The sequence below is a fragment of the Anomaloglossus baeobatrachus genome, chromosome 7 (genome assembly GCF_048569485.1).
Source record: "Anomaloglossus baeobatrachus isolate aAnoBae1 chromosome 7, aAnoBae1.hap1, whole genome shotgun sequence".
In the NCBI taxonomy this organism is placed as follows: domain Eukaryota; kingdom Metazoa; phylum Chordata; class Amphibia; order Anura; family Aromobatidae; genus Anomaloglossus; species Anomaloglossus baeobatrachus.
In genome coordinates, this window is record NC_134359.1 from 4700583 (window position 1) to 4771754 (window position 71172).

The 71172-nt window shown below is 55.9% G+C and overlaps 1 protein-coding gene across 2 annotated transcripts; it reads left to right on the plus strand.

Annotated features, from left to right (window-relative positions):
• Window positions 1–14299: 14299 nt before the first annotated feature.
• C1QL2 (complement C1q like 2) lies at window positions 14300–57538 on the plus strand. 2 transcript variants are annotated; one of them, XM_075316970.1, is made up of 2 exons: window positions 14300–14918; window positions 54225–57538. In XM_075316970.1, the coding sequence occupies exons 1-2, from the start codon at window positions 14349–14351 to the stop codon at window positions 54402–54404; spliced, it is 750 nt and encodes a 249-aa protein (XP_075173085.1). In that variant the 5' UTR covers window positions 14300–14348; the 3' UTR covers window positions 54405–57538. The 2 variants fall into 2 exon arrangements, with proteins under 2 accessions (XP_075173085.1, XP_075173086.1); XM_075316971.1 differs by having other exon boundaries at window positions 14300–14897.
• Window positions 57539–71172: the final 13634 nt, after the last annotated feature.

Below are 71172 nucleotides of genomic sequence, written 5' to 3' on the forward strand. Positions count from 1 at the left end.
CGGGGTTTACCGGCACACGATCCATGACGGATAGATCCGTCAAAGGTCGTGAAGGGGTTAAAGAAAAAAAAATATATTTATTCAAATACTTTAAAATCTCCACAACCGCCGTTTTTCCTGCAGACAACGGCAGGTCAGTAATGAAGGCCATGGATGAATGCGTCCATGGTCTATGCGGGATAGCCAATGGCAGGAGAGCACCTGACGGCTGAGAACGTGTGACCTTGGAACGTGCGCAGATACCGGGCGCAGATACCGGGCGCAGATACCGGGCGCAGATACCGGGCGCAGATACCGGGCGCAGATACCGGGCGCAGATACCGGACGCAGATACCGGACGCAGATACCGGGCGCAGATATCGGGCGCAGATACCGGACGCAGATACCGGATGCAGATACAGTCAACCACATCCTGATACATAGTTTCATAGTTTTTAAGGTTGAAGGGAGACTCTAAGGGCGGCTTTGCACGTTGCGACATTGCACGTGCGATGTCGATGGGGTCAAATCGAAAGTGACGCACATCCGGCGTCGCAGTCGATATCGCAACGTGTAAATCCTTTTTGATACGATGAACGAGCGCAAAAGCGTCGTTATCGTATCATCGCTGCAGCCTCCGACATTTCCATAATGCGTCCATAAGGTGAAAAAAGATTTTTTATTGATCAGTGCAGGAGGTGAACAGACACACAGATAAAAATACCATTAAAACACCAAGAAAGGAGCAACCGGCAAGGAGAATATTCACAGGATTTGGTAAATGCCAGACTTGAACAAACATCAGAATGTCACAATGATAATAAGTGCATAATTATAAGTATAAATTCATGCATGGCCACATATGTTATTAATATGGTACTGCAATATATACCCATGTCAAAATTATCAATGCTGTCATAAAACATTGCATAATATACATAATCACATATGTCATGGATATAATGCTGCACTATAGGGCTGTATTGTGGACATCGATGTAGTCAAAAAAGGCATAGATCACGTGGGGATATATCTGCCCACACATACAATCCGCTGTGGAGGAAGGCAGAGGTTCACCACTAAGTGAAGGTAATGAGCCCCAAAAGGCAATTAGACCCGTAAGAGATTCGGGCATAACATTAGATGATAAGCGGTGATGAACCTTACCACATATACAGCAGGATAGGATGTGACCTGGCCGGAAGATCCGCCTACCCGACGGCCGTTTCGGCTACCGCCTTCGTCAGGGGGGGTGGAGCTATGCTGCCAGGCCGGTTCTAATAAAGGGGGCATGCACCAATCACGATCCGGCATCACTTATGTGACGCGTGCGTTGCCGCGGCAACCCGCGACGCCAGCCGGACACCGCGTCAAGAGCCGGTGACGTCAGATCACATCATGTGATCCGACGAAACCCGCCCCTATAGACACAGTAATCCGGAGGACGCCGCGTGCAGAGAGGCACGCACGCGTACAAGTGATCCACATAGAGATAGGTGATAATGCAACTGGGACTCGCATTAGATACTAATGGAAGACACTCATAGGATCACAGTTTATATAGTTATATGGCATTATACCATACACTATGTGTCACAACTTAGATTTCAATGTAAGGGCTGGGAACAAGATTCATGTCCCGCTTAAATAATAATGACTATAACATCAAAATCACATATCAGTGGTCCATTACTCAAATTGAGTTTTTAGAGGTCACCCTGAAGAAAGATAGCACTAATCATATTCAGACTGATTTATATAGAAAACCTACCTCCACGAATGCACTTTTACATGCATCTTCCGCTCATCCTAGGCATATGATTCATGCCATTCCTATTGGCCAATTTGTACGGCTGAGAAGAGTGTGCTCAACCGAAGTTGATTTTGAGAAACAAGCTATTGACATGAAACTACGCTTCAGAGAAAGAGGCTACAGCAACAGGGTGATAAAACGTGCCTACCATCGGGCTAAATACTCTACTCGGGCATCCACGTTGTATAAACATACTGCAAAATCTAACTCAGACACTATCCGGTTCATTACTAATTTTCATGTCCAATCAAGATCTATGATTAGATGCCTACACGAAGCTTGGCCCATCCTGCAGGCCGATCCAATTTTGAATAAAATCCTTCCGTCTCGTCCCAAAGTTACTTTTCGACGGGCAAGGAATTTATACGATATTTTGATTCATAGTCATCATCGAGCCAACTCACAACAAACTCTCATCAACGCTGAGAGAATAATCTCTAGACAGGGATGTGTACCATGTGGTAGGTGTGTCGCGTGCCCCAATATTGAGAATAGCAATTCATTTACAGACTCATCAGGACTCAAAAACTACCAGATTAAAAAGTTTATAACATGTAATACCAAAGCAGTTATTTACCATGCTACGTGCCCGTGTCCCAAAATCTATATTGGACTGACCACCCGCCAATTTAAGACACGCGTTCGTGAACATGTATTAGGTATAACAGCAGCATCTGGTCAAACTGACACTTCTTCCTTAAAAACACTACCGAAGCATTTTCACGAGTATCACAATTGCGATGCTTCCTTACTTAGAGTCAAAGGCATTGACTGTATTGACATCTCCATTAGGGGTGGGCCAATAAGTAAACGGCACAAATGGAAACGCGATGGATTTGGCTACTCTCCACCTTGCATCCATCGGGTTTGAATGAGAACATTAGCTTCGCCCCGTTCCTATAATTTACCCTCCCTGTATATACCGTTCTTCATGTGGTCTCCTCCGTGAATTTTAGTATAAACTTTTATGTTCCTTGTTTTTAACTTGTTCTTAATTGCACCCTCTTCTATGCTGCTTTTTGTAGGCTCGTTGATTATTTCTATGGGCATTACTCTTGGATTGTGACTCCCAGACACAGCTACATTCCGGATTCCAGAGAAACAAGTTTCTAAGGACCACACACCGACTATTGGCCTTCCTCCCATGATTGGGTGTATCCCCTCTCGTCCATCTCACGTTTCAATTGCTCCTTTTTTATTGTATCAAGACTTTTTGATTATGATTCATGTTGACAGTTAGTACCTTCTTGTGTTGGGGTCATGAGTCAGGGTTGTGGCAGTTTTTAGGGATAGTGTGGGGAGCTATTGGGTAGCCATATACTATATAAATTGATACCATCAGTAATATACTATTTGTCCATATGTGACTCATTTTTATATTTATATTTATTTTTATTTTTCATTAGAACTATATATTATGTAAACAATATTACGTATTATTATTGTATAAGCCCACACAACCCTAACCTTCTCTTCCCTTTCTTATGATACCAAAACACATATATCTGTGATTTAATTGATTATACCAATTCATCCCCCTCCCCTTCCCCTCCCTTTTCCCTTTCCCCCTTCCTTCCCCTCCCCCCTCCCCCCCTTCTCCCCTCCTTTCCCTCCACACTCCTATTACTATTTAGTATCATGACTGTTCATAAATTTACATCTATGATAAAATCATGGCCTCATGTGTTCTATATATATATATTTATATGCATTTTCTCCCAAATGGTATGGTGGCTGTATGCCTTGAATCTTGTTCCCAGCCCTTACATTGAAATCTAAGTTGTGACACATAGTGTATGGTATAATGCCATATAACTATATAAACTGTGATCCTATGAGTGTCTTCCATTAGTATCTAATGCGAGTCCCAGTTGCATTATCACCTATCTCTATGTGGATCACTTGTACGCGTGCGTGCCTCTCTGCACGCGGCGTCCTCCGGATTACTGTGTCTATAGGGGCGGGTTTCGTCGGATCACATGATGTGATCTGACGTCACCGGCTCTTGACGCGGTGTCCGGCTGGCGTCGCGGGTTGCCGCGGCAACGCACGCGTCACATAAGTGATGCCGGATCGTGATTGGTGCATGCCCCCTTTATTAGAACCGGCCTGGCAGCATAGCTCCACCCCCCCTGACGAAGGCGGTAGCCGAAACGGCCGTCGGGTAGGCGGATCTTCCGGCCAGGTCACATCCTATCCTGCTGTATATGTGGTAAGGTTCATCACCGCTTATCATCTAATGTTATGCCCGAATCTCTTACGGGTCTAATTGCCTTTTGGGGCTCATTACCTTCACTTAGTGGTGAACCTCTGCCTTCCTCCACAGCGGATTGTATGTGTGGGCAGATATATCCCCACGTGATCTATACCTTTTTTGACTACATCGATGTCCACAATACAGCCCTATAGTGCAGCATTATATCCATGACATATGTGATTATGTATATTATGCAATGTTTTATGACAGCATTGATAATTTTGACATGGGTATATATTGCAGTACCATATTAATAACATATGTGGCCATGCATGAATTTATACTTATAATTATGCACTTATTATCATTGTGACATTCTGATGTTTGTTCAAGTCTGGCATTTACCAAATCCTGTGAATATTCTCCTTGCCGGTTGCTCCTTTCTTGGTGTTTTAATGGTATTTTTATCTGTGTGTCTGTTCACCTCCTGCACTAATCAATAAAAAACCTTTTTTCACCTTATGGACGCCTGATCGTTTTTTCTCCTCTCCCTCTTCCGTCATATTCTTATGCGATTTGTCCAGTATGGATATGTAGCCTATGGTTGCACTATATAGAGGATCTCTAATTGTATATATTATGGTAATCATGCAACCTTATTTCCTGTGTGTTCTCTTTGTTTATAACATTTCCATAATGCCGGTGCAGCGACAGGTACGATGTTTTTCCTCGCTCCTGCGACACCACACATCGCTGTGTATGAAGCCGCAGGAGCGAGGAACATCTCCTTACCTGCCACCAGCTGCAATGAGAAGGACGGAGGTGGGCGGGATGTTTACATCCTGCTCATCTCCGCCCCTCCGCTTCAATTGGCCGCCTGCCGTGTGATGTCGCTGTGACGCCGCACGGCCCGCCCCCTTAGGAAGGAGGCGGGTCGCTGGCCAGAGGGACGTCGCACGGCAGGTATGTGCGTGTGAAGCTGCCGTAGCGATAATAATCACTACGGCAGCTTTCACTAGATATCACATGTGCGACGGGGGCGGGACTATCGCTGCAGCATCGGTAACACATTGTTACTGATGTCGCAGCGTGCAAAGCCCGCCTTAGTCCATCTAGTTCAACCCGTAGCCTAACATGTTGATCCAGAGGAAGGCAAAAAACCCCAATGTGGCAAACAAGCTCCAATGGGGAAAAAATGTCCTTCCTTCGTCCACATCCGGCAATCAGACTAGTTCCCTGGATCAATACCCTGTCATAAAATCTAATATACATAACTGGTAATATTACATTTTTCAGGAAAGGCGTCCAGGCTCTGCTTAATGTTAGTAGTGACTCACTCATTACAACATCATGCGGCAGAGAGTTCCATAGTCTCACTGCTCGTACAGTAAAGAATCCTCGTCTGTGATTATGATTAAACCTTCTTTCCTCAAGACGTAGCGGATGCCCCCGTGTTCCAGTCGCAGGCCTAGGTGTAAAAAGATCTTTGGAAAGGTCTCTGTACTGTCCCCTCATATATTTATACATTGTGATTAGATCCTCCCTAAGCCTTTGTTTTTCCAAACTAAATAACCCCAAGTTTAATAACCTGTCTTCGTATTGCAGCCCCCCCATTCCTCTAATAATCTAGGTCGCTCTTCTATCTACCTGTAAGATTATGCTATTTATAACCTTCTATACTGTTGTTATCAAGAAAAGCCTCCATTCCTCTCTTACATTCATTCAGTGAGTGGCCATCACCACTTCCCCAGGAGGAGAGTTCCAGAGCCTCACTGCTCTTAACGTGAAGAACCCTCTTCTATGCTGATGTAGGAATTTTCTTTCCTCCAATCGTAGAGAATGCCCCCTTGTTCTTGTCATAGTCCTTGGTACAAACAGATCATGGGAGAGATCTCTATATGGCCCTCTGATATATTTGTACATATTTATTAGGTCTCCTCTAAGTCTTCTCTTTTCTAGAGTAAATAGACCTAATTTTGATAACCTTTCCGTGTATTGTAATGCACCCACTCCATTTATTATTTTAGTAGCCCGCCTCTGAACCCTTTCAAGTTCAGTAATGTCTTTATTGAGAACCGGCGCCCAAAATTGCACACAATACTCCAAGTGTGGTCTGACTAGTGATTTGTACAGAGGGAGAATGATGTTTTCATCTCGTGCCCCCAGACCTCTTCTAATGCATCCCATCACCCTATTTGCTTTGGTGGCTGCTGCCTGACACTGGGCACTCCAATTTAGATTCTTATTCACTAAGATGCCTAAAGGCTACTTTACACACTGCAATATCGGTCCCGATATCGCTAGTGTGGGTACCCGCCCCCATCTGTTGCGCGACACGGGCATATCGCTGCCCGTGCCGCACAACATCGCCCACAGCCGTCACACATACTTACCTGTCCGGCGACGTTGCTGTGACCGGCGAACCGCCTCCTTTCTAAGGGGGCGGTCCGTGCGGCGTCACAGCGACGTCACTGAAATGTCACTGAACCGCCGCCCAATAGCAGCGGAGGGGCGGAGCTGAGCGGGACGTAACATCCCGCCCACCTCCTTCCTTCTGCATAGCAGCCGGGAGGCAGGTAAGGAGAGCTTCCTCGTTCCTGCGGCGTCACACGGAGCGATGTGTGCTGCCGCAGGAATGAGGAACAACTTCGTTACTGCTGCAGTAACGATTTTTAAGAATGGACCCCCATGTCGCTGATTAGCGATTTTGCACATTTTTGCAACGATGCAAAATCGCTTATCGGTGTCACACGCAACGGCATCGCTAATGCGGCCGGATGTGCGTCACAAATTCCGTGACCCCAACGACTCCGCATTAGCGATGTCGTAACGTGTAAAGCCTGCTTAAGTCTTTTTCCATGTCTGATTTCCCCAGCAGTTTCCCATTTAGTAAGTAATCGTAGCATCTGTTTCTCCTTCCCATGTGCATAACCTTACACTTATCTGTGCTATATCTCATTTGCCATTTTTCAGCCCAATTCTCCAATTTACTCAAGTCCATCTGTAGTTGCAAACTGTCCTCCTTTGTGTTAACTACCTTACATAGTTTTGTATCATCTGCAAATACTGATATTTTACTCTGTAAACCATCCACCAGATCATTAATAAATATATTAAATAGTAGAGGGCCCAGTACAGACCCTTGTGGCACCCCACTAGTAACCCTGGCCCAATCTGAGTATGCACCATTAATAACCACTCTTTGTTTTCTACCACTAAGCCAGCTACCTACCCATCTACACACATTTTCCCCGAGCCCAAGCTTTTTCATTTTACTTAGCAGTCTTTTATGTGGGACAGTGTCAAATGCTTTACCGAAGTCGAGATAAATGGCATCCAATGCTTCTCCTCGGTCCATGTGAGAGCTTCCATCCTCATAGAAGCTAATCAGGATAGTGTGACAGGAGCGATCCTTCATAAATCCATGTTGATATGGAGTTAAACAATTATTAACATTGAGACATTCCATAATAGTATCTCTTAAAAACCCTTCAAACATTTTACCCACAACAGATGTTAAGCTTACCGGCCTATAGTTTCCAGGCTCCCTTTTGCACCCTTTTTTGAATATTGTTACCACATTTGCCGCCAATCCAGTGGAACAGACCCAGTTTCTATAGAGTCTTTAAATAAAAGGAATAGAGGCCTGTCTATCACATTACTTAACTCCCTTAATACCCGAGGGTGAATGCCATCAGGGCCTGGTGATTGGTCAGTGTTAATGTTACATAGTGGGTTCTGCACTTCTTCCTGGGTTAGGCAGGTCATACTTAATGGGGCATTTACATGATCACTCTGCATTTCCCCTGGCATATGCTTTTCCTGTGTGAACACAGTTGAGAAAAAAGTATTTAAAACATTTGCTTTTCCCACATCGCTTTCTATGATTTTACCCTCATTGTTCTTTAAAGGGCCAACACCATCAATTTTAATCTTTTTTCTGTTTATATAATAAAGAATAGTTTGGGATTTGTTTTGCTTTCCTTAGCAATGAGTCTCTCAGTTTCTACTTTTCCTAAATGTATTTGTTTTTTACACATTTTATTTTTTTCTCTATATATTTTTATTGCTTCTTCGCTGCCTTCTTGTTTTAGCTTTTTAAATGCCTTTTTCTTATTATTCATTGCCCCTTTTACCTCCTTATTAAGCCACATTGGTTTTCTCCTGTTCCTCGCCCTTTTATTTCCGTATGGTATGGCTCGCTCGCAGTGGGTGTTTAATACCGATTTAAAAATTTCCCACTTATTTTCTGTGCTCCCATTTATGAGGACATTGTCCCAATCAATTTGGCGAAGGTCTTCTCTAAGTTGATCAAACTTTGCTTTCCTGAAATGCAGCGTTTTTGTAACCCCCCTCCAAGGCACCTTACTGAAGGACAAGTGGAATTGTATTATATTGTGGTCACTGTTCCCGAGGTGCCCATCCACTCGTACGTCTGTTATTCTATCTGGCCTGTTGCTTAAAATTAAGTCCAGAAGGGCTGTCCCTCTACCCGGCCTCCAGAAGGGCTGCCCCTCTATCCGGCCTCCAGAAGGGCTGCCCCTCTATCCGGCCTCCAGAAGGGCTGCCCCTCTATCCGGCCTCCAGAAGGGCTGCCCCTCTATCCGGCCTCCAGAAGGGCTGTCCCTCTATCCGGCCTCCAGAAGGGCTGCCCCTCTATCCGGCCTCCAGAAGGGCTGTCCCTCTATCCGGCCTCCAGAAGGGCTGTCCCTCTATCCGGCCTCCAGAAGGGCTGTCCCTCTATCCGGCCTCCAGAAGGGCTGTCCCTCTATCCGGCCTCCAGAAGGGCTGCCCCTCTATCCGGCCTCCAGAAGAGCTGCCCCTCTATCCGGCCTCCAGAAGGGCTGCCCCTCTATCCGGCCTCCAGAAGGGCTGCCCCTCTATCCGGCCTCCAGAAGGGCTGCCCCTCTATCCGGCCTCCAGAAGGGCTGCCCCTCTATCCGGCCTCCAGAAGGGCTGCCCCTCTATCCGGCCTCCAGAAGGGCTGTCCCTCTATCCGGCCTCCAGAAGGGCTGTCCCTCTATCCGGCCTCCAGAAGGGCTGCCCCTCTATCCGGCCTCCAGAAGGGCTGCCCCTCCATCCGGCCTCCAGAAGGGCTGTCTCTCCATCCGGCCTCCAGAAGGGCTGTCCCTCTATCTGGCCTCCAGAAGGGCTGCCCCTCTATCCGGCCTCCAGAAGGGCTGCCCCTCTATCCGGCCTCCAGAAGGGCTGCCCCTCTATCCGGCCTCCAGAAGGGCTGCCCCTCTATCCGGCCTCCAGAAGGGCTGCCCCTCTATCCGGCCTCCAGAAGGGCTGTCCCTCCATCCGGCCTCCAGAAGGGCTGTCCCTCCATCCGGCCTCCAGAAGGGCTGTCCCTCCATCCGGCCTCCAGAAGGGCTGTCCCTCCATCCGGCCTCCAGAAGGGCTGTCCCTCCATCCGGCCTCCAGAAGGGCTGCCCCTCCATCCGGCCTCCAGAAGGGCTGCCCCTCCATCCGGCCTCCAGAAGGGCTGCCCCTCCATCCGGCCTCCAGAAGGGCTGCCCCTCCATCCGGCCTCCAGAAGGGCTGCCCCTCCATCCGGCCTCCAGAAGGGCTGCCCCTCCATCCGGCCTCCAGAAGGGCTGTCCCTCTATCCGGCCTCCAGCAGGGCTGTCCCTCTATCCGGCCTCCAGAAGGGCTGTCCCTCTATCCGGCCTCCAGAAGGGCTGCCCCTCTATCCGGCCTACAGAAGGGCTGCCCCTCTATCCGGCCTCCAGAAGGGCTGCCCCTCTATCCGGCCTCCAGAAGGACTGCCCCTCTATCCGGCCTCCTGAAGGGCTGCCCCTGTATCCGGCCTCCAGAAGGGCTGCCCCTCTATCCGGCCTCCAGAAGGGCTGCCCCTCTATCCGGCCTCCAGAAGGGCTGCCCCTCTATCCGGCCTCCAGAAGGACTGCCCCTCTATCCGGCCTCCTGAAGGGCTGCCCCTGTATCCGGCCTCCAGAAGGGCTGCCCCTCTATCCGGCCTCCAGAAGGGCTGCCCCTCTATCCGGCCTCCAGAAGGGCTGCCCCTCTATCCGGCCTCCAGAAGGGCTGCCCATCTAGTTGGGCCCGGCACAAGTTGGGACAGATAATTATCCTTGGTTACTGATAGAAGCCGGTTTCCTTTCTGAGATACACAGGTCTCAGTTTCCCAGTCTATATCGGGGGAGTTGAAGTCCCCCATAATAATCACCTCATTGTGATTTGCTGCTTTGTCTATTTGTTTCAATAATACAATCAGCCACCAAAAATGACGAGACAGGAGGTCCACGGACGCTTTACTGGATGACCCGTAAGTACAGCATTGTGATGTTCCCCAGTTGTGTTACAGCGCACATTAAGTGGTACGAAAAAACCTCCCTGGAAGGCAAGAGGCCGGAGCGTCCCGAGCCTCCACCACCTCCCCCTCCCGCCAATGCCACCATTCCTCAAAAGCTAACTAAATTGCCAAGAGGTCTCTTGCCAACATCATAGTTTCTCTCGACTGAGGACAATTTCTTGCAAAATAAAGCACAAGGACGCCATTTACCAGGAGACGTACCTTGTGACAACACAGCCCCAACCCCCACCTCAGATGCATCGACCTGCACGAGGAAAGGCAGTGAAACATCAGGCTGAGTATAGGCGCTGTGGAAAAACGTCTCTTTATAGAGGTAAAAGCCTCTGGGCAGAGTTCGACCATTTAGAGAAATCTGTCCCTATTTTGTTTTGTCCGTGAGAGGCTTCACAACCACCGAACAATCCTGAATACATTTCCAGTAGAAGTTGGCAAATCCTAGAAAGTTTTAAGCCAGAGAAACAAATGGTATAACTCCAATGTGATAAAAAATTAAATTTTATTGAAAAATCATAAAATCAAAACATAATAAAACAAACAAAATTCTCAGCAGTAAATCCTCAATAGAAGGTGGACCGGTATCATACATGAAAAAATATAATACATGAAACAATCATATTATACGTTAGCATATATACAACACTGATATAGCAACACAGTTCCCTAGGGGAGAATGTACACGAATCACTTCTGGGGTTAGAACAGTCAATCACCCTCAGAGGTGGTACAGCCCTCGGAATGCTAACATCAGATGAAATAAATGTAGAGTGTTTCAATTCTTATATAGGTCAGTAGTTGGTGATAATATTTAAATCCTGCTTTTGATTAAGCTAGGGTACTCTCACACATTGGCTGGAGTTTAAACCACAAAAAATCACCTTCACGGATGCAATGGTCCTAATGAATGGAGAAACCAACTATATACTGACCAGTATGAAGGACACCGTCACACCTGCCTGTCCCAACGCGCGTTTCACCCTCTTCCTCAGGGGACGGAGTTATACCATTTGTTTCTCTGGCTTAAAATTGATATAATGGTTATCCAACCTATGTTGTCTTGCTTGATCTGAAATCCTAGAAAGTGCGTAACGCTTTTAGGTTTTCTAGATGATTCCAGCCAAGTAAATCGCTTGTCCCATGCCCCCGTATCCTCGGTCCCCATCACTTGTCCCCTACTCCCCCTGGTCCCCATCACGTGTCCCCTGCCCCCTCGGTCCCCATCACTTGTCTTCTGCCCCCCCAGTCCCATCACTTGTACTCTGCCCACCTGGTCCCCATCACTTGTCCCCTGCCCCCCTGGTGCCCATCACTTGCCCCCTGCCCCCCCTAGTCCCCATCACATGTCCCCTGCCTCCCCTTATCCCCATCACTTGTCCCCTGCCCCCCTGGTGCCCATCACTTGCCCCCTGCCCCCCCTGGTCCCCATCACATGTCCCCTGCCTCCCCTTATCCCCATCACTTGTCCCCTGGTCCCCATCACTTGCCCGCTGCCCCCGTTTCCTGGTCTCCATCACTTGCCCCCTGCTCCCCCGGTCTCCATCACTTGCCCCCTGCTCCCCCGGTCTCCATCACTTGCCCCCTGCCCCCTTGGTCCCTATCACTTGCCCCCTGCCCCCCTGGTCTCCATCACTTGCCCCCTGCCTCCCTGTTCCCCATCACTCGCCCCCTGCCCCCGTTTCCTCAGTTTCCATCACTTAACCTCTGCCCCCCCTGGTCCCCATCACTTGCCCCCTGCCCCCCTGGTCCCTATCACTTGTCTTCTGCCCACCCGGTCCCCATCACTTGTCTCCTGCCATTCTGGTCCCCATCACTTGTCCCTTGCCCCCCGGGTCCCCATCACTTGTCTTCTGCCCCCCCGTACCCATCACTTGTACTCTGCCCACCCGGTCCCCATCACTTGTCCCCTGCCCTCCTGGTCCCCATCATTTGTCCTTTGCCCTCCTGGTCCCCATCACTTGTCTTCTGCCCCCCCAGTCCCATCACTTGTACTCTGCCCCCCTGGTGCCCATCACTTGCCCCCTGCCCCCCCTCAAATGTCCCCTGCCTCCCCTTATCCCCATCACTTGTCCCCTGCCCCCCTGGTCCCCATCACTCGCCCGCTGCCTCCGTTTCCTGGTCTCCATCACTTGCCCCCTGCTCCCCCGGTCTCCATCACTTGCCCCCTGCCCCCTTGGTCCCCATCACTCGCCCGCTGGCCCCGTTTCCTGGCCTCCATCACTTGCCCCCTGCCCCCTTGGTCCCCATCACTTGCCCCCTGCCCCCCTGGTCCCCATCACTTGCCCGCTGCCCCCGTTTCCTGGTCTCCATCACTTGCCCCCTGCCCCCTTGGTCCCCATCACTTGCCCCCTGCCCCCCTGGTGTCCATCACTTGCCTCCTGCCCCCCTGGTCCCCATCACTTGCCCCCTGCCCCCCCCCCCCCAGTCCCCATCACTTGTCTCCTGCCTCCCTGTTCCCCATCACTCGCCCCCTGCCCCCGTTTCCTCAGCTTCCATCACTTGTCCTCTGCCCCCCCTGGTCCCCATCACTTGCCCCCCGGTTCGCCATCACTTGTCTTCGCCCCCCCCCCCCCCCGGTCCCATCACTTGTCCCCTGCCCTCCTGGTCCCCATCATTTGTCCTTTGCCCTCCTGGTCCCCATCACTTGTCTTCTGCCCCCCCAGTCCCATCACTTGTATTCTGCCCACTTGGTCCCCATCACTTGTCACCTGCCCCCCCTGGTCCCCATCACTTGTCCCCTGCCTCCCCTTATCCCCATCACTTGTCCCCTGGTCCCCATCACTCGCCCGCTTCCCCCGTTTCTTGTTCCCCATCACTTGCCCCCTGCTCCCCCGGTCTCCATCACTTGCCCCCTGCCACCTTGGTCCCCATCACTTGTCCCCTTGGTCCCCATCACTTGCCCCCTGGTCCCCATCACTTGCCCCCTGCCCCCCCCCCCATTCCCCATCACTTGCCTCCTGCCCCCCTGTTCCCCATCACTCCCCCCGTTTCCTCGGTTTCCATCACTTGCCCCCTGCCCCCCCCCCAGTCCCCATCACTTGCCCCCTGCCCCCCGGTCCCCATCACTTGCCCCCTGCCCCCCTGGTCCCCATCACTTGCCCCCTGCCCCCCGGTCCCCCATCACTTGCCCCCTGCCCCCCGGTCCCCATCACTTGTATCCTGCACCCCTGGTCTCCATCACTCGCCCCCTGCCCCCCCAGTCCCCATCATTTGCCTCCTGCCCCCCTGGTCCCCATCACTTGTCCTCTGCCCCAATGGTCCCCATCACTTGCACCCTGCTCCCCGTCACTTGTCCTCTGCCCCAATGGTCCCCATCACTTGCACCCTGCTCCCCCAGTCTCCATCACTTGCCTCCTGGTCCCCATCACTTATATCCTGCCCCCCCCCCCGGTTCCCATCACTCGCCCCCTGTCCCCCTGCCCCCCATCACTTGCCTCCTGCCCCCCATCACTTGCCGCCTGCCCCCTATCACTCGCCCCCTGTCCCCCTGGTCCCCATCACTTGTCCCCTGCCCCCCATCACTTGCCTCCTGCCCCCCATCACTTGCCTCCTGCCCCCCATCACTTGCCTCCTGCCGCCCCCCCCCCCCGGTTCCCATCACTGTCTCCCTGGTCCCCATCACTTGTCCCCTGCCCCCCATCACTTGCCTCCTGCCCCCCATCACTTGTCCCCTGCCCCCCATCACTCGCCCCTGCCCCCCATCACTTGCCTCCTGCCCCCCATCACTTGCCTCCTGCCCCCCATCACTTGCCTCCTGCCGCCCCCCCCCCGGTCCCCATCACTTGTCTCCTGCCCCCCATCACTTGCCTCCTGCCCCCCATCCCTTGTCCCCTGCCCCCCATCACTCGCCCCTGCCCCCCATCACTCGCCCCTGCCCCCGTCTCCTCGGTCCCCTCCCCGGTGTGCTCTTCTGGGCTGTGTCGCTGTCGCTGGTGATCTCCGCGCAGTCTCCTCCTCCTCAGTCCCCGGTCGGTCCCGGTCGGCGCTGACTTCTCCTCGTCCTCCGCCGGTGGGTGCTGCCCTTGGTCATGCTGTGGATCGCGGTGGTCGTTGTCCCGCTGCTGGCATTGCCCTCTCCCGCCGCCGGACACTATGAGATGCTGGGCACCTGCCGGATGATCTGTGACCCGTACACCGGGCACACGCCCAGCTCCCCGGGAGAAGCTCTGCAGGACCTCAGCGGGGCCCCTCCGCCCTTCATCCAGGGACCCAAGGGTGATCCAGGCAGAGCAGGCAAGCCGGGACCTCGGGGGCCCCCTGGAGAGCCGGGAGCCCCGGGACTGCGCGGTCCCCCGGGAGAGCGGGGCGAGCCGGGCAGAGCGGGGGGCTCCGGGGCTGCCGTGTCTCCTGTCCTCCCGGGACCCCGCATCGCCTTCTATGTCGGGCTGAAGAGTCCACACGAGGGCTATGAGCTGCTCAAGTTTGACGATGTCGTGACCAATGTCGGGAACCACTACGACTCCAGCACCGGAAAATTCACCTGCCAGGTCCCGGGCATCTACTACTTCACCTACCACATCCTGATGAGGGGGGGAGACGGGACCAGCATGTGGGCAGACCTATGCAAGAACGGCCAGGTGAGGAACCTGGGGGAGCAGGTGAGGAACCGGGGGGAGCGGGAGAGGAACCGGGGGGAGCGGGAGAGGAACCGGGGGGAGAGGAACCGGGGGGAGCGGGAGAGGAACCGGGGGGGAGAGGAACCGGGGGGAGCGGGAGAGGAACCGGGGGGAGCGGAACCGGGGGGAGCAGGTGAGGAACCTGGGGGAGCAGGTGAGGAACCGGGGGGAGCGGGAGAGGAACCGGGGGGAGTGGAACCCGAAGGGAGCGGGAGAGGAACCGGGGAGAGCGGGAGAGGAACCGGGGGGAGAGGAACCGGGGGGAGCGGGAGAGGAACCGGGGGGAGCGGGAGAGGAACCGGGGGGAGCGGGAGAGGAACCCGGGGGGAGAGGAACCGGGGGGAGCGGGAGAGGAACCGGGGGGAGCGGAACCGGGGGGAGCAGGTGAGGAACCGGGGGGAGTGGAACCGGGGGGAGCGGGAGAGGAACCGGGGGGAGCAAGAGAGGAACCGGGGGGAGCAAGAGAGGAACCGCGGGGAGCAAGAGAGGAACCGCGGGGAGAGGAACCGGGGGGAGCGGGAGAGGAACCGGGGGGAGAGGAAGAGGAACAGGAGGGAGTGGAAGAGGAACTTGGGGGAGCAGATGAGGAACCGGGAGAGGAAGCGGGGGGAGAGGAACCGGGAAGAGCAGGAGAAGAACCGAGAGAGGAACCAGGGGGAGCGGGAGAGGAACCGGGGGGAGTGGAACCCGGGGGGAGAGGAACCGGGGGGAGTGGAAGAGGAACCGGGGGGAGCGGGAGAGGAACCGGGAGAGGAACCAGGAGGAGTGGGAGAGGAACCTGGGGGAGCAGGTGAGGAACCGGGGGGAGTGGAACCCGGGGGGAGAGGAACCGGGGGGAGTGGAAGAGGAACCGGGGGGAGCGGGAGAGGAACCGGGGGGAGCGGGAGAGGAACCGGGGGGAGAGGAAGAGGAACAGGAGGGAGTGGAAGAGGAACTTGGGGGAGCAGATGAGGAACCGGGAGAGGAAGCGGGGGGAGAGGAACCGGGGAGTGCAGGAGAAGAACCGAGAGAGGAACCAGGGGGAGCTGGAGAGGAACCGGGGGGAGCGGGAGAGGAACCGGGAGAGGAACCAGGAGGAGTGGGAGAGGAACCTGGGGGAGCAGGTGAGGAACCGGGAGAGGAACCGGGGGGAGCGGGAGAGGAACCGGGAGAGGAACCAGGAGGAGTGGGAGAGGAACCTGGGGGAGCAGGTGAGGAACCGGGGGGAGCGGGAGAGGAACCGGGGGGTTCGGGAGAGGAACCGGGGAGAGGAACCGGGGAGAGCGGGAGAAGAACCGAGAGAGGAACCAGGTGGAGCGAGAGAGGAACCGGGAGAGGAGCCAGGGGGAGTGGGAGAGGAACAGGAAGAAGTGGAAGAGGAACCTGGGGGAGCGGGAGAGAAACCGGTGGGAGCAGGAGAGGAACCGGGGGGAGCGGAAGAGGAACAGGAGGGGGTGGAAGAGGAACCTGGGGGAGCAGATGAGGAACCGGGGGGAGCGGGAGAGAAACCGAGGGGAGCGGGTGAGGAAGCGGGAGAGGAACCCGGGGGAGCAGAAGAGGAACAGGAAGGAGTGGAAGAGGAACCAGGGGGAGCAGATGAGGAACCGGGAGAGGAACCGAGGGAGCAGGAGAGGAACCGGGGTAAGCAGGTGAGGAACCGGGAGAGAAACCGGGGGGAGCAGGAGAGGAACCAGGAGAGGAACCGAGGGGAGCGGGAGAGAAACCGGGTGGAGCGGGAGAGGAACCGGGGGGAGCAGAAGAGGAACAGGAGGGAGTGGAAGAGGAACCTGGGGGAGCAGATGAGGAACCGGGGGGAGCGGGAGAGGAACCGGGGGGAGCAGGTGAGGACCGGGAGAGGGACCGGGAGAGAAACCGAGGGGAGCGGGTGAGGAAGCGGGAGAGGAACTCGGGGAGCAGAAGAGGAACAGGAGGGAGTGGAAGAGGAATCTGGGGGAGCAGATGAGGAACCGGTAGAGGAACCAGGAGGAGTGGGAGAGGAACCAGGGGGAGTGGGAGAGGAACAGGAAGAAGTGGAATAGGAACCTGGGGGAGCAGGTGAGGAACCGGGGGGAGCGGGAGAGGAACCGGGAGAGAAACCGGTGGGAGCAGGAGAGGAACCGGGGGGGAGCGGAAGAGGAACAGGAGGGAGTGGAAGAGGAACCTGGGGGAGCAGATGAGGAACCGGGAGAGGAACCAGGGGGAACGGGAGAGGAACCGGGGGGAATGGGAGAGGAACTGCGGGGAATGGGAGCGGAACCGGGGGCAACGGGAGAGGAACTGCGGGGAGCAGAAGAGGAGCAGGAGGGAGTGGAAGAGGAACCTGGGGGAGCAGGTGAGGAACCGGGGTGAGCGGGAGAGGTATCGCACGGAACGGAACTGCGGGGAACGGGAGAGGAACCTGGGGAGCAGGTGAGGAACCAGGAGAGGAACCTGGGGGAGCAGGTGAGGAACTGTGAGAGGAACTACGGGGAATGGGAAAGGAATTGGGGGGAGTGGGAGAGGAACCGCACGGAACGGAACTGCGGGGAACAGGAGAGGAACCTGAGGGAGCAGGTGAGGAACCGGGAGAGGAACCTGGGGGAGCGGGAGAGGAACCGCATGGAACGGAACTGCGGGGAACGGGAGAGGAACCTGGGGAGCAGGTGAGGAACCGGGAGAGAAACCACATGGAACGGAACTGCGGGAAATTGGAGAGGAACCTGGGGGAGTGGGAGAGAAACTGCATGGAACGGAACTGCGGAGAACGGGAGAGGAACCTGGGGAGCAGGTGAGGAATCGGGAGAGGAACCGGGGGGAGTGGGAGAGAAACTGCATGGAACGGAACTGCGGGGAACGGGAGAGGAACCTGGGGAGCAGGTGAGGAACTGGGAGAGGAACTTGGGGGAACGGGAAAGGAACCGCGGGGAATGGAAGAGGAACCTGGGGAGCAGGATAGGAACCGCACGGAACGGAACTGCGGGGAACGGGAGAGGAACCTGGGGGAGCAGGTGAGGAACCGGTAGAGGAACCACGGAGAACGGGAGAGGAACCGCGGGGAATGGGAGAGGAATCGGGGGGAGTGGGAGAGGAACCGCACGGAACGGAACTGCAGGGAACGGGAGAGGAACCTGGGAGAGCAGGTGAGGAACCGGGGGGAGCAGGAGAGGAACTGGCGGGAGTGGGAGAGGAACCACACGGAACGGAACTGCAGGGAATTGGAGAGGAATCTGTGGGAGCAGGTGAAGAACCGGGAGAGGAAACTAGGGAAGCAGGTGAGGAACCGGGAGAGGAACCGGGGGGAGCGGAAGAGGAACAGGAGGGAGTGGAAGAGGAACCTGGGGGAGCGGGAGAGAAACCGGGGGGAGCGGAAGAGGAACAGGAGGGAGTGGAAGAGGAACCTGGGGGAGCAGATGAGGAACCGGGAGAGGAACCAGGGGGAACGGAAGAGGAACCGGGGGGAATGGGAGAGGAACCGGGGGCAACGGGAGAGGAACTGCGGGGAGCAGAAGAGGAGCAGGAGGGAGTGGAAGAGGAACCTGGGGGAGCAGGTGAGGAACCGGGGTGAGCGGGAGAGGAACCACACGGAACGGAACTGCGGGGAACGGGAGAGGAACCTGGGGAGCAGGTGAGGAACCGGGAGAGGAACCTGGGGGAGCAGGTGAGGAACTGTGAGAGGAACTACGGGGAATGGGAAAGGAATTGGGGGGAGTGGGAGAGGAACACGGAACGGAACTGCGGGGAACGGGAGAGGAACCTGAGGGAGCAGGTGAGGAACCGGGAGAGGAACCTGGGGGAGCGGGAGAGGAACCGCACGGAACGGAACTGCGGGGAACGGGAGAGGAACCTGGGGGAGTGGGAGAGAAACTGCATGGAACGGAACTGCGGAGAACGGGAGAGGAACCTGGGGAGCAGGTGAGGAATCGGGAGAGGAACCGGGGGGAGTGGGAGAGAAACTGCATGGAACGGAACTGCGGGGAACGGGAGAGGAACCTGGGGAGCAGGTGAGGAACTGGGAGAGGAACTTGGGGGAACGGGAGAGGAACCGCGGGGAATGGAAGAGGAACCTGGGGAGCAGGATAGGAACCGCACGGAACGGAACTGCGGGGAACGGGAGAGGAACCTGGGGGAGCAGGTGAGGAACCGGTAGAGGAACCACGGAGAACGGGAGAGGAACCACGGGGAATGGGAGAGGAATCGGGGGGAGTGGGAGAGGAACCGCACGGAACGGAACTGCAGGGAACGGGAGAGGAACCTGGGAGAGCAGGTGAGGAACCGGGAGAGGAACCGGGGGGAGCAGGAGAGGAACTGGCGGGAGTGGGAGAGGAACCACACGGAACGGAACTGCAGGGAATTGGAGAGGAATCTGTGGGAGCAGGTGAAGAACCGGGAGAGGAAACTAGGGAAGCAGGTGAGGAACCGGGAGACGAACCGGGGGGAGCGGAAGAGGAACAGGAGGGAGTGGAAGAGGAACCTGGGGGAGCGGGAGAGAAACCGGGGGGAGCGGGAGAGGAACCAGGGGGAGCGGAAGAGGAACAGGAGGGAGTGGAAGTGGAACCTGGGGGAGCAGATGAGGAACCGGGAGAGGAACCAGGGGGAACGGAAGAGGAACCGGGGGGAATGGGAGAGGAACCGGGGGCAACGGGAGAGGAACTGCGGGGAGCAGAAGAGGAACAGGAGGGAGTGGAAGAGGAACCTGGGGGAGCAGGTGAGGAACTGTGAGAGGAACTACGGGGAATGGGAAAGGAATTGGGGGGAGTGGGAGAGGAACCGCACGGAACGGAACTGCGGGGAACGGGAGAGGAACCTGAGGGAGCAGGTGAGGAACCGGGAGTGGAACCTGGGGGAGCGGGAGAGGAACCGCACGGAACGGAACTGCGGGGAACGGGAGAGGAACCTGGGGGAGTGGGAGAGAAACTGCATGGAACGGAGCTGCGGAGAACGGGAGAGGAACCTGGGGAGCAGGTGAGGAATCGGGAGAGGAACCGGGGGGAGTGGGAGAGAAACTGCATGGAACGGAACTGCGGGGAACGGGAGAGGAACCTGGGGAGCAGGTGAGGAACTGGGAGAGGAACTTGGGGGAACGGGAGAGGAACCACGGGGAATGGAAGAGGAACCTGGGGAGCAGGATAGGAACCGCATGGAACGGAACTGCGGGGAACGGGATAGGAACCTGGGGGAGCAGGTGAGGAACCGGCAGAGGAACCACGGAGAACGGGAGAGGAACCGCGGGGAATGGGAGAGGAATCGGGGGGAGTGGGAGAGGAACCGCACGGAACGGAACTGCAGGGAACGGGAGAGGAACCTGGGAGAGCAGGTGAGGAACCGGGAGAGGAACCGGGGGGAGCAGCAGAGGAACTGGCGGGAGTGGGAGAGGAACCACACGGAACGGAACTGCAGGGAATTGGAGAGGAATCTGTGGGAGCAGGTGAAGAACCGGGAGAGGAAACTAGGGAAGCAGGTGAGGAACCGGGGGAAGCGGAAGAGGAACAGGAGGGAGTGGAAGAGGAACCAGGGGGAACGGAAGAGGAACCGGGAGGAATGGGAGAGGAACCGGGGGCAACGGGAGAGGAACTGCGGGGAGCAGAAGAGGAACAGGAGGGAGTGGAAGAGGAACCTGGGGGAGCAGGTGAGGAACCGGGGTGAGCGGCAGAGGAACCGCACGGAACGGAACTGCGGGGAACGGGAGAGGAACCTGGGGAGCAGGTGAGGAACCGGGAGAGGAACCTGGGGGAGCAGGTGAGGAACTGTGAGAGGAACCGCGGGGAACGGGAGAGGAACTTCGGGGAATGGGAAAGGAATTGGGGGGAGTGGGAGAGGAACCGCACAGAACGGAACTGCGGGGAATGGGAGAGGAATCTGAGGGAGCAGGTGAGGAACCGGGAGAGGAACCTGGGGGAGCGGGAGAGGAACCGCACGGAACGGAACTGCGGGGAACGGGAGAGGTACCTGGGGAGCAGGTGAGGAACCGGGAGAGGAACCGGGGGGAGCGGGAGAGGAACCGCATGGAACGGAACTGCGGGGAATTGGAGAGGAAACTGGGGGAGTGGGAGAGAAACTGCATGGAACGGAACTGCGGAGAACGGGAGAGGAACCTGGGGAGCAGGTGAGGAATCGGGAGAGGAACCGGGGGGAGTGGGAGAGAAACTGCATGGAACGGAACTGCGGGAAACGGGAGAGGAACCTGGGGAGCAGGTGAGGAACTGGGAGAGGAACTTGGGGGAACGGGAGAGGAACCGCGGGGAATGGAAGAGGAACCTGGAGAGCAGGATAGGAACCGCACGGAACGGAACTGCGGGGAACGGGAGAGGAACCTGGCGGAGCAGGTATGGAACCGGTAGAGGAACCACGGAGAACGGGAGAGGAACCGCGGGGAATGGGAGAGGAATCGGGGGGAGTGGGAGAGGAACCGCACGGAACTGCAGGGAACGGGAGAGGAACCTGGGAGAGCAGGTGAGGAACCGGGAGAGGAACCGGGGGGAGCAGGAGAGGAACTGGCGGGAGTGGGAGAGGAACCACACGGAACGGAACTGCAGGGAATTGGAGAGGAATCTGTGGGAGCAGGTGAAGAACCGGGAGAGGAAACTAGGGAAGCAGGTGAGGAACCGGGAGAGGAACCGGGGGGAGCGGAACCGTGGGGAACGGGAGAGGAATCCGGGGGAATGGGAGAGGAACAGCATGGAACGGAACTGCGGAGAATGGGAGAGGAACCTGGGGGAGCAGGTGAGAAACCGGGGGGAGCAGGTGAGGAATCGGGAGAGGAACCGGGGGGAGCGGGAGAGGAACCACATGGAACGGAACTGCAGGGAAAAGGAGAGGAACCTGGGGGAGCAGGTGACGAACCTGGGAGCAGGTGAGGATCTGGGAGAGGAACCAGGGGGAGCGGAAGAGGATCTGGCGGGAGTGGAACCGCACGGAACGGAACTTCGGGGAACTGGAGAGGAACCTGGGGGAGCAGGTGAGGAACTGGGAGAGGAACCGGGGGGAGCGGGAGAGGAACCGCACGGAACAGAACTTCGGGGAACGGGAGAGGAACCTGGGGGAGCAGGTGAAGAACCGGGACAGGAACCGCGGGGAACGGGAGAGGAACCACGGGGAACGGAAGAGGAATCGGGGGGAGTGGGAGGGGAACTGCACGGAACGGTACTGCGGGGAACGGGAGAGGAACCTGGGGGAGCAGGTGAGGAACCGGGAGAGGAACCGGGGGGGAGCAAGAGAGGAACTGGCGGGAGTGGGAGAGGAACCACACGGAACGGAACTGCAGGGAATGGGAGAGGAATCTGTGGGAGCAGGTGAAGAACCAGGAAAGGAAACTGAGGGAGCAGGTGAGGAACCGGGAGGAACGGGAGAAGAATCGCGATGAACGGGAGAGGAATCGGGGTGAGTGGGAGAGAAACCGCACGGAATGGAACTGCGGGGAATGGGAGAAGAACCTGGGGGAGCAGGTGAGGAACCGGGGGGAGCGGGAGAGGAACCTGGGGGAGCAGGAGAGGAATCGGGGGGAGCAGGTGAGGAAGCGGGAGAGGAACCGGGGGGGAGCAGGAGAGGAACTGGCGGGAGTGAGAGAGGAACCGCATGAAACGGAACTTCGGGGAACGGGAGAGGAACCTGGGGGAGCAGGTGAGGAACCGGGAGAGGAACCTTGGGGAATAGGAGAGAAACCGCGGGAAACGGGAGAGGAATCGGGGGGAGCGGGAGAGGAACCGCAGGGAACGGAACCGCGGGAAACGGGAGAGGAATCGGGGGTGCGGGAGAGGAACTGGCGGGAGTGGGAGAGGAACTGCATGAAACAGAACTGCGGTGAACGGGAGAGGAAGCACGGGGAATGGGAGAGGAACCTGGGGGAGCAGGTGAGGAACCTGGGGGACCGGGAGAGGAACCGGGGGGAGCGGGAGGGGAACCGGGGGGAGCGGAAGAGGAACCGCACGGAACGGAAATGCGGGGAACGGGAGAGGAACCTGGGGAGCCGGTGAGGAACCTGGGGGAACGGGAGAGGATCCGTGGGGAGTGGGAGAGGAACCGCACGGAACGCAACTGTGGGGAATGGGAGAGGAACCTGGGGGAGCAGGTGAGGAACCAGGGGGAGCAGGATAGGAACCGCGGGGAGCGGGAGAGGAACAGCAGGGAGCGGGAGAGGAACTGTTGGGAGTGGGAGAGGAACCGCATGGAACGGGACTGTGGGGAACAGGAGAGAAACCGCGGGGAATGGGAGAGGAACCACAGGGAACGGAAGAGGTATCGGGGGAGTGGGAGGGGAACTGCACGGAACGGTACCGCGGGGAATGGGAGAGGAACCTGGGGGAGCAGGTGAGGAACCGGGAGAGGAACCGGGAGGAGCAAGAGAGGAACTGGCGGGAGTGGGAGAGGAACCACATGGAACGGAACTGCAGGGAATGGGAGAGGAATCTGTGGGAGCAGGTGAAGAACCAGGAAAGGAACCTGTGGGAGCAGGTGAGGAACCGCGGGGAACGGGAGAGGAACCACGGGGAATGGAAGAGGAATCGGGGGGGGAGTGGGAGGGGAACTGCATGGAACGATACTGCGGGGAACGGGAGAGGAACCTGGGGGAGCAGGTGAGGAACCGGGAGAGGAACCGGGGAGAGCAAGAGAGGAACTGGCGGGAGTGGGAGAGGAACCACATGGAACGGAACTGCAGGGAATGGGAGAGGAATCTGTGGGAGCAGGTGAAGAACCAGGAAAGGAAACTGAGGGAGCAGGTGAGGAACCGGGGGGAGCGGGAGAGGAATCGGGGTGAGTGGGAGAGGAACCGCACGGAACGGAACTGCGGGGAATGGGAGAGGAACCTGGGGGAACGGGAGAGGATCCGTGGGGAGCGGGAGAGGAACCGCACGGAACGTAACTGTGGGGAATGGGAGAGGAACCTGGGGGAGCAGGTGAGGAACCAGGGGGAGCGGGATAGGAACCGCGGGGAGCGGGAGAGGAACAGCAGGGAGCAGGAGAGGAACTGTCGGGAGTGGGAGAGGAACCGCATGGAACGGGACTGTGGCGAACAGGAGAGAAACCGCAGGGAATGGGAGAGGAATCGGGGGGGAGCCGGGGGAGAGGAACCGCACAGAACGGAACTGTGGGGAACGGGAGAGGAACCTGGGGGAGTGCGAGAGGAACCTGTAGGAGCGGAACTGCGGGGAGTGGAAGATCATCTGTGGGGAGCGGGAGAGGAACCTGGGGGAGTGGGATAGGGGATGTGAGACTGTGGGGGCTAGTGAGGAGCTGAGATACAGGACTGCAAGGGTTTCTGGGGAGCTGAGATGTGGAACTTTGGGGGTTGGTGGGTGTGAAAATCAGCGTCTGGCCCGTTGTGTGAGGGGAGAACTGTTCTTAATTTGGACAGACATATTGTTCCTTTGTACGGTAAATCAAAAGAAGTTAGTCATTCTTTCATGTCAGGGTGACAGGAGCCCTACAATCTGTAAATGTGGATTATCTGTAAATGTGGAGATTATCTGTAAATGTGGAGATTATTTGTAAATGTGGATTATCTGTAAATGTGGAGATTATTTGTAAATGTGGATTATCTGTAAATGTGGAGATTATTTGTAAAGGCCCCTTTACACACTGCAACATTGCAAACGACATTGCTGTAACGTCACCGGTTTTGTGACGTTACAGCGACCTCCCCAGCGACATTGCAGTGTGTGAAACACATCAGCTCCTGGCCCCTGCTGTGACGTCGCTGATCACTACCCATCTCTCAGGACCATTCTTTGGTCCTTTGTTTCCCGCTGTGCAGCATGATCGCTAGAAAGTCTCCGTGTGTAAAAGGACTTTACAGCGACTTCGTTAGCGACTTCCCTTTCAAAAAGCTGCTTTACAACGTCCCCAATGACTAGCTAGGTCGCTCTGCAGGTCCGGATCGCTGTTGCGTCGCTGGCCAGGTCTGCCTGTTTGACAGCTCACCAGAGACTTTGTAGCGATCCCGGCCAGGTTGGGATCGCTAGAAAGTCTCAGTGTGTAAAGGGGCCTTAAATATGGAGATTATCTGTAAATGTGGTTTATCTGGAAATGTGGATTATCTGGAAATGTGGATTATCTGGAAATGTGGATTATCTGGAAATGTGTATGCCTCAGACCTTTTGACTGCCTAATTCAAATGAAAATAATGCAGCTGGATTAAACCAGGGAATCAATAAGGGAACAGCGATCTCCCACCAATCCACCAATCAGTGAGAGATGGCTCAGTGGTTAGCACTGCACGGTGGCTCAGTGGTTAGCACTGCACAGTGGCTCAGTGGTTAGCACTGCATGGTGGCTCAGTGGTTAGCACCGCACGGTGGATCAGTGGTTAGCACTGCATATCGGCTCAGTGGTTAGCACAGTGGCTCAGTGGTTAGCACTGCACGGTGGCTCAGTGGTTAGCACTGCACAGTGGCTCAGTGGTTAGCACTGCATATCGGCTCAGTGGTTAGCACTGCATATCGGCTCAGTGGTTAGCACAGTGGCTCAGTGGTTAGCACTGCACGGTGTCTCAGTGGTTAGCACTGCATGGTGTCTCAGTGGTTAGCACTGCAGTCTTGCAGCGCTGGGGTCCTAGGTTTAATTCCCACCAAGGACAACATCTGCAAGAAGTTTGTATGTTCTCCCCAGGTTTGCTCCAGGTTCTCCGGTTTCTTCAAATCAAACACTCCTAAGACATACATAAAGTCCTGCGGAATATGTAGGCGATATATAAAAATTAAGATATTTATTACTAGGTATAAAAGGGGCCGTGTTCCTGTCACCAGATTCATAATTACAGGACTTCAGCCTAGGATCTATGGTTGCAGCTGAAGGATACAGATCTGCTCCGCTGCTCAATGCTGAGTGCACAAACGCGATGGAGAGCCCAGGTTGGGACAAGTTGGTCATCTGGCCTCTTTATTTAACAGCTAAAGTGTAGCAGGTACAGGTTAGTCACACAACGTAAGGAAATGACAGCATAGTCATAAGGAATAATATAGATGGCAATGTTAGCACCACACAGGGTAACAGTTCTCCCCCAATATGACCGACTATATATGAAGTACCTGAAATATAGAGAAAACTAATATAACACAGTAACCGCTTCTGCCGGCAAGTCCCAACCTCAATATACTGTATCTTACTAAGACTCAAGTCCAAAGCTAACAGGTACCTCCCGCGTGCAGAAGCACCCGATGGCCTCTCTTCAGTCTGAAAGTGTCAAGGGCGAGGAGTTCCACATCTAGCAAACGTTTCGGGGACACCTCTATTTTTGTACTGAGTTTGTTCAAGCGGGATTATTGCCTGGCTACGTACCTCGCTGTGTCTGCTTCCTAAGCTTGCCGCTATCACCCATTAGTGGGTGCCTGCCAAAAGTGGGGTGCTACTGCTGGTATAGTTGGTCCTGGAAGCCCTTAAATCACAAAGATCCTAATCCCTGGCGGGCCAGTGAACGGGGGAGACTCTGCCGCTTCTACAATCTTGTGTTCTTGCTGGGAATGTACCATATGTTTTTGCCTGTTGGTGACCAATAAAGTCTCACCAATGTGTGGTTCCCTCACCATGTGGTGTCTGTTCTGCCCTCCAGGAAGGAGTGCGGGTATTCAATAGGATGAGCCCTGGTCCATGCGATCTTTCTCAAGACAGCCAGGCCAACGGATGAGACCCCCACTGACCCCTGTGTCTCCACAGATGTTGGGGAGCTGAGATATGAGAGTGCGGGGCTGGTGGGGAGCTGAGATGTGGGACTGCAAGGGCTGGTGGGGAGCTGGGATGTGGGGCTGCGGGGGCTGGTGGGCAGCTGAGATGTGGGACTGCGGGGGCTGGTGGGGAGCTGAGATATGGGACTGCAGGGGCTGGTGGGGAGCTGAGATGTGGGACTGCGGGGGCTGAGATGTGGAACGCAGGGGCTGGTGATAAGCTGGGATGTGGGACTGCAGGAGATTGTGGGGAGCTGAGATGTGGGACTGCGGGCTGGTGGGGAGCTGAGATGTGGGACTGCGGGCTGGTGGGGAGCTGAGATGTGGGACTGCGGGCTGGTGGGGAGCTGAGATGTGGGACTGCAGGGGCTGGTGGGGAGCTGAGATGTGGGACTGCGGGGGCTGGTGATAAGCTGGGATGTGGGACTGCAGGAGATTGTGGGGAGCTGAGATATGGGACTGCAGGGGCTGGTGATAAGCTGGGATGTGGGACTGCAGGAGATTGTGGGGAGCTGAGATATGGGACTGCAGGGGCTGGTGGGGAGATGAGATGTGGGACGCGGGGGCTGAGATGTGGGACATGGGGGCTGGTGGGGAGCTGGGGTTTGGGACTGCAGGGGCTTGTGAGGAGCTGAGATGTGGGACTGCTAGAGACCTGAGATGTGGGACTGCAGGAACTGGTGGGTGACTGAGATGTGAGACTGCGGGGGCTGGTGGGGAGATGAGATGTGAGACTGCGGGGGCTGGTGGGGAGATGAGATGTGGGACTGCAGGGGCTGGATAAGATGTGGGACTGCGGGGACTGGTGGGTGGCTGAGATGTGGGACTGCGGGGGCTAGTGGGGAGTTGAGATATGGGACTGCGGGAGCTGTTGCTGAGCTGAGATATGGGAGTGCGGGGGCTGGTGGGTGGGGAGCTGAGCTGTTGGACTGTAGTGGCTGGTCTATGGCTGAGATGTGGGTTTGCAGGGGCTGGTGGGGATCTTAGATGTGGGACGCGGGGGCTGAGATGTGGAACGCAGGGGCTGGTGATAAGCTGGGATGTGGGACTGCAGGAGATTGTGGGGAGCTGAGATGTTGGACTGCAGGGGCTGGTAGGTGGCTGTGATGTGGGTCTGCGGGGGTTGGTGGGGCGATGAGATGTGGGACTGCAGGGGCTGGCTAAGATGTGGGACTATGGGGGCTGGTGGTTGGCTGAGATGTGGGACTGCGGGGGCTAGTGGGTGGCTGAGATATGGCAATGTGGGGACTGCTGGGGAGCTGAGATGTTGGACTGTGGGGCTAGTGTAGAGTTGAGATGTGGGACTGCGGGGGCTGGCGGGGAGCCGAGATGTGGGACTGTGGGTGCTGGTGGGGAGATGAGATGTGGGACTGTGGGTGCTGGTGGGGAGATGAGATGTGGGACTGTGGGTGTTGGTGGGGAGATGAGATGTGGGACTGCGGGGGCTGGCTAAGATGTGAGACTGCGGGGGCTGGTGGGTAGCTGAGGTGTGGGACTGCAGGGACTGGTGGGGAGCTGAGATGTGGATAATGGGGGCTGGGGGAGAGCTGATATGTGGGACTGCGGGGGCTGGCTAAGATGTGGGACTGTGGGGGCTAGTGGGTGGCTAAGATGTTGGACTACGGGGGCTGGAGTGCAGCTGAGATGTTGGTCTGTGGGGCTGCTGTATAGCTGAGATGTGGCAATGCGGGGGCTGGTGGGGAGATCAGATGTGAGACTGTAATGGCTGGTACAAAGCTGAGATATGGGACTGTGGGGGCTTGTGGAGAGGTGAGATGTGGGACTGCAGGAACTGGTGAGTAGCTGAGATGTGGGACTGCGGGGGCTGGTGGGGAGATGAGATGTGGGACGCGGGGGCTGAGATGTGGGACGTGGGGGCTGGTGGTAAGCTGGGATGTGGGACTGCAGGGGCTTGCGGGGAGCTGAGATGTGGGACTGCAGGAACTGGTGGGTAGCTGAGGTGTGAGACTGCGGGAGCTGGTGGGGAGATGAGATGTGGGACTGCAGGGGCTGGCTAAGATGTGGGACTGCGGGGACTGGTGGGTGGCTGAGATGTGGGACTGCTAGGGAGCTGAGATGTTGGACTGTGGGGCTGGTGTAGAGTTGAGATGTGGGACTGCGGGGGCTGTTGTTGAGCTGAGATATGGGAGTGCGGGGGCTGGTGGGTGGGGAGCTGAGCTGTTGGACTGTAGTGGCTGGTCGGTGGCTGAGATGTGGGACTGCAGGGGCTGGTGGGGATCTGAGATGTGGAACGCGGAGGCTGAGATGTATAACGCGGGGGCTGGTGGTAAGCTGGGATGTGGGACTGCAGGGGATTGTGGGGAGCTGAGATGTTGGACTGCAGGGGCTGGCTAAGATGTGGGACTGTGGGGGCTGGTGGGTGGCTGAGATGTGGGACTGCGGGGGCTAGTGGGTGGCTGAGATGTAGCAATGTGGGGACTGCTGGGGAGCTGAGATGTTGGACTGTGGGGCTAGTGTAGAGTTGAGATGTGGGACTGCGGGGCTGGTGGGGAGCCGAGATGTTGGACTGTGGGGTTGGTGCTGAGCTGAGATGTGGGACTGCAGGGGCTAGTGGGGAGCTGAGATATGGGAGTGCAGGGGCTGGTGGGTGGTTGGACTGTAGTGGCTGGTCGGTGGCTGAGATGTGGGACTGCAGGGGCTGGTGGGGATCTGAGATGTGGGACTGCAGGGGCTGGTGGGGATCTGAGATGTGGGACTGCAGGGGCTGGTGGGGATCTGAGATGTGGGACTGAGGTGGCTGAGATGTGGGACTGCGGGGGCAGATGGGGATCTGAGATGAGGGACTGCGGTGGCTGAGATGTGGGACTGCGGGGGCAGATGGGTATCTGAAATGAGGGACTTCGGTGGTTGAGATGTGGAACTGCGGGGGCTGATGGGGAGCTGAGATGTGGGACTGCGGGGGCTGGCGGGGAGCTGAGATGTGGGGCTGCGGGGGCTGGTGGGGAGCTGAGATGTGGGACTGCGGGGGCTGGTGGGGAGCTGAAATGTAGGACTGCGGGGGCTGGTGGGGAGCTGAGATGTGGGACTGCGGGGGCTGGTGGCGAGCTGAGATGTGGGACTGCGGGGGCTGGTGGGGAGCTGAGATGTGTGACTGCGGTGGCTGAGATGTGGAACTGCGGGGGCTGGTGGGGAGCTGAGATGTGGGACTGCGGGGGCTTGTGGGGAGCTGAGATGTGGGACTGCGGTGGCTGAGATGTGGGACTGCGGGGGCTGGTGGAAAGCTGAGATGTGGGACTGCGGGGGCTGGTAGGGAGCTGAGATGTGGGACTGCGGTGGCTGAGATGTGGGACTGCGGGGGCTGGTGGGGAGCTGAAATGTGGGACTGCGGGGGCTGGTGGGGATCTGAGATGTGGACTTCGGGGGCTGGTGGGGAGTTGAGATGTGGGACTGCGGGGGCTGGTGGGGAGCTGAGATGTGGGACTGCGGGGGCTGGTGGAGACCTGAGATGTGGGACTGCGGGGGCTGGTGGAGAGCTGAGATGTGGGACTGCGGTGGCTGAGATGTGGGGCTGCTGGGGATCTGAAATGTGGGACTGCGGGGGCTGATGGGGAGCTGAGATGTGGGACTGCGGTGGCTGAGATGTGGGGCTGCGGGGGCTGGTGGGCAGCTGAGATGTGGGGCTGCGGGGGCTGGTGGGGAGCTGAGATGTGGGACTGCGGGGGCTGAGATGTGGGGCTGCGGGGGCTGGTGGGGAGCTGAGAGGTGGGGAGCTGAGATGTGGGGCTGCGGGGGCTGGTGGGGAGCTGAGATGTGAAGCTGCGGGGGCTGGTGGGGAGCTGAGATGTGAAGCTGCGGGGGCTGGTGGGGAGCTGAGATGTGGGACTGCCGTGGCTGGTGGGGAGCTGAGAGGTGGGACTGCCGGGGCTGGTGGGGAGCTGAGAGGTGGGACTGCCGGGGCTGGTGGCGAGCTGAGATGTGGGACTGCGGGGGCTGGTGGGGAGCTGAGATGTGGGACTGCGGTGGCTGAGATGTGGAACTGCGGGGGCTGGTGGGGAGCTGAGATGTGGGACTGCGGTGGCTGAGATGTGGAACTGCGGGGGCTGGTGGGGAGCTGAGATGTGGGACTGCGGGGGCTGGTGGGGTGCTGAAATCTGGGACTGCGGGGGCTGGTGGGGAGCTGAGATGTGGGACTGCGGGGGCTGGTGGGGAGCTGAGATGTTGGACTGCGGTGGCTGAGATGTGGGACTGCGGGGGCTGGTGGGGAGCTGAGATGTAGGACTGCAGGGGCTGGTGGAGAGCTGAGATGTGGGACTGCGGGGGCTGGTGGGGAGCTGAGATGTGGGACTGCGGGGGCTTGGGAGCTGAGATGTGGGACTGCGGTGGCTGAGATGTGGGACTGCGGGGGCTGGTGGTAAGCTGAGATGTGGGACTGCGGTGGCTGAGATGTGGAACTGCGGGGGCTGGTGGGGAGCTGAGATGTGGGACTGCGGTGGCTGAGATGTGGGACTGCCGGGGCTGGTGGGGAGCTGAGATGTGGGACTGCGGGGGCTGGTGGGGTGCTGAAATGTGGGACTGCGGGGGCTGGTGGGGAGCTGAGATGTGGGACTGCGGGGGCTGGTGGGGAGCTGAGATGTGGGACTGCGGGAGCTGGTAGGGAGCTGAGATGTGGGACTGCGGTGGCTGAGATGTGGGACTGCGGGAGCTGGTGGGGAGCTGAGATGTGGGACTGCGGGGGCTGGTGGGGAGCTGAGATGTGGGACTGCGGGGGCTGGTGGGGAGCTGAAATGTGGGACTGCGGGGGCTGGTGGGGAGCTGAGATGTGGGACTGCGGTGGCTGAGATGTGGGGCTGCGGGGGCTGGTGGGCAGCTGAGATGTGGGACTGCGGTGGCTGAGATGTGGGGCTGCGGGGGCTGCTGGGGATCTGAAATGTGGGACTGCGGGGGCTGGTGGGGAGCTGAGATGTGGGACTGCGGTGGCTGAGATGTGGGGCTGCGGGGGCTGCTGGGCAGCTGAGATGTGGGGCTGCGGGGGCTGGTGGGGAGCTGAGATGTGGGACTGCGGGGGCTGAGATGTGGGGCTGCGGGGGCTGGTGGGGAGCTGAGAGGTGGGGCTGCGGGGGCTGGTGGGGAGCTGAGAGGTGGGGCTGCGGGGGCTGGTGGGGAGCTGAGATGTGAAGCTGCGGGGGCTGGTGGGGAGCTGAGATGTTGGGCTGCGGGGGCTGGTGGGGAGCTGAGATGTGGGACTGCCGGGGCTGGTGGGGAGCTGAGAGGTGGGACTGCCGGGACTGGTGGGGAGCTGAGATGTGGGACAGCGGAGGCTGAGATGTGGAACTGCGGGGGCTGGTGGGGAGCTGAGATGTGGGACTGCGGGGGCTGGTGGGGAGCTGAGATGTGGGACTGCGGTGGCTGAGATGTGGAACTGCGGGGGCTGGTGGGGAGCTGAGATGTGGGACTGCGGTGGCTGAGATGTGGAACTGCGGGGGCTGGTGGGGAGCTGAGATGTGGGACTGCGGGGGCTGGTGGGGTGCTGAAATGTGGGACTGCGGGGGCTGGTGGGGAGCTGAGATGTGGGACTGCGGGGGCTGGTGGGGAGCTGAGATGTTGGACTGCGGTGGCTGAGATGTGGGACTGCGGGGGCTGGTGGGGAGCTGAGATGTAGGACTGCAGGGGCTGGTGGAGAGCTGAGATGTGGGACTGCGGGGGCTGGTGGGGAGCTGAGATGTGGGACTGCGGGGGCTTGGGAGCTGAGATGTGGGACTGCGGTGGCTGAGATGTGGGACTGCGGGGGGTGGTGGTAAGCTGAGATGTGGGACTTCGGGGGCTGGTGGAAAGCTGAGATGTGGGACTGCGGGAGCTGGTAGGGAGCTGAGATGTGGGACTGCGGTGGCTGAGATGTGGGACTGCGGGGGCTGGTGGGGAGCTGAGATGTGGGACTGCGGGGGCTGGTGGGGAGCTGAGATGTGGGACTGCGGGGGCTGGTGGGGAGCTGAAATGTGGGACTGCGGGGGCTGGTAGGGAGCTGAGATGTGGGACTGCGGTGGCTGAGATGTGGGGCTGCGGGGGCTGGTGGGCAGCTGAGATGTGGGACTGCGGTGGCTGAGATGTGGGGCTGCGGGGGCTGCTGGGGATCTGAAATGTGGGACTGCGGGGGCTGGTGGGGAGCTGAGATGTGGGACTGCGGTGGCTGAGATGTGGAACTGCGGGGGCTGGTGGGGAGCTGAGATGTGGGACTGCGGGGGCTGGTGGGGTGCTGAAATGTGGGACTGCGGGGGCTGGTGGGGAGCTGAGATGTGGGACTGCGGGGGCTGGTGGGGAGCTGAGATGTGGGACTGCGGGAGCTGGTAGGGAGCTGAGATGTGGGACTGCGGTGGCTGAGATGTGGGACTGCGGGAGCTGGTGGGGAGCTGAGATGTGGGACTGCAGGGGCTGGTGGGGAGCTGAGATGTGGGACTGCGGGGGCTGGTGGGGAGCTGAAATGTGGGACTGCGGGGGCTGGTGGGGAGCTGAGATGTGGGACTGCGGTGGCTGAGATGTGGGGCTGCGGGGGCTGGTGGGCAGCTGAGATGTGGAACTGCGGTGGCTGAGATGTGGGGCTGCGGGGGCTGCTGGGGATCTGAAATGTGGGACTGCGGGGGCTGGTGGGGAGCTGAGATGTGGGACTGCGGTGGCTGAGATGTGGGGCTGCGGGGGCTGGTGGGCAGCTGAGATGTGGGGCTGCAGGGGCTGGTGGGGAGCTGAGATGTGGGACTGCGGGGGCTGAGATGTGGGGCTGCGGGGGCTGGTGGGGAGCTGAGAGGTGGGGCTGCGGGGGCTGGTGGGGAGCTGAGAGGTGGGGCTGCGGGGGCTGGTGGGGAGCTGAGATGTGAAGCTGCGGGGGCTGGTGGGGAGCTGAGATGTTGGGCTGCGGGGGCTGGTGGGGAGCTGAGATGTGGGACTGCCGGGGCTGGTGGGGAGCTGAGAGGTGGGACTGCCGGGACTGGTGGGGAGCTGAGATGTGGGACAGCGGTGGCTGAGATGTGGAACTGCGGGGGCTGGTGGGGAGCTGAGATGTGGGACTGCGGGGGCTGGTGGGGAGCTGAGATGTGGGACTGCGGTGGCTGAGATGTGGAACTGCGGGGGCTGGTGGGGAGCTGAGATGTGGGACTGCGGTGGCTGAGATGTGGAACTGCGGGGGCTGGTGGGGAGCTGAGATGTGGGACTGCGGGGGCTGGTGGGGTGCTGAAATGTGGGACTGCGGGGGCTGGTGGGGAGCTGAGATGTGGGACTGCGGGGGCTGGTGGGGAGCTGAGATGTTGGACTGCGGTGGCTGAGATGTGGGACTGCGGGGGCTGGTGGGGAGCTGAGATGTAGGACTGCAGGGGCTGGTGGAGAGCTGAGATGTGGGACTGCGGGGGCTGGTGGGGAGCTGAGATGTGGGACTGCGGGGGCTTGGGAGCTGAGATGTGGGACTGCGGTGGCTGAGATGTGGGACTGCGGGGGCTGGTGGTAAGCTGAGATGTGGGACTTCGGGGGCTGGTGGAAAGCTGAGATGTGGGACTGCGGGAGCTGGTAGGGAGCTGAGATGTGGGACTGCGGTGGCTGAGATGTGGGACTGCGGGGGCTGGTGGGGAGCTGAGATGTGGGACTGCGGGGGCTGGTGGGGAGCTGAGATGTGGGACTGCGGGGGCTGGTGGGGAGCTGAAATGTGGGACTGCGGGGGCTGGTGGGGAGCTGAGATGTGGGACTGCGGTGGCTGAGATGTGGGGCTGCGGGGGCTGGTGGGCAGCTGAGATGTGGGACTGCGGTGGCTGAGATGTGGGGCTGCGGGGGCTGCTGGGGATCTGAAATGTGGGACTGCGGGGGCTGGTGGGGAGCTGAGATGTGGGACTGCGGTGGCTGAGATGTGGGGCTGCGGGGGCTGGTGGGCAGCTGAGATGTGGGGCTGCGGGGGCTGGTGGGGAGCTGAGATGTGGGACTGCGGGGACTGAGATGTGGGGCTGCGGGGGCTGGTGGGGAGCTGAGAGGTGGGGCTGCGGGGGCTGGTGGGGAGCTGAGATGTGGGGCTGCGGGGGCTGGTGGGGAGCTGAGATGTGAAGCTGCGGGGGCTGGTGGGGAGCTGAGATGTTGGGCTGCGGGGGCTGGTGGGGAGCTGAGATGTTGGGCTGCGGGGGCTGGTGGGGAGCTGAGATGTGGGACTGCCGGGGCTGGTGGGGAGCTGAGAGGTGGGACTGCCGGGACTGGTGGGGAGCTGAGAGGTGGGACAGCGGTGGCTGAGATGTGGAACTGCGGGGGCTGGTGGGGAGCTGAGATGTGGGACTGCGGTGGCTGAGATGTGGAACTGCGGGGGCTGGTGGGGAGCTGAGATGTGGGACTGCGGGGGCTGGTGGGGTGCTGAAATGTGGGACTGCGGGGGCTGGTGGGGAGCTGAGATGTGGGACTGCGGGGGCTGGTGGGGAGCTGAGATGTTGGACTGCGGTGGCTGAGATGTGGGACTGCGGGGGCTGGTGGAGAGCTGAGATGTGGGACTGCAGGGGCTGGTGGGGAGCTGAGATGTGGGACTGCGGGGGCTTGTGGGGAGCTGAGATGTGGGACTGCGGTGGCTGAGATGTGTGACTGCGGGGGCTGGTGGTAAGCTGAGATGTAGGACTGCGGTGGCTGAGATGTGGGACTTCGGGGGCTGGTGGAAAGCTGAGATGTGGGACTGCGGGGGCTGGTAGGGAGCTGAGATGTGGGACTGCGGTGGCTGAGATGTGGGACTGCGGGGGCTGGGGGAGCGCTGAGATGTGGGACTGCGGGGGCTGGTGGGGAGCTGAGATGTGGGACTGCGGGGGCTGGTGGGGAGCTGAAATGTGGGACTGCGGGGGCTGGTGGGGATCTGAGATGTGGACTTCGGGGGCTGGTGGGGAGTTGAGATGTGGGACTGCGGTGGCTGAGATGTGGGACTGCGGGGGCTGGTGGGGAGCTGAGATGTGGGCTGCGGGGGCTGGTGGAGAGCTGAGATGTGGGACTGCGGGGGCTGGTGGAGAGCTGAGATGTGGGACTGCGGGGACTGCGGTGGCTGAGATGTGGGGCTGCGGGGGCTGCTGGGGATCTGAAATGTGGGACTGCGGGGGCTGGTGGGGAGCTGAGATGTGGGGCTGCGGGGGCTGGTGGGCAGCTGAGGGGTGGGGCTGTGGTGGCTGGTGGGGAGCTGAGAGGTGGGACTGCGGTGGCTGAGATGTGGGGCTGCGGGGGCTGCTGGGGATCTGAAATGTGGGACTGCGGGGGCTGGTGGGGAGCTGAGATGTGGGACTGAGGGGACTGCGGTGGCTGAGATGTGGGACTGCGGGGGCTAGTGGGGAGCTGAAATGTGGGACTGCGGGGGCTGGTGGGGATCTGAGATGTGGACTTCGGGGGCTGGTGGGGAGTTGAGATGTGGGACTGCGGTGGCTGAGATGTGTGACTGCGGGGGCTGGTGGGGAGCTGAGATGTGGGCTGCGGGGGCTGGTGGAGAGCTGAGATGTGGGACTGCGGGGGCTGGTGGAGAGCTGAGATGTGGGACTGCGGGGACTGCGGTGGCTGAGATGTGGGGCTGCGGGGGCTGCTGGGGATCTGAAATGTGGGACTGCGGGGGCTGGTGGGGAGCTGAGATGTGGGGCTGCGGGGGCTGGTGGGCAGCTGAGAGGTGGGGCTGCAGGGGCTGGTGGGGAGTTGAGAGGTGGGGCTGCGGGGGCTGGTGGGGAGCTGAGATGTGGGGCTGCGGGGGCTGGTGGGGAGCTGAGATGTGAAGCTGCGGGGGCTGGTGGGGAGCTGAGATGTTGGGCTGCGGGGGCTGGTGGGGAGCTGAGATGTGGGGCTGGTGGGGATCTGAAATGTGGGACTGCGGGGGCTGGTGGGGAGCTGAGAGGTGGGGCTGCGGGGGCTGGTGGGGAGCTGAGAGGTGGGGCTGCGGGAGCTGGTGGGGAGCTGAGATGTGGGGCTGCGGGGGCTGCTGGGGAGCTGAGATGTGGGGCTGCGGGGGCTGGTGGAGACCTGAGATGTGGGACTGCGGGGGCTGGTGGAGAGCTGAGATGTGGGACTGCGGGGACTGCGGTGGCTGAGATGTGGGGCTGCTGGGGATCTGAAATGTGGGACTGCGGGGGCTGGTGGGGAGCTGAGATGTGGGACTGCGGTGGCTGAGATGTGGGGCTGCGGGGGCTGGTGGGCAGCTGAGATGTGGGGCTGCGGGGTCTGGTGGGGAGCTGAGATGTGGGACTGCGGGGGCTGAGATGTGGGGCTGCGGGGGCTGGTGGGGAGCTGAGAGGTGGGGAGCTGAGATGTGGGGCTGCGGGGGCTGGTGGGGAGCTGAGATGTGAAGCTGCGGGGGCTGGTGGTTAGCTGAGATGTGAAGCTGCGGGGGCTGGTGGGGAGCTGAGATGTTGGGCTGCGGGGGCTGGTGGGGAGCTGAGATGTGGGACTGCCGGGGCTGGTGGGGAGCTGAGAGGTGGGACTGCCGGGGCTGGTGGCGAGCTGAGATGTGGGACTGCGGGGACTGGTGGGGAGCTGAGATGTGGGACAGCGGTGGCTGAGATGTGGAACTGCGGGGGCTGGTGGGGAGCTGAGATGTGGGACTGCGGTGGCTGAGATGTGGAACTGCGGGGGCTGGTGGGGAGCTGAAATGTAGGACTGCGGGGGCTGGTGGGGAGCTGAGATGTGGGACTGCGGGGGCTGGTGGGGAGCTGAAATGTGGGACTGCGGGGGCTGGTGGGGAGCTGAGATGTGGGACTGCGGTGGCTGAGATGTGGGGCTGCGGGGGCTGGTGGGCAGCTGAGATGTGGGACTGCGGTGGCTGAGATGTGGGGCTGCGGGGGCTGCTGGGGATCTGAAATGTGGGACTGCGGGGGCTGGTGGGGAGCTGAGATGTGGGACTGCGGTGGCTGAGATGTGGGGCTGCGGGGGCTGGTGGGCAGCTGAGATGTGGGGCTGCGGGGGCTGGTGGGAAGCTGAGATGTGGGACTGCGGGGGCTGAGATGTGGGGCTGCGGGGGCTGGTGGGGAGCTGAGAGGTGGGGCTGCGGGGGCTGGTGGGGAGCTGAGATGTGGGGCTGCGGGGGCTGGTGGGGAGCTGAGATGTGAAGCTGCGGGGGCTGGTGGGGAGCTGAGATGTTGGGCTGCGGGGGCTGGTGGGGAGCTGATATGTGGGACTGCCGGGGCTGGTGGGGAGCTGAGAGGTGGGACTGCCGGGGCTGGTGGGGAGCTGAGATGTGGGGCTGCGGGGGCTGGTGGGGAGCTGAGATGTGAAGCTGCGGGGGCTGGTGGGGAGCTGAGATGTTGGGCTGCGGGGGCTGGTGGGGAGCTGAGATGTGGGACTGCCGGGGCTGGTGGGGAGCTGAGAGGTGGGACTGCCGGGACTGGTGGGGAGCTGAGATGTGGGACAGCGGTGGCTGAGATGTGGAACTGCGGGGGCTGGTGGGGAGCTGAGATGTGGGACTGCGGGGGCTGGTGGGGAGCTGAGATGTGGGACTGCGGTGGCTGAGATGTGGAACTGCGGGGGCTGGTGGGGAGCTGAGATGTGGGACTGCGGTGGCTGAGATGTGGAACTGCGGGGGCTGGTGGGGAGCTGAGATGTGGGACTGCGGGGGCTGGTGGGGTGCTGAAATGTGGGACTGCGGGGGCTGGTGGGGAGCTGAGATGTGGGACTGCGGGGGCTGGTGGGGAGCTGAGATGTTGGACTGCGGTGGCTGAGATGTGGGACTGCGGGGGCTGGTGGGGAGCTGAGATGTAGGACTGCAGGGGCTGGTGGAGAGCTGAGATGTGGGACTGCGGGGGCTGGTGGGGAGCTGAGATGTGGGACTGCGGGGGCTTGGGAGCTGAGATGTGGGACTGCGGTGGCTGAGATGTGGGACTGCGGGGGCTGGTGGTAAGCTGAGATGTGGGACTTCGGGGGCTGGTGGAAAGCTGAGATGTGGGACTGCGGGAGCTGGTAGGGAGCTGAGATGTGGGACTGCGGTGGCTGAGATGTGGGACTGCGGGGGCTGGTGGGGAGCTGAGATGTGGGACTGCGGGGGCTGGTGGGGAGCTGAAATGTGGGACTGCGGGGGCTGGTGGGGAGCTGAGATGTGGGACTGCGGTGGCTGAGATGTGGGGCTGCGGGGGCTGGTGGGCAGCTGAGATGTGGGACTGCGGTGGCTGAGATGTGGGGCTGCGGGGGCTGGTGGGCAGCTGAGATGTGGGGCTGCGGGGGCTGGTGGGGAGCTGAGATGTGGGACTGCGGGGGCTGAGATGTGGGGCTGCGGGGGCTGGTGGGGAGCTGAGAGGTGGGGCTGCGGGGGCTGGTGGGGAGCTGAGATGTGGGGCTGCGGGGGCTGGTGGGGAGCTGAGATGTGAAGCTGCGGGGGCTTGTGGGGAGCTGAGATGTTGGTCTGCGGGGGCTGGTGGGGAGCTGAGATGTGGGGCTGGTGGGGAGCTGAGAGGTGGGACTGCCGGGACTGGTGGGGAGCTGAGAGGTGGGACAGCGGTGGCTGAGATGTGGAACTGCGGGGGCTGGTGGGGAGCTGAGATGTGGGACTGCGGTGGCTGAGATGTGGAACTGCGGGGGCTGGTGGGGAGCTGAGATGTGGGACTGCGGGGGCTGGTGGGGTGCTGAAATGTGGGACTGCGGGGGCTGGTGGGGAGCTGAGATGTGGGACTGCGGGGGCTGGTGGGGAGCTGAGATGTTGGACTGCGGTGGCTGAGATGTGGGACTGCGGGGGCTGGTGGAGAGCTGAGATGTGGGACTGCAGGGGCTGGTGGGGAGCTGAGATGTGGGACTGCAGGGGCTTGTGGGGAGCTGAGATGTAGGACTGCGGTGGCTGAGATGTGGGACTTCGGGGGCTGGTGGAAAGCTGAGATGTGGGACTGCGAGGGCTGGTAGGGAGCTGAGATGTGGGACTGCGGTGGCTGAGATGTGGGACTGCGGGGGCTGGGGGGGCGCTGAGATGTGGGACTGCGGGGGCTGGTGGGGAGCTGAGATGTGGGACTGCGGGGGCTGGTGGGGAGCTGAAATGTGGGACTGCGGGGGCTGGTGGGGATCTGAGATGTGGACTTCGGGGGCTGGTGGGGAGTTGAGATGTGGGACTGCGGTGGCTGAGATGTGGGACTGCGGGGGCTGGTGGGGAGCTGAGATGTGGGCTGCGGGGGCTGGTGGAGAGCTGAGATGTGGGACTGCGGGGGCTGGTGGAGAGCTGAGATGTGGGACTGCGGGGACTGCGGTGGCTGAGATGTGGGGCTGCGGGGGCTGCTGGGGATCTGAAATGTGGGACTGCGGGGGCTGGTGGGGAGCTGAGATGTGGGGCTGCGGGGGCTGGTGGGCAGCTGAGGGGTGGGGCTGTGGTGGCTGGTGGGGAGCTGAGAGGTGGGACTGCGGGGACTGCGGTGGCTGAGATGTGGGGCTGCGGGGGCTGCTGGGGATCTGAAATGTGGGACTGCGGGGGCTGGTGGGGAGCTGAGATGTGGGACTGAGGGGGCTGGTGGGCAGCTGAGAGGTGGGGCTGCAGGGGCTGGTGGGGAGCTGAGAGGTGGGGCTGCGGGGGCTGGTGGGGAGCTGAGATGTGGGGCTGCGGGGGCTGGTGGGGAGCTGAGATGTGAAGCTGCGGGGGCTGGTGGGGAGCTGAGATGTTGGGCTGCGGGGGCTGGTGGGGAGCTGAGATGTGGGGCTGGTGGGGAGCTGAGATGTGGGACTGCGGGGGCTGTTGGGGAGCTGAGAGGTGGGGCTGCGGGGGCTGGTGGGGAGCTGAGAGGTGGGGCTGCGGGAGCTTGTGGGGAGCTGAGATGTGGGGCTGCGGGGGGCTGAGATGTGGGGCTGCGGGGGCTGCTGGGGAGCTGAGAGGTGGGGCTGCGGGGGCTGGTGGGGAGCTGAGATGTGGGGCTGCGGGGGCTGAGATGTGGGGCTGCGGGGGCTGCTGGGGAGCTGAGATGTGGGGCTGCGGGGGCTGCTGGGGAGCTGAGTTATGGCTGTGCTTTATTACAGTCTGACATTTCTCTCTCTTATTGCCTTGTATATTTGCTGTGCACTTACCTCTATATTCTGGGAAAGCTCCTTCCCCCTCCAGCACAGTGCACGCCTGCTGCAGGAGATGCTGATGACCCTCCAGCACAGTGCACGCCTGCTGCAGGAGATGCTGATGACCCTCCAGCACAGTGCACGTCTGCTGCAGGAGATGCTGATGACCCCTCCAGCACAGTGCACGTCTGCTGCAGGAGATGCTGATGACCTCTCCAGCACAGTGCACGTCTGCTACAGGAGATGCTGATGACCCTCTAGCACAGTGCACGTCTGCTGCAGGAGATGCTGATGACCCCTCCAGCACAGTGCACGTCTGCTGCAGGAGATGCTGATGATCCTCCAGCACAGTGCACGTCTGCTGCAGGAGATGCTGATGACCCCTCCAGCACAGTGCACGTCTGCTGCAGGAGATGCTGATGATCCTCCAGCACAGTGCACGTCTGCTGCAGGAGATGCTGATGACCCTCCAGCACAGTGCACGTCTGCTGCAGGAGATGCTGATGACCCTCCAGCACAGTGCACGTCTGCTGCAGGAGATGCTGATGACCCTCCAGCACAGTGCACGTCTGCTGCAGGAGATGCTGATGACCCCTCCAGCACAGTGCACGTCTGCTGCAGGAGATGCTGATGACCCCTCCAGCACAGTGCACGTCTGCTGCAGGAGATGCTGATGACCCTCCAGCACAGTGCACGTCTGCTGCAGGAGATGCTGATGACCCTCCAGCACAGTGCACGTCTGCTGCAGGAGATGCTGATGACCCTCCAGCACAGTGCACGTCTGCTGCAGGAGATGCTGATGACCCCTCCAGCACAGTGCACGTCTGCTGCAGGAGATGCTGATGACCCCTCCAGCACAGTGCACGTCTGCTGCAGGAGATGCTGATGACCCTCCAGCACAGTGCACGTCTGCTGCAGGAGATGCTGATGACCCTCCAGCACAGTGCACGTCTGCTGCAGGAGATGCTGATGACCCCTCCAGCACAGTGCACGTCTGCTGCAGGAGATGCTGATGACCCCTCCAGCACAGTGCACGTCTGCTGCAGGAGATGCTGATGACCCTCTAGCACAGTGCACGCCTGCTGCAGGAGATGCTGATGACCCTCCAGCACAGTGCACGCCTGCTGCAGGAGATGCTGATGACCCTCCAGCACAGTGCACGTCTGCTGCAGGAGATGCTGATGACCCCTCCAGCACAGTGCACGTCTGCTGCAGGAGATGCTGATGACCTCTCCAGCACAGTGCACGTCTGCTACAGGAGATGCTGATGACCCTCTAGCACAGTGCACGTCTGCTGCAGGAGATGCTGATGACCCCTCCAGCACAGTGCACGTCTGCTGCAGGAGATGCTGATGATCCTCCAGCACAGTGCACGTCTGCTGCAGGAGATGCTGATGACCCCTCCAGCACAGTGCACGTCTGCTGCAGGAGATGCTGATGATCCTCCAGCACAGTGCACGTCTGCTGCAGGAGATGCTGATGACCCTCCAGCACAGTGCACGTCTGCTGCAGGAGATGCTGATGACCCTCCAGCACAGTGCACGTCTGCTGCAGGAGATGCTGATGACCCTCCAGCACAGTGCACGTCTGCTGCAGGAGATGCTGATGACCCCTCCAGCACAGTGCACGTCTGCTGCAGGAGATGCTGATGACCCCTCCAGCACAGTGCACGTCTGCTGCAGGAGATGCTGATGACCCTCCAGCACAGTGCACGTCTGCTGCAGGAGATGCTGATGACCCTCCAGCACAGTGCACGTCTGCTGCAGGAGATGCTGATGACCCTCCAGCACAGTGCACGTCTGCTGCAGGAGATGCTGATGACCCCTCCAGCACAGTGCACGTCTGCTGCAGGAGATGCTGATGACCCCTCCAGCACAGTGCACGTCTGCTGCAGGAGATGCTGATGACCCTCCAGCACAGTGCACGTCTGCTGCAGGAGATGCTGATGACCCTCCAGCACAGTGCACGTCTGCTGCAGGAGATGCTGATGACCCCTCCAGCACAGTGCACGTCTGCTGCAGGAGATGCTGATGACCCCTCCAGCACAGTGCACGTCTGCTGCAGGAGATGCTGATGACCCCTCCAGCACAGTGCACGTCTGCTGCAGGAGATGCTGATGACTCCTCCAGCACAGTGCACGTCTGCTGCAGGAGATGCTGATGACCCTCCAGCACAGTGCACGTCTGCTGCAGGAGATGCTGATGACCCCTCCAGCACAGTGCACGTCTGCTGCAGGAGATGCTGATGACCCTCCAGCACAGTGCACGCCTGCTGCAGGAGATGCTGATGACCCTCCAGCACAGTGCACGCCTGCTGCAGGAGATGCTGATGACCCCTCCAGCACAGTGCACATCTGCTGCAGGAGATGCGGATGACCCCTCCAGCACAGTGCACGTCTGCTGCAGGAGATGCTGATGACCCTCCAGCACAGTGCACGTCTGCTGCAGGAGATGCAGATGACCCCTCCAGCACAGTGCACGCCTGCTGCAGGAGATGCTGATGATCCTCCAGCACAGTGCACGTCTGCTGCAGGAGATGCTGATGACCCCTCCAGCACAGTGCACGTCTGCTGCAGGAGATGCTGATGACCCCTCCAGCACAGTGCACGTCTGCTACAGGAGATGCTGATGACCTCTCCAGCACAGTGCACGTCTGCTGCAGGGGATGCGGATGACCCCTCCAGCACAGTGCACGTCTGCTGCAGGAGATGCTGATGACCCCTCCAGCACAGTGCACGCCTGCTGCAGGAGATGCTGATGACCCCTCCAGCACAGTGCACATCTGCTGCAGGAGATGCTGATGACCCCTCCAGCACAGTGCACGTCTGCTGCAGGAGATGCTGATGACCCCTCCAGCACAGTGCACGTCTGCTGCAGGAGATGCTGATGACCCCTCCAGCACAGTGCACGCCTGCTGCAGGAGATGCGGATGACCCCTCCAGCACAGTGCACGCCTGCTGCAGGAGATGCGGATGACCCCTCCAGCACAGTGCACATCTGCTGCAGGAGATGCGGATGACCCCTCCAGCACAGTGCACGTCTGCTGCAGGAGATGCTGATGACCCCTCCAGCACAGTGCACGCCTGCTGCAGGAGATGCTGATGACCCTCCAGCACAGTGCACGTCTGCTGCAGGAGATGCGGATGACCCCTCCAGCACAGTGCACGCCTGCTGCAGGAGATGCTGATGATCCTCCAGCACAGTGCACGTCTGCTGCAGGAGATGCTGATGACCCCTCCAGCACAGTGCACGTCTGTTGCAGGAGATGCTGATGACCCCTCCAGCACAGTGCACGTCTGCTGCAGGAGATGCTGATGACCCCTCCAGCACAGTGCACGTCTGCTACAGGAGATGCTGATGATCCTCCAGCACAGTGCACGTCTGCTGCAGGAGATGCTGATGACCCCTCCAGCACAGTGCACGTCTGCTGCAGGAGATGCTGATGACCCTCCAGCACAGTGCACATCTGCTGCAGGAGATGCGGATGACCCCTCCAGCACAGTGCACGTCTGCTGCAGGAGATGCTGATGACCCCTCCAGCACAGTGCACGCCTGCTGCAGGAGATGCTGATGATCCTCCAGCACAGTGCACGTCTGCTGCAGGAGATGCTGATGACCCCTCCAGCACAGTGGACGTCTGCTGCAGGAGATGCTGATGACCCCTCCAGCACAGTGCACGTCTGCTACAGGAGATGCTGATGACCCTCCAGCACAGTGCACGTCTGCTGCAGGAGATGCGGATGACCCCTCCAGCACAGTGCACGTCTGCTGCAGGAGATGCTGATGACCTCTCCAGCACAGTGCACGTCTGCTGCAGGGGATGCGGATGACCCCTCCAGCACAGTGCACGTCTGCTGCAGGAGATGCTGATGACCCCTCCAGCACAGTGCACGCCTGCTGCAGGAGATGCTGATGACCCCTCCAGCACAGTGCACATCTGCTGCAGGAGATGCTGATGACCCCTCCAGCACAGTGCACGTCTGCTGCAGGAGATGCTGATGACCCCTCCAGCACAGTGCACGCCTGCTGCAGGAGATGCTGATGACCCCTCCAGCACAGTGCACGTCTGCTGCAGGAGATGCTGATGACCCCTCCAGCACAGTGCACGTCTGCTGCAGGAGATGCTGATGACCCTCCAGCACAGTGCACGTCTGCTGCAGGAGATGCTGATGACCCCTCCAGCACAGTGCACGTCTGCTGCAGGAGATGCTGATGACCCTCCAGCACAGTGCACGTCTGCTGCAGGAGATGCTGATGACCCTCCAGCACAGTGCACGTCTGCTGCAGGAGATGCTGATGACCCCTCCAGCACAGTGCACGTCTGCTGCAGGAGATGCTGATGACCCCTCCAGCACAGTGCACGCCTGCTGCAGGAGATGCTGATGACCCTCCAGCACAGTGCACGTCTGCTGCAGGAGATGCTGATGACCCTCCAGCACAGTGCACGTCTGCTGCAGGAGATGCTGATGACCCTCCAGCACAGTGCACGTCTGCTGCAGGAGATGCTGATGACCCCTCCAGCACAGTGCACGTCTGCTGCAGGAGATGCTGATGACCCCTCCAGCACAGTGCACGTCTGCTGCAGGAGATGCTGATGACCCTCCAGCACAGTGCACGTCTGCTGCAGGAGATGCTGATGACCCTCCAGCACAGTGCACGTCTGCTGCAGGAGATGCTGATGACCCCTCCAGCACAGTGCACGTCTGCTGCAGGAGATGCTGATGACCCCTCCAGCACAGTGCACGTCTGCTGCAGGAGATGCTGATGACCCTCCAGCACAGTGCACATCTGCTGCAGGAGATGCGGATGACCCCTCCAGCACAGTGCACGTCTGCTGCAGGAGATGCTGATGACTCCTCCAGCACAGTGCACGTCTGCTGCAGGAGATGCTGATGACCCTCCAGCACAGTGCACATCTGCTGCAGGAGATGCGGATGACCCCTCCAGCACAGTGCACGTCTGCTGCAGGAGATGCTGATGACCCCTCCAGCACAGTGCACGCCTGCTGCAGGAGATGCTGATGACCCTCCAGCACAGTGCACGTCTGCTGCAGGAGATGCGGATGACCCCTCCAGCACAGTGCACGCCTGCTGCAGGAGATGATGATGATCCTCCAGCACAGTGCACGTCTGCTGCAGGAGATGCTGATGACCCCTCCAGCACAGTGCACGTCTGCTGCAGGAGATGCTGATGACCCCTCCAGCACAGTGCACGTCTGCTGCAGGAGATGCTGATGACCCCTCCAGCACAGTGCACGTCTGCTACAGGAGATGCTGATGACCTCTCCAGCACAGTGCACGTCTGCTGCAGGGGATGCGGATGACCCCTCCAGCACAGTGCACGTCTGCTGCAGGAGATGCTGATGACCCCTCCAGCACAGTGCACGCCTGCTGCAGGAGATGCTGATGACCCCTCCAGTACAGTGCACATCTGCTGCAGGAGATGCTGATGACCCCTCCAGCACAGTGCACGTCTGCTGCAGGAGATGCTGATGACCCCTCCAGCACAGTGCACGTCTGCTGCAGGAGATGCTGATGACCCCTCCAGCACAGTGCACGCCTGCTGCAGGAGATGCGGATGACCCCTCCAGCACAGTGCACGCCTGCTGCAGGAGATGCTGATGACCCCTCCAGCACAGTGCACGTCTGCTGCAGGAGATGCGGATGACCCCTCCAGCACAGTGCACGCCTGCTGCAGGGGATGCGGATGACCCCTCCAGCACAGTGCACGTCTGCTGCAGGAGATGCTGATGACCCCTCCAGCACAGTGCACGTCTGCTGCAGGAGATGCTGATGACCCCTCCAGCACAGTGCACGTCTGCTGCAGGAGATGCTGATGACCCCTCCAGCACAGTGCACGCCTGCTGCAGGAGATGCGGATGACCCCTCCAGCACAGTGCACGCCTGCTGCAGGGGATGCGGATGACCCCTCCAGCACAGTGCACGCCTGCTGCAGGGGATGCGGATGACCCCTCCAGCACAGTGCACGCCTGCTGCAGGGGATGCTGATGACCCCTCCAGCACAGTGCACGTCTGCTGCAGGGGATGCGGATGACCCCTCCAGCACAGTGCACGCCTGCTGCAGGAGATGCTGATGACCCCTCCAGCACAGTGCACGTCTGCTGCAGGAGATGCTGATGACCCCTCCAGCACAGTGCACGTCTGCTGCAGGAGATGCTGATGACCCCTCCAGCACAGTGCACGTCTGCTGCAGGAGATGCTGATGACCCCTCCAGCACAGTGCACGTCTGCTGCAGGGGATGCGGATGACCCCTCCAGCACAGTGCACGTCTGCTGCAGGAGATGCTGATGACCCCTCCAGCACAGTGCACGTCTGCTGCAGGAGATGCTGATGACCCCTCCAGCACAGTGCACGTCTGCTGCAGGAGATGCTGATGACCCCTCCAGCACAGTGCACGTCTGCTGCAGGAGATGCTGATGACCCCTCCAGCACAGTGCACGTCTGCTGCAGGAGATGCTGATGACCCCTCCAGCACAGTGCACGTCTGCTGCAGGAGATGCTGATGACCCCTCCAGCACAGTGCACGTCTGCTGCAGGAGATGCTGATGACCCCTCCAGCACAGTGAACGTCTGCTGCAGGAGATGCGGATGACCCCTCCAGCACAGTGCACGTCTGCTGCAGGAGATGCGGATGACCCTCGCGCTGCTCTGTGTCTGTCACGAGTAAAGCTGCTACCCAGGGACAGGGGACTACTCTGACCCTGTACGCTAGAGTTCCCTGACTTGCCCTCAAGCCACGGGTACGCTTGAAGGTAGTGAGGCGTGACCCTCCGACCTGTCCTTGGCTCCTACCTGGACCCTGGTCTGGAGACCCTCTACCTGTTCTGCGGGATGCCTCTAGGGGACAACACCAAAAATAAAAAAGAAAACTACAATGGCTTCTGCAAACTACTCCTTGTCTGCAGAAGGCTACTGGAACTGGGAGAAGGTGCGACCTCACACACTGAAACTGAGGGGAGAAAATGACCAGCGCTGTGTGAGACCCGCAACACACATCCGTTTTTTTTTGTACGTGTGCGGTACGTATTTGCACGTACCAGAGACACGGAGACACGGAGACCAATGTTATTCAATGGTAGATGGCACACACACGTAAAATCACACGGAACGTGTGTTCGTGTGGTAAGTACGTGTATTCTGTTTCTTCCTGGTAGCAATGAATCCAACCGCTCTAATTATCAGTCCCTTTGATAACTGTATGATTTTACTCACACTACCGGCTTCCACAGATAGTTCAACTCAGCCCAACGATGACTTGTAGGAAGACCAGGAGAAACGCTGTAGTTTTCTTCTAGAATCTTGTATTAAGTACAAAGTAAAGGCAGGTGAAAAGGAATAATCTGTACAGGGTTGCAGACATGTCTTCAGCAATGGTTTCTCGCTAGGCTAAACTGAAGGAAAAGGGAGGAGCATTCTATACAGAAGCCAACTAAGGGAGGAACATAGGGACAAACTTCATACAGTCTAATCTACCTAGTAATAATAAGGAATTTCCTGATAGGAGGAAAAATATGCAATGCAAGAATATATACAACACGTTGTTCCCATTCATGGGACACAACACTCCCCGTCTGAAATCATATGATTTCACAAGTCCTTCTACGACGTAAGGAGTCGATCCTGTCCCTCGATGTCACGAAACCTGTAACGAGAAAAGAGACAAACAAAAAACGCAACCGTAATGCACTGAATTCAAGTCCATGCTTGGTTGATGACGCTTTGTCCTTGTGTAAAAATGTAAAAGTAGAAAAATGTAAAAAATGAATCCAAGTTCAACCAACCCATCTTCAGATTGGGGAAGCCGCAAACATGCCAACTCTTCCTCCAACCCAATAATCCAACGGTAAAGTTTTAATCCAAAGGAAAAGTTCAAGGTTCATTAGACATGGACAGTTGTGTCTCCGTACAGCAGGGGTAAGGAAAGGTACGCTCCCCGCCGTGGCAGTGTGCAACGACAAAGTTAGTTCATGTAACGTCCTCCTTTGGTAAAAGTAGCACGAGTTCGGTGACTGGACGAATCACACACATGTGCCAGCCGTGGCACGTTGAAGACTAGTAGTCGTTGAAACAGTGAGCAGTGTGAATAAGACAAGCTACGATTCGTACCTCAGATAACCAACTTGAGAAGCACTCGGAGCGATGAGGTCTCAACTACTGTTCTGATGTCACTGAAGTGTAGCGAGCGGAGACGACCGGTCTAATTTCCTTGTCAGATTCTGGTTCCACCAGCTCGTACATGTTGCCGGCGTAGTTATCGCAGGTCTCCTCGTATAAGATACTTGGAGGTGTCAGCCACATGTCACCGAGTTTGGATGCAGCAATGAGTCTCGTTCCTCGGTCGGCTGGGTTTTGTTCGGTGGGAATGTGGTGCCACTGTTCAGCATGATCTCTGTCGAGGATATTTTGCGTAATCTCGACAAAGTGTCTCTCCATCTCTGGTTGTCTTTTCAAGGTGCGTTTTAGAGAGGAGAACCTTGCAGTTGCTTGCTGGGAGTTGTTTGGCAACCTTGGCCTTGGAGACCGAAAGGGTAATGGGGCTACCCAACTGTTAGAGTCATTTTGAGAGAACTCTTTATCCATAATCTTTATGAATTCTTTGTCTTCTCTCATCGGAGCCAATTTGTTGTCTTCGTTTGTAGACTTGAACGCTGTTGACCCAAAGTCGTCATCCCAGAGATGATATGCGTCCGCACAGTCGGGAGGCTGCTGTCGCCACCTGGTGTCGCTCAGCCTCTCTTTCAACCCGTAGTGATGTGGACATTGTTGAAAGTGAGTGCCGCACCCGTTTGGGAGGATGTGCGTCTTGTAGGAGGAGATCGCGTCGGGACTCTTCATTTTGCCTACGCAGACGTTTCCTATGATCACCCAGCCTAAGTCGTAGCTCTGAGCGAATGGCGCATCGTGTGGCCCGTTGATGTGTTGGCGTACTTTGTGTAGCCGGAGGATGTCCCTTCCAATCAGAATCAGGATTTTTGCACTATGATCAAGAGGTGGGATCTTGCTGGCGATAGTTCTCAGGTGAGGGTGGTGAAGAGCTGCCTCTTGTGTTGGAATCTCTTCCCGGTTAGCCGGTATCTGGTTGCACTCGACGAGTGTCGGTAGAGGTATCTCTACGGTATTTTCAAGAGATGTTACAACGAGACCACTGGCTCTTCTTCCGCAAGCTTCTGAGATGCCACTGCAAGTACCTAGTGTGTAAGGGTAGGCATTTCCTTTTAAGCCAAACAAGCCAAAGAGTTCAGACCTGGCGAGTGACCTGTTGCTCCGGTCGTCCAGGAAGCTGTACACCTTCACGTCCCTTTCTGGGTGACCTTTGGGATATACCCTTACTAGGCATATTTTCGCACAAGACTTGTCCCAGAGATCTTCTCCACAGACTTCAGTGCACGAGGAGGATACTGTGAGGTGGTTTGCAGCTTGGCCTGTACTCTCCCCGCCATGACTTGTGGTAGGAGAAGGTGTAGGTGCAGGATCAGGCTGAGATGGGTGGAGTGCTTGTACATGATCCGTGCTGTCACACTCCATGCACTTAATTGCAACCTTACAGTCCTTGTCAAGGTGTTCCGTAGAGGCACAACACCTGAAACATACCCCAAACCTTTTCAACAGTTCCTTTCGTTCTTGAAGGGGTTTCTTCCTGAAGCCAATGCACTTCTTCAGGGGGTGTGGCAGCTTGTGAATTGGACACTTGTGGTTTGGATTTTCTGCCTTCCCGCCTTCATTGCCCTTGTCTTGTGCTGACGTTGGTGTAGGTGGTAGAACATCGGTCTTTTTGACTGATACTGGACCCCCTACATTTTCTGTCATTTTGATGAGTGCTCTCATACCTGGGAGCTGGTGAAGTGGAGTCGGTGGGTTCTCCACAGGTGAAGCTGCCTTACGTTCCGCGATGCCGTTGATGAACTCGCAGAAGTAGGAGAATGGAGGGAAGGAGACTTGGTGCTCTTTTTTATAGTTTGTTCCTACCGTAGTCCACCTTTCCTGCAAGTTGTAAGGTAACTTGGCCACTATGGGTTTCACCCCACGAGCGGTGTCCAGGTAGCTGAGGCCAGGTAGGTGTGTGTCTGTTTTGGCCAGCTGGAGCTCGGACAGCAGGTCGCTGAGTTCCTGGTACTTTGAAGCATCCTTGCCAGATATTTTGGGAAGGTCGTATAGTTGTTTCAGCAATGCATCTTGAATTGCTTCAGGACTGCCGAAGCCTTTCTCTAGTCTGTCCCATGCGGTTGCGAGACCAGTTGTTGGGTCGCTGATGTAGACAGATCTGAGTCTCTTGATTCTCTCGGTAGACTGTGGCCCTAGCCACCTGATTAGCAAGTCCAGCTCTTCAGAAGCCGTAATGCCGAGGTCACGCGTTGCGGTTTTGAAGGCACACTTCCACCCTCTAGTTTTCGGGCTGGTCGTCAAACTTTGTGAGACCGGTGTTTGTGAGTTCTCGGCGGATCATGTACCTCGCAAAGTCGGACATGTCTGATCTTTCCGACGTTGGGGGCACATTTGCTGACTGCGTGGTGCTGGTTGCGTGATTCGTAGCTTCTTGGTTCGGGAACATGGGAAAGTATGGAGTGGCGTACGCGTTTAGACCAGTGATCGGTTTGGTGTGTACAATCTCTGTTGTATACGGAGCCGGAACTACATAGTTGTTGGGAGTGTAGCGCCTTGCCGCCATGTTAGGTTGCATGTAGACATGGGCATACGGAGGTTGCTGATGCGCAGAGTGTGGCTGTGCATTGGAATATGAAGCAGGTTCAGGCTTGAAAGTCTGAGGTGCATTGCACTGACCTGGAAGCTGTAGGTGGATCAGTGTCTTGAGGCTCTGCAGAAGTGTTAGCACTGACGGGAATGTTGATGGTAGTTGGCAGTTCGTCGGCTTGGCTCAGAACGTAATCTCTCGTACGCTTAAGTGAGTCTTCTGTGTCGAGATCACACAAACTGGCGCTGCCTTCTTGGCTCCCACCCAGAGCTTGCTCAAAGACTTTTAGCCTTGCCATGGCCGCCACATGTTCACATTCCTTCTGAAGGGCTTCAATTTCTGCTTCCTTGCGTGCAGATTCTGCTTTCATCTCCGCTTCCTTGCATGCAGATTCTCCTTTCATCTCTGCTTCCTTGCATGCAGATTCTGCTTTTATCTCTGCTTCCTTGCGTGCAGATTCTGCTTTCATCTCCGCTTCCTTGCGTGCAGATTCTGCTTTCATCTCCGCTTCCTCGTGGGCGAAGATGGCGTGTACTTTCGTTGTTTCTGCTTCGGCGCGCACCTTTATGAGCTGCTCACTGAGGGTTGAGTACCTTGATGAGCCTGATTTGAGTGAGTGCCTTGAGCTCTTAACGGACCTGGATTTGTAAGATGCCGCTCCTGACATTTGCACCATTTTTGCTTCAGTCTCGCTCACAATGTCACGCACGGTTTGGTCTCGTTCAGCATTAAGCTGTTGGAAGTCCTGTAGTTCTTTTTGAGACTCGGACGTATTTGATCTTAGCAGGGTAGAGGAATATTTTTTACAAATCTCTTTGTAGGACCGGTATGCTGAGTACAGTTGTTCAAGGGCTCCCTCTGGTGGTAGCTCATGAGCACCGGGCGCAGATAAAACAGTTTTTGCACTCTTTGCCACAATAATGCAGTTCACTTCTGGCTGTTTCTAGGTTCTCTCTAACCTTCCATGTTGGTCTGATCAACCGCTTAGATCTTTCACTGTAATGTAAGTGTGAGTCCCTGTCTTCCTCTTGTTGCTTTAAAGCAGGTAGTGAGAGAGCACTCTTTACCTCCATCAGGAAGGGTGAATGCTGCCTGCACTGGCTGTCAGGGAAACAATACAATGTTGCAATCTCTGCAGCCAGCAGTCTGTGTTTGCAGAATGTATTTCCAGAGTCTCTGGCTGCAATTTACAATTTGCTTATGGGTGATTCTAGGTTTATAGCTGGACACAGTTCTGATAACAGGTTAATACTTTACAGGGCACTTTGTCTGAAGCTGCTATAAAGTTTTATGCTGTGGCTTGTTATCAGCCCCTTGGGGTAATCCTTTCTCTGGATTGTATGCAGTATAGCACTCCTGGAAACAGGTTCTTTACTGATATATGTATACTAATCCCGGTCACAGCTAGTCCTTTTCACTATTCTGTCTCTTCCTGGTAGCAATGAATCCAACCGCTCTAATTATCAGTTCCTTAGATAACTGTATGGTTTTACTCACTCTACCGGCTTCCACAGATAGTTCAACTCAGCCCAACGATGACTTGTAGGAAGACAAGGAGAAACGCTGTAGCTTTCTTCTAGAATCTTGTATTAAGTACAAAGTAAAGGCAGGTGAAAAGGAATAAGCTGTACAGGGTTATAGACATGTCTTCAGCAATGGTTTGTCTCTAGGCTAATAGTGATGTGTCGGTCGTGAACGATCCGACACATAGATCCGGCTCCCTGCTGTGAACGACAGGAGCCGGATCACTAGCGTGAGCCACTGAAATCACTAAACGGCTCTTTTCGCAGTCAAAACCCCGCCCACCCGCGCCTAAACTCCGCCTACTCAGAAATCGAATTGGGCACTTGTAAGTGGGCGGGGCTTAGCAGCGGGTGGGCGGGGCTTTGGCGGCGTTTCTATAATCTTAAATATGTGTTCACCTGCAGTGAACACATATTTAATAAGGAGCCAAGAACGAGCTGAAAGATCCGGCTCTTTTTGGTGAACGGAGCCATGGGAACCGGATCACTAAAAAGAGCCGGACTGCCCATCACTATAGGCTAAACTGAAGGGAGGAGCTTTCTATACAGAAGCCAACTAAGGGAGGTACATAGGGACAAACTTCATACAGTCTAAATCTACCTAGTAACAATAAGGAATTTCCTGATAGGAGGAAAAATATGCAATGCAAGAATTATATACAACAGGTTGTTCCCATTCATGGGACACAACAACGTGTGTGCGCGTTTCTACACGGACGACATGTCTGTTTTTTGCCGGCAGCACGCAGGCATGGACCTGCTTTAGTCTATGGGTCCGTGCCTGCACGGACCGCACACGGAGTATGTCCGTGTTCAGCACGTTTCGTCCGTGTCCGTTTTTCATCACAAAATCTGCAACACTTGTTTCCAATCTATCAGGTCAATTGATGGCAAACAACAACACCAGGATCTCATGATGAATGATTAAAATCGTTAATTGGGTAAGAATGCGGGCCTTTAAAAACGGACAGCACACGTACGTATTTTATGTCAATACGGACATTCCACACGCACACACGGCTCGCATACGCCATCACACGGATGCCATGCGTACCGGAGAAACGCCCCTAAAAAACGGAACACGGACCCGAAAAACGGACCGTAAGACACGTACGTTTTTTTTGCGGAAGTTTGTTTTAGGCCTGAAGGATGCTGGGGCCTTATAAAGGTCCGGCCTAATAGTAGCCTATAGCACCTGAGGGAAGGCCTCCAAGCAAACTAGCGAAAGAAGCATTAACCCCTCAGATGCTAAAAGGATAAACCGTCTGTTTAAATGAGGACGAGTCTCACTGGAAGAGACCGGCGTGACAGTGTCCTTCACTCTCATAACATTACTCACCGCTCATTCAGTCTCCAGAATCTGAGGGCGGCCCCTGGTGGAAGCATTACAGTATATCTGTTGTCTTTCGCTGGTGTATACAGGGTTTATCCCTGGTGTCTAGTGTTTTTATTGCCTGATATATACGGAGTTGATATTACACCTACCCCGCTTCCTGTCTCCTCAGGTTCGGGCCAGCGCCATTGCCCAGGATGCGGATCAGAACTACGACTATGCCAGTAACAGCGTGGTTCTGCACCTGGACTCTGGTGACGAGATTTACGTGAAGCTGGATGGTGGGAAGGCGCATGGTGGGAACAATAACAAGTACAGCACCTTCTCCGGATTCATCCTCTACCCCGACTAGACTGGCGACCACCCCGACTCCACATGAAGGAATCCTCCGCTGCCGGCAATGACTGCACGTCTGATGTATACACTGGTGACCCAAGAAGTGGATCACACCCATCCTCCACAACTACCCTCATTCCCTGCACAAGGAGCCTGAAACAACAGGACCTCTGGTGAAGAACACGCAACACCCCGATCCATGGACCATGGACACATTGTGAATGTGCAAATGGTGACAACACATAACAGACACAACTTCTCACCGATACAGGGGACACAAAAAATTGTCCCCGAGCCTCAACCCACACAGGAGACACTCACCACCTACCCCAATACCACCTCTCCCATTACAAGTGACACTCACCACCTCCCTTAATATGGGTGACACATGTAACGGCACCCAATCTTCTCCCAGTATGGGTCACACTCTCCACCTCCTACAATACATGTGACACGTAATTTCCCCAATACAGGTGACACTCACCACCTTTCCTGATTCGAGTGACACGCGCCACCTCTCCCGATACGGATAGCACTCGCCACCTCTCCTGATACAGATGACACTCACCACCTATCCCAAAATGATTGGCACTCACCACCTAGCCAGATACGGGTGACACTCACCACTTCTCCCTATACAGTGACACTCGCCACCTCTCCCGATATCGTGACACTCGCACCTCTCCCAATTCAACTGACACTCACCATCTCTCCCTATACGGGTGACACTCGCCACCTACCCCGATATGGGTGACATTCCCCACCTCTCCTGATACGGTGACACTCGCCACCTCTCCTGATATGGGTGATTCTCTCCACCTAACCCGATACGGATAACACTTGCCACCTACCCCAATATGGGTGACACTCTCCACCTCCCCTAATACGGTGACACACCACCTATCCCAATACGGGTGACACTCACCACCTCTCCTGATACGATGACACACCACCTATTCCAATACGGGTGACACTCACCAAATCTCCTAATACTGGTGACACTTGCCACCTCTCCCGATACAGATAACACTCCTCGCCACCTACCCCCATAACGGGTGACACTCGCCACCTCACTCGATACGGGTGACATTCACCACCTCTCCTGATACAGTGACCCCCACCACCTATCCCGATATGGGTGACACTCGCCACCTCTCCTGATACAGTGACCCTCACAACCTATCCTGATAAGGGTGACACTCGCCACCTACCCTGATAGGGGTGACACTCACCACCTAACCCGATAAGGGTGACACTCGCCACCTCTCCTGATACAGATGACACTCGCCACCTCTCCTGAGACGGATAACACTCGGCACCTATTTCGATATGGATAACGCTCGCCACTTCTCCTGATACGGGTGACACTCGCCACCTATCCCGATACAGGTGACACTCGCCACTTAACCTGATACGGGTGACATTCGTTACCTCTCCCGATACAGATGACACTTGCCACCTATCCCGATACAGATGACACTCTCTGCCTACCCCGATACAGGTGACACTCCCAACTTTTTCTGATACTGGTGACCCTCACCACCTCTCCCGATACGGATGACACTCGCTGCCTAACCCGATACGGGTGACACTCCCCACTTCTCCTGATACGGGTAACATTCACCACCTACCCTGATACGAGTGACACTCGCACACCTACCCCGATATGGGTGAAACTAACCACTTCTCCTGATACGGGTGACACTCGCCACCTATCCCGATACAGGTGACACTCGCCACTTAACCTGATACGGGTGACATTCGTTACCTCTCCCGATACAGATGACACTTGCCACCTATCCCGATACGGATGACACTCTCTGCCTACCCCGATACGGGTGACACTCCCCACTTCTCCTGATACGGGTAACATTCACCACCTACCCTGATACGAGTGACACTCGCACACCTACCCCGATATGGGTGAAACTAACCACTTCTCCTGATACGGGTGACACTCACACCCTCTCCTGATACGGGTGACATTCACCACCTACCCCAATATGGGTAAAACTCACCACCTCTCCTAATATGGGTCACACTCGTAACCTTCCTCAATGTAGTTTACACATGCGACCGCCCCTAATACGGGTAACACATGACCACTTTCGATCTTCCCCCAGTACAGGTGACAGTCCCCACCTCCCACAATACAAAGGACACATGCACCTGATGACCATGATGCGGGAGACAACCATGATTGCAACTCATATGGGTGACAAATGTTGACCTCCCCTGATACAGGAGACACTCGCTACCACCCCCAGTAAATGGAACTCAGGTGACCAGTCCTAATGCAGGGTGACAGACACAAGCTCTCCCCAGTACAGATGACACTCGACATCTCTCCCAATATAGGTGACGCACAGAAGATTACATTAATGAACACGATCCTAACCTGTAGGTAACAAGTGTGACTGTAATGACGAATAGGTAACATCAGAGTTTGCATTAGTTTACAGAAGGCACATGATTGTTCCGATCTACGGATTTATACTGGACTGCACCAATAACATATTTACCAGACCTGACAGGTTCTGCTGGTGGCCCAATGACCGCTGCTGCTGGTGGTCTCATGGCGGCTGATGGAGGTGGTCTTATGATGGCTGCTGCTGGTGGTCTCATGGCGGCTGATGGAGGTGGTCTTATGATGGCTGCTGCTGGTGGTCTCATGGCGACTGATGGAGGTGGTCTCATGGCGGCTGATGGAGGTGGTCTCATGATATCTGCTGCTAGTAGTCTTATCTTGGCTGCTGCTGATGGTCTCATGATAGCTGCAGGTGGTCCTATCCCATGTGGCTGCCTGCTCATTAACCTTTATACATATTCACTGGTTCCCCCGTCCAGCATCAGTCCCACAGTCAGACCGTGCCCCCATGTGTCTGACTGCTTGGATCACACACGCTGTCTGTGTCTCTATAGAGGTGTAAAAATAAATAAATTAATAAAATTGGCATACGGTCCCCCATATTATGATACTCAGCACAGATAAAGCATTCCGCTACAGGCTGCAGCCCTCAGCTGCGCACTTATCTTGGCTGTGTATAAAAATAAAAGGAACCACTTGAGGCTTTTTAAAAAATTATTTAAATTAATAATTTTAAAAATCAGCATGCGGTCCCCCCCAATTTTGATACCCAGCCATGATAAAGCCGACAGCTAGTATTCTCACTGGGGAAACTCATGATTATTGGGCTCCCTCCAGCCTAAAAATAGCAGCCTGCAGCCGTCCAGGATTGTCACCTGGCTCTTCCCGATTACCCTGATGTGGTGGCAATTGTGGTAGTATAATTACAGCTCACAGCTGCCACTAAGCACTAGATTAGTACTGGGAAGTGTCTATGAGACCCCCTAACTACTAATACTGTAAGTGAAAAGAAATAAACACAAACACACAAAAAATACTTTATTTGCTATAAAATTAAAAAAAAAAACATACCCTTTCACCCCTTTGTTAACTCCCAAAACACCCAGGTCATCACGTAATCCACACAAGGGCCCACGACGATCCTGGCTCTACTACATTCTGCAGTCACAGTGCACGGTCACTGAGACTGACTTAGCCGCAGCTGCAGCTTTGAGCAGTGAGGTCACAGGTCAATTCATGTGTGGTCATAGCTGGAGGTTCCCATGGTGCCCCACCTGTGACCACAGGTAAACTGACCTCGGGTGACCTCAGTGAACTCTCCTCAGGTGGGCTGAGTTCACAGACCTTAATCTCCTAGCAGAAAACTTCGTTGTTATTTTTGCCTAGAGATGCTGATTGGGTGCTGAAATTTATGCAGCATTTTCCTGCATCAAATCTGTATCTCCTGGCAAAAAAACGCATCAAAATGCGATGTGGTTTTGATGCAGTATTGATGCGATTTTTTTGCCAAGAGATGCAGATTTGGTGTTGAAATTTATACACCATATTCCTGCACCAAATCTGCATCTCCTGGCAGAAACCACATCAGATTTTGATTCGGCTTTTTGCCAGTAGATTCAGATTTGGTGCAGGAATATGGTGTATAAATTTCAGCACCAAATTTGCATCTCTTGGCAAAACAAACACTGTTTTCTGCTAGGAGACGAAGGTCTGAACTCAGCTCACCTGAAGTGAGGTCACTGAGGTCAATTCAGCTGCAGTCAATGGTGGGGCACCGCAGATAAACTGTCACCGCTCACAGCTGCAGCTAAGTCAGTCTCTGTCTTCAGCCGTAGCCAGAGGTCATGTTTTGTGCCTGCACGCTGTGACTGCAGGATGTAGCAGAGCCTGGATTGTCATGGGACCTCGTGTGGATTACGTCGGACCTGGGTGTTTTGGGGGATAATAAAGGGGTGAAAGAGGGTGTTTTTTTCTATTTTATTTCAAAGAAAGGTTTTTTCAATGGTTTGTTTTCTTTTCACTTACAGTATTACAAGGTTTTCAAAAGGAAATGAGTTGTAACGCCACGCTATTCACCACTCTAGAAGTACTCCTGAAATCCATTGACCTGTGCATGAAAATAAAAAGACATTAATCGATCATAATTTCTGGAGTGGTGAATAGCGCGGCATTACAACCCGTTTCCTTTTGAAAACCTTGCATTACTACCCGGGGCTGCAGCTTTTCTACCGTTGTCTACATACGAGTATAGGGGTTGTGACTGGCACAACCCCTATAGGTGAGTGCTTTACTTTTATCACCTTAGTTGTTTATTGGATAAGACCCTATTGCGCTTCTCTTCCGCAGTTCTATTTGTTACACTTACAGTATTAGTAACGGGGGAGTCTCACTTATAGATACCTCCCATTACTAATCTGGGGCTTAGTGGCAGCTGTGAGCTGTCATTAACCCCTTATATTACCCCAATTGCCATCGTACCAGGGCAATCGGGATGAGCCAGGTAAAATACCAGGATTGTCACAACTAATGGATGCAATAATCCTGGGTGGCTGCAGACTACTATTTTTAGGCTGGGGGGAGGCCATTAAGCATGGGCCTCCCTAGCCTGAGATTACCAGCCCCCAGCTGTCAGCTTTATCACGGCTGGGTATCAAAATTGGGGGGGCCACAGGCTGTTTTTTAAATTATTTAGGGTACTTTCACACTTGCGTTGAACGGTATCCGTTGCATTGCGTTGTGTAACGGATGCAACGGATGTGTTGCATATAGTGGCACAACGGATGCAACGGATGCTGCAAAACAATGCAATTCGTTTTTATTTTTTTTTTATTTTTTTTACAGTTTTACCAGCGGCAGACTATTGTAAACGATCAGCTGATCGCTCCCAGTAGCCGGCCGCCGGGTGATCAGCTGATCGCTCCCTGCAGCCGGCCGCCGGGTGATCAGCTGATCGCTCCCTGCAGCCGGCCGCCGGGTGATCAGCTGAGCGCTGTCACTTGCCGGCGCCCGGGCATGCCGGCGGGCGCTCAGCTGAGCGCTGTCACTTGCCGGCGGCCGGGCATGCCAGCGGGTGGGCGCTCAGCTGAGCGCTGTGACTTGCCGGCGGCCGGGCATGCCGGTGGCCGGTCGCTCAGCTGAGCGCTGTTGCTTGCCGACGGCCGGGCACTCAGCTGAACGTTCGGCCACCGCGAGCCAAAATAAAGTTTGATTAAAAAAAAAAAGAAGAGCATGCGCAGTGGAATCCAGAGGATTCCGCTGCTCAAAATAACGTTACATGCTGCGTTCCTCCCGCTGGGCGGAAGCAACGGAGCGTCGCCCAGCGGAAGCAACGCAGGTCCTTTTGGTACAATCCGTCACCCATACAAGTCTATGGGAAACAGCGGAATCCGTTAACGGATTCCGCTGTTTTCCAAAAGGGCGGATTGTAACGGAAGGAAATAAACGCAAGTGTGAAAGTAGCCTTAGTTAAATAATTAAAAAACAACAACAAATGCTGAATGCAGTTCCTGTTCCTCTTATTTTGATACACAGCCAAGATAAGCGCACTGCTGGGGCTGCAGACTGTACCTGTACTCAGCTTTATTTGTGCTGGGTAGCATAATATGGGGGGACCCTATGCCAATTTATTTATTAATTTGTTTTTACACCACAATAGAGATGCAGACAGCGTTTGTGATCCAAGCAGTCAGACAAGCTGTCACTCAGGGTAAGGGAGTGGTCTGACTGCAACCAATCACAGATGCAGAGACTGCTGGTGGGCGGGGCAAGGAGTGAATCTGTATGAGGGTTAATGAGCAGGTCCAGAAGTAGTGTTACCTCTATGCAGGAGACTGGTAAGTATAATGTCCTGCTATAATCCCCCTAGCCCTTTCTACTACCATTTTAAAGCATAATATTTGTGTCCCCATAGACTTATATGGGGACCGGTGTCCGGGCAGATATTCGGGGTTAATTCCACCCCTGAACTGGGTTTTATGTATTAAATGGACCCGCCGATCCCAAATATCTCTGAGTACGCCCATCTATACTCATAACGGCTGCTGAATGTGGTCTCATGACGGCTGCTGCAGGTGGTCTTATCTCGGGTGCTGCAGGTGGTCTCATGACGGTGGCTGCATGTAGTCTTATCTCGGCTGTTGCAGATGGTCTCATGATGGCTGCTGCAGGTTGTCTTTTCTAGGCTGCTGCAGGTTGTCTTATCTCGGCTGCTGCAGGTGGTCTTATCTCGGCTGCTGCAGGTGGTCTTATCTCGGCTGTTGCATGTGGTCTTATCTCGGCTGCTGCAGGTGGTCTTATCTCGGCTGCTGCAGGTGGTCTTATCTCGGCTGCTGCAGGTGGTCTTATCTCGGCTGCTGCAGGTGGTCTTATCTCGGCTGCTGCAGGTGGTCTTATCTCGGCTGCTGCAGGTGGTCTTATCTCGGCTGCTGCATGTGGTCTTATCTCGGCTGCTGCAGGTGGTCTTCTCTCGGCTGCTGCAGGTAGTCTCATGATGGCTGCTCTTCTACCTCTGATAGAGTCCGTCATCTGCTGAGAAGTAGAGGATAGTCAGTGTACACTCAGTTCAAGTAGAAATATAAAGTTTATTCAAATGGTACAAGCAAAAATGAAGATTTCCGTGTTGCTTCGTGGATGTGACTGGTGGGTTGTTTCGATTTGCAGGACATATACCATCTATAGGGCACTGCTGAATTCTTCATTTTTGCTTGCACCATTTGAATAAAGTTTACACTTGTGCTTGAGCTGAGTGTGCACTGAATGTCCTCTGCTATGAGCTGAGTGTGCACTGAATGTCCTCTGCTATGAGCTGAGTGTGCACTGAATGTCCTCTGCTATGAGCTGAGTGTGCACTGAATGTCCTCTGCTATGAGCTGAGTGTGCACTGAATGTCCTCTGCTATGAGCTGAGTGTGCACTGAATGTCCTCTGCTATGAGCTGAGTGTGCACTGAATGCCCTCTGCTATGAGCTGAGTGTGCACTGAATGTCCTCTGCTATGAGCTGAGTGTGCACTGAATGTCCTCTGCTATGAGCTGAGTGTGCACTGAATGTCCTCTGCTATGAGCTGAGTGTTCACTGAATGTCCTCTGCTATGAGCTGAGTGTGCACTGAATGTCCTCTGCTATGAGCTGAGTGTGCACTGAATGCCCTCTGCTATGAGCTGAGTGTTCACTGAATGTCCTCTGCTATGAGCTGAGTGTTCACTGAATGTCCTCTGCTATGAGCTGAGTGTTCACTGAATGTCCTCTGCTATGAGCTGAGTGTGCACTGAATGCCCTCTGCTATGAGCTGAGTGTTCACTGAATGTCCTCTGCTATGAGCTGAGTGTTCACTGAATGTCCTCTGCTATGAGCTGAGTGTTCACTGAATGTCCTCTGCTATGAGCTGAGTGTGCACTGAATGCCCTCTGCTATGAGCTGAGTGTTCACTGAATGTCCTCTGCTATGAGCTGAGTGTTCACTGAATGTCCTCTGCTATGAGCTGAGTGTTCACTGAATGTCCTCTGCTATGAGCTGAGTGTTCACTGAATGTCCTCTGCTATGAGCTGAGTGTTCACTGAATGTCCTCTGCTATGAGCTGAGTGTTCACTGAATGTCCTCTGCTATGAGCTGAGTGTTCACTGAATGTCCTCTGCTATGAGCTGAGTGTTCACTGAATGTCCTCTGCTATGAGCTGAGTGTGCACTGAATGCCCTCTGCTATGAGCTGAGTGTTCACTGAATGTCCTCTGCTATGAGCTGAGTGTGCACTGAATGCCCTCTGCTATGAGCTGAGTGTTCACTGAATGTCCTCTGCTATGAGCTGAGTGTGCACTGAATGCCCTCTGCTATGAGCTGAGTGTTCACTGAATGTCCTCTGCTATGAGCTGAGTGTTCACTGAATGTCCTCTGCTATGAGCTGAGTGTGCACTGAATGCCCTCTGCTATGAGCTGAGTGTTCACTGAATGTCCTCTGCTATGAGCTGAGTGTTCACTGAATGCCCTCTGCTATGAGCTGAGTGTTCACTGAATGTCCTCTGCTATGAGCTGAGTGTGCACTGAATGCCCTCTGCTATGAGCTGAGTGTTCACTGAATGTCCTCTGCTATGAGCTGAGTGTTCACTGAATGTCCTCTGCTATGAGCTGAGTGTTCACTGAATGCCCTCTGCTATGAGCTGAGTGTTCACTGAATGTCCTCTGCTATGAGCTGAGTGTGCACTGAATGCCCTCTGCTATGAGCTGAGTGTTCACTGAATGCCCTCTGCTATGAGCTGAGTGTTCACTGAATGTCCTCTGCTATGAGCTGAGTGTTCACTGAATGTCCTCTGCTATGAGCTGAGTGTTCACTGAATGCCCTCTGCTATGAGCTGAGTGTTCACTGAATGTCCTCTGCTATGAGCTGAGTGTTCACTGAATGTCCTCTGCTATGAGCTGAGTGTTCACTGAATGTCCTCTGCTATGAGCTGAGTGTGCACTGAATGCCCTCTGCTATGAGCTGAGTGTTCACTGAATGTCCTCTGCTATGAGCTGAGTGTGCACTGAATGTCCTCTGCTATGAGCTGAGTGTTCACTGAATGTCCTCTGCTATGAGCTGAGTGTGCACTGAATGTCCTCTATATGAGGCCTCACTCCACTTGCCTTTAAAACATCGGACTGCACTCGCAGCAATGTTAAACCATGTGGCAGTGTCCATGTGCGTTTGGCAGCGAGCCTCACATCACATGCACCCACACAAGTCTATGGAGCCTGTGACACATCGGGCCGCACTCGGATGTCATCAGTCCGACATTAATAAAACAGAGAGTGGAGAAGATGCAGAAATTAATGTCTCTCCTTCCGCACTTGTGGCCTGATCACAGGATTGTCGCACAGTATAACGTCACATTCGCATCACATGGCCCAGTCACACTCGTAGCATATGACACTCGATCACACTTGCTGCAGATGACAACCGATCACAATCACGGCAGATGATGCCCAGTCACACTCGTGGCACATAACGCCCAATCACGCTCGCAGCAAATGACACTCAGTCACTCTCACGGCAAATGAAACCAGGTCATGCTCATGGCAGATGAGGTTTGGCCATGCTCCCGGCAAATGATGGTTGTCCATGCTCCCTGCAGATGATGCTTGGCCATGCTCCCTGCAGATGATGCTTGGCCATGCTCCCTGCAGATGATGCTTGGCCATGCTCCCTGCAAATGATGCTTGGCCATGCTCCCTGCAGATGATGCTTGGCCATGCTCCTTGCAGATGATGGTTGTCTATGCTCCCTGCAGATGATGCTTGGCCATGCTCCCTGCAGATGATGCTTGACCATGCTCCCTGCAGATGATGGTTGTCTATGCTCCCTGCAGATGATGCTTGACCATGCTCCCTGCAGATGATGGTTGGCCATGCTCCCTGCAGATGATGGTTGTCCATGCTCCCTGCAGATGATGGTTGGCCATGCTCCCTGCAGATGATCGTTGGCCATGCTCCCTGCAGATGATCATTGTCCATGCTCCCAGCAGATGATGGTTGTCCATGCTCCCTGCAGATGATGCCCAGCCACGCTCCTGGCAGACGATGCCCAGCCACACTCCTGGCAGATGATGCCCAGCCATGCTCCTGGCAGATGATGCCCAGCCACGCTCCCTACAGATGATCCGTGGCCACACTCCCGGCAGATGGTGCTTGGTCACGCTCACAGCAGGGTCTGAGAGGAGTGTTATTACATATCGCATCCAATGCCATGCACTAATTAGAGCGAGGCCTTATCCGGACCCTCCCCCCATTTCACTTGCACCTCATCTACACCAGGTGTTTGCTCTACAACTTTCACTACATGTTTCTGGTGAGAAGAGCGCTCTGTGCTGAAGGTTCCAGGATGAGCGGCCATAGTACATTGCCTCCCTCTGAAAGACGTGAAGGTGGCGCCTGCAGCCGGATGTGGCGCCCTCTCTATATTTCCAGGAACTCTGGGGCTTCTAAGATCTTCATGGATGGATTTTTGGTGACAGATGCTCCCGCCGTCGTAGTCATCTTACTCTTTTGTGGTTTTGCTATTCTGTTCCCCCCACGGTAAATATTGGTTGCCGTTATTCTCGGACACGAGCAGGGAGTGTGTAAAGGACACGGGGGAGTCTGAACTTGGACGCGTTCTCAAGAACTCGCTCTGGAGACCACACGTCACTTTCTGTCCTGCTGCAAATGAAATAAAATGGTTTTTACACAATAATTGTGACTGTGCTGCCAATGATTCCCTGACAAGATACTCCATTCACGTGACACTGAGGACACCGCAAACTGCAGGACAGCAATGAAGACCGGACTAAAAGCCCTGAAATCCCATGTATCTGTGTACTGATCCTGAGTTACCTCCTGTATTATACTCCAGAGCTGCGCTCACTATTCTGCTGGTGTAGTCACTGTGTACATACATTACATTACTGATCCTGAGTTACTGTACCTCCTGTATTATACTTCAGAGCTGCGCTCACTATTCAGCCGATGCAGTCACTGTGTACATACTGTACATTACATTACTGATCCTGAGATAGCTCCTGTATTATACTCCAGAGCTACGCTCATTATTCAGCCACTGTGACGAGGGTCTCCCATCCTTGGGAGACATGTGACAGGTTTGGGTTTGAGTCTCAGATTGCCTTGTAAAAGTCTGGGTTTTAAATGTATTTGCTTTCTTTTGTATCAGCAAGGGTTAAGGACTCTTTCTTTGCTGGTACTTCCATGTTAGCTCTCTCTCAGGTGCAGTCAGTTTGTGACCACTCTCCTTTGCTATAGTCACATGTTCCATCACCTGATGCCGGTTATAGATTTCATTCTGAAGTGACCACCATGGAGGCAGGACGCCTCTAGATGTTGCTGAGTTTGTACCGTTTCAGCTTAGATGTCTGGCTGGAGCTTTGGAATTGGTCTTTATCCCTTGTGTCTATGTTCCCCTGTCTGTCTTTCTTCCCTTGTGTCTATGTTCCCCTGTCTATCTTTCTTCCCTTGTGTCTATGTTCCCCTGTCTGTCTTTCTTCCCTTGTGTCTATGTTCCCCTGTCTATCTTTCTTCCCTTGTGTCTATGTTCCCCTGTCTATCTTTCTTCCCTTGTGTCTATGTTCCCCTGTCTGTCTTTCTTCCCTTGTGTCTGTGTTCCCCTGTCTGTCTTTCTTCCCTTGTGTCTATGTTCCCCTGTCTGTCTTTCTTCCCTTGTGTCTATGTTCCCCTGTCTATCTTTCTTCCCTTGTGTCTATGTTCCCCTGTCTATCTTTCTTCCCTTGTGTCTATATCCCCCTGTCTGTCTTTCTTCCCTTGTGTCTATATCCCCCTGTCTGTCTTTCTTCTCTTGTGTCTATGTTCCCCTGTCTGTCTTTCTTCCCTTGTGTCTATGTTCCCCTGTCTGTCTTTCTTCCCTTGTGTCTATGTTCCCCTGTCTATCTTTCTTCCCTTGTGTCTATGTTCCCCTGTCTATCTTTCTTCCCTTGTGTCTATATCCCCCTGTCTGTCTTTCTTCTCTTGTGTCTATGTTCCCCTGTCTGTCTTTCTTCCCTTGTGTCTATGTTCCCCTGTCTGTCTTTCTTCCCTTGTGTCTATGTTTCCCTGTCTATCTTTCTTCCCTTGTGTCTATATCCCCCTGTCTGTCTTTCTTCCCTTGTGTCTATATCCCCCTGTCTGTCTTTCTTCTCTTGTGTCTATGTTCCCCTGTCTGTCTTTCTTCCCTTGTGTCTATGTTCCCCTGTCTGTCTTTCTTCCCTTGTGTCTATGTTCCCCTGTCTATCTTTCTTCCCTTGTGTCTATGTTCCCCTGTCTATCTTTCTTCCCTTGTGTCTATATCCCCCTGTCTGTCTTTCTTCCCTTGTGTCTATATACCCCTGTCTGTCTTTCTTCTCTTGTGTCTATGTTCCCCTGTCTGTCTTTCTTCCCTTGTGTCTATGTTCCCCTGTCTGTCTTTCTTCCCTTGTGTCTATGTTTCCCTGTCTGTCTTTCTTCCCTTGTGTCTATGTTCCCCTGTCTGTCTTTCTTCCCTTGTGTCTATGTTCCCCTGTCTGTCTTTCTTCCCTTGTGTCTATATCCCCCTGTCTGTCTTTCTTCTCTTGTGTCTATGTTCCCCTGTCTGTCTTTCTTCCCTTGTGTCTATGTTCCCCAGTCTGTCTTTCTTCCCTTGTGTCTATGTTCCCCTGTCTGTCTGTCTTTCTTCCCTTGTGTCTATGTTCCCCTGTCTGTCTTTCTTCCCTTGTGTCTATGTTCCCCTGTCTGTCTTTCTTCCCTTGTGTCTATGTTTCCCTGTCTGTCTTTCTTCCCTTGTGTCTATGTTCCCCTGTCTGTCTTTCTTCCCTTGTGTCTATGTTCCCCTGTCTGTCTTTCTTCCCTTGTGTCTATGTTCCCCTGTCTGTCTTTCTTCCCTTGTGTCTATGTTCCCCTGTCTGTCTTTCTTCCCTTGTGTCTATGTTCCCCTGTCTGTCTTTCTTCCCTTGTGTCTATGTTCCCCTGTCTGTCTTTCTTCCCTTGTGTCTATGTTCCCCTGTCTGTCTTTCTTCCCTTGTGTCTATGTTCCCCTGTCTGTCTTTCTTCCCTTGTGTCTATGTTCCCCTGTCTGTCTTTCTTCCCTTGTGTCTATGTTCCCCTGTCTGTCTTTCTTCCCTTGTGTCTATATCCCCCTGTCTGTCTTTCTTCCCTTCTGTCTATGTTCCCCTTTCTGTCTTTCTTCCCCTATGTCTATGTTCCCCTGTCTATTTCTTCCCCTGTGTCTTGTTACCACAGTGGTGACTGTGACAGGGTATGCGACAGAGCAGTAAGGGACGCCAGGCCAAGGAACAATCCAAAGGGCTTTATTGGAACCACAAAGATAAAGCACCAAACATAAATATAAATCCTTAAAATCTGCAAGGAGTCCACAACAATACAAAAGATTCAGGGGCGCTTCCCGGTATTCCAACGCCAGGGAAAATATGGCAATGGTCCTTATATGAGTTCCTTGAGTCCAACAGGGTGAACAACAAAACACAATCCCACGTGGCCACTGATCTCCAATCTGTAACAGTCCACACACACAGACCCCAGGATCTTGCCTCAGCTATGGATCCTAGTCCTTCTCCAGCCGATATCCAACTAACTGACCTAACATGGGTCTCATTGTTCTTCATTAAATGGTTTAAAGTCCTTGCGGGACACTCTGGAGAACTCCCTCATAATAGGTGCTGTGGTTACAGTTTGTCTGGAGCCTCTAGCTGCTTCCACAGCAATCCTCTCCAGCAATGCCCTCTCTTCAGCTCTGCGAATGGCATCCATCTTATATTCAATGGTGACCTAATCTCCAAGCAGTGTCATCTCCTCCTCATGCCACACAATCCATTGACTTTTTTGGGTATTTACCTCCAGCTCCCATCTTTCCTCCCCTTGCTGTGGAAATTGTTCCTCGGTGCCATCTTGCAGGCAAGCGTTTTCCAATGCCTCAATTAGTTGCTCCTTAGAGAGTCCTTTGTAGCCGACTCCTAATTCACGGGCCTTTGTAGGCTCACCACAGTCCAGTTCTTGTACTCTGAGGTTCTGATTCCAGATGTTAATGGGCCGTTGTCCTCCATTCTTTCTGCTCTGATCCCGCCACTACCAACCAGTTTGTGACGGGGTATGTGACAGAGCAGTGAGGGACGCCAGGCCAAGGTACAATCCAAAGGGCTTTATTGCAACCACAAAGATAAAGCACTAAACATAAGGTTTGTGATGGGGTATGCGACAGAGCAGTGAGGGACGCCAGGCCAAGGAACAATCCAAAGGGCTTTATTGGAACCACAAAGATAAAGCACCAAACATAAATATAAATCCTTAAAGTCTGCAAGGAGTCCACAACAAAAGAAAAGATCCAGGGGCGCCTCCCGGTATTCCAACACCAGGGAAAATATGGCAATGGTCCTTATATGAGTTCCTTGAGTCCAACAGGGTGAACAACAAAACACAATCCCACGTGGCCACTGATTTCCAATCTGTAACAGTCCATACACAGGCTCTAGGATCCACCCTCAGCTATAGATCCTAGTCCTCCAGCCGAGATCCAACTAACTGACCTAACATGGGTCTCATTGTGCTCTCCTGGGATCAGTCCCTTCCCCCCTCAATTTGTGTACGGACTAGTGACCTCAACAGGTCGCTTGTCAAGTACACGTAAACATGGTGGACCTGACTCAGGGCTACTCCTGCCTGGACAATTCGTCTGCATTTTGGTGTTGGCTGCCCCTTCTATATTGTATTGTAAAGTTATAGGATTGAAGAGCCAGGCTCCAGTTTGTATCCTCCTTCACTTAAACTCTGCTTCCTGCACCCACAAATTGGCATTGTATATCTCCCACATCATTGCCTACGAGAATGTCTACAGGAAGGCCGCTCATCACACCGATTATGCATTGTTTTTCCCCAAAGCCATAATCCAGGGTTACACTTGCTCTTGGAATATATCTCTGAGTACCTCCAGCCAATTCAATGGCAATTCCTGGTCCATTTTGAATTGCTTCTGGTTGAATTACTCGGGGATCTGCTATGGTGAGAAAAGCCCCAGTGTCACGAAAGCCAACAACTTTTTGGCCATCCAGCACGACCTCCTATAGATGTTTATGCTGAACATCATAAGAACGGGCGGCTGTGGCTCGCACTCCATAGACTCCTGGCAGGGAAGTCAACATATCAGAGTCACTTGGCAAATCATCAGGGCCTGAATCCAGCTCTTCTCCTGATGAGGGTATCTGTAGATAATGGACAGGCAAAGGTGGTCTGCAGCTGTTCTGCCTCTGAACACCTGGACAGTGAGCTTGCAGATGACCAGACTGCCCACATCGATAACATCTGCGCTGCGTCTCATTCCTTCCAGTTTGCCTTCTGGAGAAGTAGGTAGGAGACCTTGGTGACTGATATGGATGTGCAGGTGCTGGAGGTGGTTGTCGATTTGGAGGATGACTCCACTGGATAGATGCGCATGTGGCCCGCAGATGCCCGGGATGCCCACAGCTATACCATCTTCGCATTCCAGAAAATGTGGTAGAAACAACTGGAGGCAAATACACATGGGTATCCACAAGAGGTGGTGATCTAGGAGGTTGAGGAACATTGGGCACTGAAGGACAAGGAACCTCTGGTGTTGGGGTGCTGGTCATTTTTGCTCCCTCTGCTAGCAGCTTCTTCCACTGAGGTTTGATAGTGAGCAACTCATCAGCTAGAACAGCAGCTTGTTCCACTGTCTCTGGTCTCCTCTCACGCACCCATTCCCGGATCTCAGTAGGGCACTTGGCATAAAACTGTTCTTTTAGGATGACCTGGAGGAAGGTCTACCAAGTTAAGGCCCCCTCTCCCTCCAAGGAACAATCCAAAGGGCTTTATTGCAACCACAAAGTTAAAGCACTAAACATAAAGTTTGTGACGGGGTATGCGACAGAGCAGTGAGGGGCGCCAGGCCAAGGAACAATCTAAAGGGCTTTATTGGAACCACAAAGATAAAGCACCAAACATAAATATGAATCCTTAAAGTCTGCAAGGAGTCCACAACAAAACAAAAGATCCAGGGGCACCTCCCGGTATTCCGATGCCAGGGAAAATATGGCAATGGTCCTTTTATGAGTTCATTGAGTCCAACAGGGTGAACAACAAAACACAATCCCACGTGGCCACTGATTTCCAATCTGTAACAGTCCATACACAGGCTCTAGGATCCAGCCTCAGCTATAGATCCTAGTTCTCCAGCCGAGATCCAACTAAATGACCTAACATGGGTCTCATTGTTCTTCTCTCCTGGGATCAGCCCCTAAGGTGGGCCCAACTCCGCCTGGACATTTGATGACATTTGATACATGAATGGACTTTAGACTCCTGGCTCTGTTCTGTTTACCAAGTTGTGGATTGGAGAAGTCCCATGCTGAGAAGAACAAACAATCCCCCACCAGTAGTACATACAGGGCAGTCAAGGAGAGAGACTATTACACCATGAGCACAGGCGGGGGAGGGAAACACTGTTACAGTGACGTCTAGTGCACTCACCGGACTTATTAGCCAGGGTGAGTGGAGGGACAGCTAGAGACTTAGCCCGTGATGACGACGAGGGTAAGGACTCGTACAGGGATGTTAGGGGAGCACAGGGTTCAGACCCTGGCAATGTTCACTAATGCTAGGGCTGTCCTCTTCATTTCCCTTTGTGTTGTACCTCTGTGTTGCGCCATGTGCCACACATGCCATTGTCCATGTGTGACTGGCCCATAAAATTCATATTTTGGATTCAAAAGTGTGACCGTGACTCCATGAGGAGGACGGCCATAGAAATAACAGGGTGATTGCGGCTTCATGGGGAGGATGGCCATAGAAATAACAGTGTGACCGCGGCTCAATGGGGAGGACGGCCATAGAAATAACAGTGTGACCACGGCTTCATAGGGAGGACGGCCATAGAAATAACAGGGTGACCGCGGCTCCATGGG

What these genes read in the sequence shown, in the direction of transcription:
- C1QL2 (XM_075316970.1), top strand. Translation starts at nt 14,349, where the DNA reads ATGCTGTGGATCGCGGTGGTCGTTGTCCCGCTGCTGGCATTGCCCTCT. An exon ending in TGAGGAACCTGGGGGAGCAG is followed by an intron (nt 14,919 to 54,224) that starts GTGAGGAACCGG and finishes CTGTCTCCTCAG; the next exon opens with GTTCGGGCCAGCGCCATTGC.